General features: G+C 34.6%; 2 protein-coding genes and 1 pseudogene across 2 annotated transcripts; 1 reads left to right on the forward strand and 2 right to left on the reverse strand.

Annotated features, from left to right (window-relative positions):
• Positions 1-3,813: 3,813 nt before the first annotated feature.
• On the reverse strand, positions 3,814-14,363 carry LOC145164718 (uncharacterized). The gene is made up of 25 exons (XM_079083417.1): positions 14,211-14,363; positions 13,761-14,031; positions 13,582-13,675; positions 13,342-13,469; positions 13,173-13,257; positions 13,079-13,082; positions 12,679-12,842; positions 12,440-12,530; positions 12,111-12,290; positions 11,891-11,965; positions 11,563-11,786; positions 11,418-11,492; positions 11,156-11,306; positions 10,394-10,468; positions 10,176-10,326; positions 9,578-9,703; positions 9,424-9,486; positions 9,192-9,326; positions 9,042-9,104; positions 8,793-8,930; positions 8,445-8,702; positions 7,909-8,344; positions 6,867-7,807; positions 5,525-6,739; positions 3,814-5,393 (listed from the first exon to the last, which is right to left on the reverse strand). Exons 1-25 carry the CDS (start codon positions 14,361-14,363, stop codon positions 3,814-3,816), a joined length of 6,876 nt encoding a protein of 2,291 aa, XP_078939543.1.
• Positions 14,364-15,941: 1,578 nt separating this feature from the next.
• On the reverse strand, positions 15,942-17,781 carry LOC145167349 (berberine bridge enzyme-like 8). Its single transcript, XM_079086533.1, has one exon. It carries the CDS (start codon positions 17,736-17,738, stop codon positions 16,110-16,112), a length of 1,629 nt encoding a protein of 542 aa, XP_078942659.1. The 5' UTR covers positions 17,739-17,781; the 3' UTR covers positions 15,942-16,109.
• A 6,774-nt stretch (positions 17,782-24,555) lies between these two features.
• LOC145164719 (DNA damage-binding protein 1-like) lies at positions 24,556-27,754 on the forward strand (annotated as a pseudogene).
• Positions 27,755-72,089: the final 44,335 nt, after the last annotated feature.

Here is a 72,089-nt window from a genome sequence, read left to right on the forward strand (position 1 = left end):
AGAAACAACATGCAAATGTATCAAAATATTTGGGAATGCAAAAAGAAAAACAAATTCATCACAATACACATCATCATTTCATGTTTACAAGTTCCAAGTTCCAACTTTAAAAATATGAACTTAGCCCTTGTAAAAAGTTAGTTTTCATGGTTTATAGCTTCCAAAAATCCTTCTATATAAACTTTATCAAAACAACGCTCGTTTTGTCAAACCGATATCAAAATTAAAATGATTTTTATTTAAACAATTAACATTATTAAAATAGCATGCAACATTTCTCAGAAAAGGTTGAATCAGGTAGAGCAGATACAACACATTCTACAGAAAATGTTGCCTTACGATCTGTAGCTTCACAGATTCTAATACAACACTTTCTCTACAACAACAATTTCCAAAAAAGGTTGTATTTTCCACTGCTATTAAAATAATTAGGCTTCAAATTTTAGCATGAAAAAAAATCAAGACTTTTAAACACCCACAATATGTTGTTTAAGAAGTCCCAAATGATTAAAAGGATTATGAAGCTAATGCATCCACAAAAAAAACCTTTAAAAACAATTCACAAGTCTTCTAAACACATCTTCCCAGATGTGTCTTCAAAAACTTATTCATAATCATTTTTAAAGGTAAAGAAGATGATGATAGTGTTAAAAACATGTGCAAGTTGCTTTGATACCACTCTTGGAAGATGGAGATTTTCATAAACACAACATGTAATGGAAGATTAATATTAAAAACAAACATAAATGTCATCTTCTTCCACTAGTTGATACATGCACATAGAGTTTAGCAACTATAAATAAAAACAAGAACAAGAAGAAGAAATAGACCTTCTAAATGGTGAAAGATCCAAAGAAGAATCCCTTTAACAAGTGCACACCCAAAGCTCCAAGAGAAAATGCAAGATCTTCAAGCCTTCTTCCAAGAACACATACATTTGTGTGTGTTTGGCACAAAAGAGAAAAAAAATTAGAGTAAGCCATGAAATTAAAGAGTGTCAGTTCGCTGAAATTTTGTTTCTTGTATATCACCACACATTCTACCCTTGCATACCAATACCATCTCATCGGAGGGAAGATAGAATGTGTAAGTGAAGAAAGTCAAGCCACATGCACACTTACACAAATAGCCCCTCTTATTTTAAGAGTTGTAAGCATCATTTTCAAAAAATTAAATATGACTATAATAGTCCCTCTCTTATTTTTTAGTTTAAAGTTAACCTTCGACTTGATGTTAACTACTTGATATTTTAACTTGCATCTTTGGTTTTGACTTTGTTTAATGTTGAATAAAATCGTTGTTATATGGAGTTCTAGGTTAGAGAGTAAGTATTTTAGTCAAGTGCCGATTTGTAAGGCTAGTTATTCTTACCGAATAGTTTTACATTAAAATTTTCAGTATTCGACATATAATGTACAAGCAATCACATGAAATTTCTTTTCACTTTCTTTCTCTCTTCCGGATATCAGAAATGTAGTTGGTTTTTGTTAAATCAGAAGTGTTTATGTTATTTTTGTTCTTTGCTACTCATCATATATCGCAACTATATAGTTGCAATTATGTAGGTTGGACATCTATCGATCTATTTATTTTTATATATTTATTTTGTTGGTTAGGATTAGACAAATTGGTTTTATTTATGTTTAAATTGGATATTGTTCATTTTAGAAATACATGCTTAGTTATGCTTCATTATGCTTTTATTTTGATTTGAATACATATGGTTTGTTCATGAAATATATAAATTATTTATAATTATGCTTCCTTTATAGGAAATTGTACATAGATGTATGTGCTTTATAAAAAATATATAGAATAAGATTGCCTAATCACTACAAGAAATAAGAGTATTACCAGCGACAGTAGTCGCCGCTAAAGGTCCAACATGTCGCCGCTAAAGGGTCGTCGTTGTTGGCTCGTCGCTGATGCTCCATTGGTCGCCGCTAATGCTCTCTGTCGCCACTAAATGTGTCGCTGCTATTAATATGTATTTCTATTCATACAAATACACATATACATACATAATACACATACAAAATTCACATATACATACGAAAATACATACACTTACATAATACACATATACATACGAAAATACATACACATACATATACATAAAAATACATATATACATAGGATTGTACATACAAAAACACATATACATACATAAAATACATTCAAAATACACATATACATACAAATACACATAAAAATACACATTCATATCTACAAACACAAAATACACATATAAATACACATCAATGCTAGAAATTTAGTAATGAGAAGTGAAAAGGAAAAGGAAAAGGAGAAAAATGGAGCAAAGATGGGTGAAATTGCGAAGTTCTTTGTGAAATTCCGATGAGTTCGACGACAATGGTGAGCAAGAAGGGAGAACACATAGAAATGGAGCAGAGAGGGGTTTTATGGTCGACGGCCCTAAAATTAGTGTCAGAAAAGAAAAAAAAATGTGGAGGGCGCCTTTCATAAAATGTGTGTCATGTAAATGTGTCGCTTTATAATTTTTAAGTGAAACACGCTTTTTAGGTAGGAAATGAAATCGACGAAAATTACCCCCACTTATTGGATCCCAAAAATTAAACCCCCCGCCTCTTCGACTTAGCAAGAAAAAGCCCTAGGGCCTTTATCTTTATCTTCAGCAGTGGGAATACCTAGGTCGATTCTTCAGGTTCAACAACATATTTGTAAACAGCAAACGTATACGATTCCTGGATCTTGGCATGATTATGGCGCTTTGGAGCCGACGACGTGAACATCATTCGTGAGAAAATTTCATACAAAACTCATTAGCGGCGACACATGAGAGGGAAAACAACGCAGGGTTTTCTACGTCGTTTGATCATCTCTTAAATCGATGTATGGGATTGAAATGACGCGGATCGCCAAAATAAGCCTTTAGCGGCGACGCCTTTAGCGGCGACGCGCACTCTTTAGAGGCGACACACCGGAGGGAAAACAACGTGGGATTTCTTATGTCATCCTAGTCGTAGGATCGTCTCTTAAATCGACGGATGAGATTGAAATGACGCGGATCGCCAAAATAAGCCTTTAGCGGGATTTCTTGTTGTTTGTCGCCGCTAAAAGTCCCCGTCGCCGCTAATGGCGTCGCTGCTAAAGCCGGTTATTCTTGTAGTGAATAAATATAAGAAGTGGTTACCTAAGAAATACTGTAATTAAAAAATATGGTTCTCACTTTAAATTTATACGGAAGTAAAATCTTTATTTTATATTTCATTCTAATAGTATTCTATCTGTCATTTTGTAGAAGTTTTCAAATATTCAAGATACTAGGTTACAACCCGTGGAATCCACGGGTAAAAAATTTGTAAAAAAATTATATTATTAATAAGAAGTAAATTTGTTTAACATTTTTATATTTATTATTTAAAATTAATATTAATATATATTTGTACAAAAATATACAAATTTGAATAGATGTTAAAAGAAACACAAGCAAACATTAGAAAAGTTAAATACAAAGATAACTAAAGTGAAAGTTTGCATATTTGAATGTTTTATGAAATGCGAGGGCAAATCAGTAATTTTTTGATTTGAGGGAGCAAACAATAAACACCATGTGACATTGATTAAAGTGTGAAAATGAAATATCAAAACAAAATCAATATTATGGATTGCAATGGTATATAAAAAATATATAAAAAATTTAAATAAAAAAAAACACAATTGTTTTAATTTAAACACTACGAATGATCTATAAATTTCTAAAAACTTTTTTATACACAACATTGGAAGTTTTGTTTGTAAGTCTACCATCCTTATCTAAAATTAACAATTTCAATCCTTCTCTACTTTGAACTCTCGATAAGGCAACATACAACTGTCCATGTGAAAAACGGGATCTTTGAGATACAGACCAACCTTTGATAGCGACTGCCCTTGACTTTTATTAATTGTCATTGCAAAACATACAGCCACAGGAAATTGTCTTCTTTGAAATTTGAAGGGAATTTTTTTTTCAGATGGAGTTAAAGACAATCTTGGAATAAAGGTTTGTTTTCCAATATTAGTTCCAGATATGATAATTGCCTCAATAACACGTTTGCCCAAAGATTTCACTTGTAGTCTGGTGCCGTTACATAATCCATTCTTTTGATCAATGTTTCTAAGTAACATAAATGGAACACCGACTTTTAAAATTAACCTATGATTTGGCAAACCTGATATTTTAAGACCATTTAAAATATCTGGGGAGTATAAATTGGGATCAAAATGATCATGAACAAACTCTGATTGGCAAAGACTATCTGAACTTAAATATTCAACTTCGTCTCCGGGAAACAGTGCTAACAAACGATCATTGATTTGTTGGACAACTTCATTTTTCGGAGCTAGTATAGCTCTTTCTTGAAAATAACTCATAACGTTGAATTTTTCCAAGATTGAAGGATATACAAACTCAATTAATGAACATATAGGATCATGTGGATCATTAATGAGAATATCATCCGGAACATCAATAATCGCTTCACCATCGTTTGAACCACCAACTTTTCCTTCTCCTATATCCAAAAGCCAGTTTGCAAAACTTTGTATTTTTCGAATATCAGATGGTTCCCTTCCAACGGTTAGTCTCATGTTTATTGTTAATCTATGAACTTTGCATTGTTGCCATATATATGAAGAACTTAAAGAAGCATTAACAATATTTTGTCTACTGCCTCCTTGAACAACAGGTAGAATCTGTCTGAAGTCTCCTCCAAAAACAATCACTTTCCCTCCAAATGGAATTTTTGAGTTGCCAGACTTGTCAAAGTTACATACATCTTTCAGAGCTCGATCTAAAGCTTCAAATGCATGCTTGTGGACCATAGGTGCTTCATCCCAGATAATCAATGAGGTTTTTCTTACTAATCTGCCGAGTTCACTATCAGGCGATATCTTACAAACAGAATCCTCTGTAAGATTCAATGGAATTATAAACCGAGAGTGTGATGTCCTACCTCCAGGCAATAATAACGATGCAATACCACTTGAAGCAACATTTAAAACTATATCACCTTTACATCTAATTGCTGCAGATATCGTCTTCCAAAGAAAGGTTTTGCCTGTTCCACCATATCCATACACAAAAAAAACACCTCCTTTCTTATCATTGACTGTAGTCATGATATCAATAAAAATATTTCGCTGCTCGTTTGTTAATGCATGAAACATTCGATCAAACTCTTTCTTTAAGATGGGTATGTCATAGTCTAGCTCCTCCGTGATAAGGCGATTTGTTGAAGAAGAAACCATATCAGTATCAGGGTAAGGCATTTTGTTATAATTTTTAAGACTGGTGTTGTTACGAAGTAAAATCTGTTCGATCTCAAACAAAGTCAGGTTTTTAAGTTGATCCTCATTGAGTGTTAAACCTGTAAAAATTTTGAATATGTAAAAAACAATATAATATTAAAAACATTAATTTTTATAAACAAATTTGCACGCTGCATATTGAAAATATATAATATTCATTTTTAGAAATAATGTTAAAAAATTATAATACCTGGAGACTTTAATATACGTTGCTGGTTGTAAAGAATACCATCTGACAATAGTTGCCATGTATTTTCCCAAACAAACTCTGGTCTACCCAAACTGTCAGACATTAACATCGTAGCAAATAAGAAACGCAGATAAAAACCACTTCCTGAATGACTTGCTTCCTTAATTACTTCGACATATTCTTTGTCGTCGTCTAAGAGGCCCAAAGCATAACATGCATCTCGAAAAGTAGGAAATTCTTCACCATTTACCGTACGAATTTCTTCAAATGATTTTGGACCTTTCACTTTATTTAAAAGAATTCTTAGGAAGTATATTTCACCAAGTTTAGGTGAAACAGAGTGAATCCTTCCTATTGAACGTCCAATTTTCCTTGGCTTCCACAACTTATGATTAGCTTTCCAAACGAACTTTGTCGGAAATTCAACATATGTAAGTTTTCGTGCATCTTTATTAATTTTATTACATTCCATCCAAGATGTGAACATAGAAGCAGCAACTGAAGGTTGTTCAAGAACATCGTCAATATCATCGTCTTCAACATATATAAGTTGTTGTTGATTAGGAAGATGAAAAGGTAGTCGCATCACAGAAGGATATCGGTAATGAACATCATATTTAAATATTCGCCATGATGCTTCACATGCAGATAAATATCTACAATCATAATAATCTTTTATTTCATCGACAACCTTTTCTTGATGAGAATCAGTGTTGATGTCAATAGCAACTGTAGCTCTATCTGGACCTTTGTTTATATATTTAAACAGATACTTTATGGAAGATCCTTGATTGCACCATTCAACATTAATATGTGCCTGATATCTTTTCAACATATATTTGTTATATGGAACAACATTTCTGTTGTCTAACTTGACACCTGATTTTTCGACAAAATATCCATTGTTTCTTCTCATATATAAGGGATAACCTTTGTTATCAACTGAAGAATGATTACATAATTGCTTTGGAAAATTTTTCGAACATTGCCTGTCAACTATACATGGGCAATTCATATTTTCAGCTCCACAAGGACCATGTATCATGAATTCACTTACAAGTGAATACAACTCTGGCTCTTCATTGATATTTGAAATCTCCGCGGAAATTATCGGATCAATATATTCAACAGTAGGCCGCTTGGAGTCAGGATGCATAAATAGACAAATATGACTATGTGGCAAACCCCTTTTTTGAAATTCAATTATATAGACAACTGCAAATAAATTTTACAAAAAATATATGATTAGTAGTGAATGAATTATATTTGCAACTAATAAATAATGTTAAGAAACGAAAAAAGAATAAAAAATAAATTTTTATTAAACAACAACTTTCAATACCTGCTTGAACGATGCCGAAAATTTTATTTTCCCGTATGTCTTTAATAAAAGCATCAAGCTTTATTTTGAATAGCCTACATAAGATATCAGGTCGATCTTCAGGATGCAATGAAGTGTTACGAAGAAACCTTTTAACTTCAGGCCATTTTGGGTTACATGTAAAGGTTATGAAGAAATCAGGATATCCAAACCATTTACATAAGGACATGGCGTCAAGGTAGTTTTGCATCATATAACGTGCACCGCCAGTGAATGAGGTAGGTAAGATAACACGTTGTCCGACGTTGGATATATCTCTATTCCCGAGGTCTTGTTGATTACGTAAAATCTCATAAGACTCGCATCTAAGAATTTGTTGTTTGCTCCTTATGAAATGTAATCTCTCGCTTTCAATCATAGTATAAGCGTCTACCAAAAACTGTTGGAACAACCTTTTTGAATTAATAATTAGTGAAAAATATTGATCCCTGTCCTGTATTCTATAAGAAAAAAATTCTCTCATTGTACAGTTGGGCCGCTTGCTGTTGCTTGAAGATGTAATACCTCGATGTGGTATGTTAACTCTGTAACCATCATCACCATATGGAAAGAGTAGTGGATATTGAAGAGGAAGGTATGATGGATGTAATTCACTAATACGCCGTAGAGAACCAGATGAAGTTTGAACAACAACATCTCTATTATCAATTGAATCACCAATATCTCCAACAATCAAAGCTGCTACCTCAGAAGCAGACGGTAGGTTGTATGTCCTTCCATCTTGGTCCCTTCTTCCAATAATTCTCAACTTGATATCAGCACAAGGATTTTCATTAAAACAATCTCTAACCATCCTATAAGATTGAACCAAGACATTATTTGAATCTAACATCAATTTCAAATCTTGTATAATATCATCATCAAGGACAGAAGAATTTGATGTAGATCGTTGATTTTCTCCACTGCAAGTACCATTAACAGATAAACATAAGATAAATAAAGAAAGTATTACTGATCAATAAGATATATATTAATATTAATGTGATAATATAGAAAAGTGTACCCCAAGCATGTTCGTCTATTTGCGATTTCATTATCAGTATCGTATATGTACAACTGAGAGAATTTTGGTTTAAATCCCTGATTTGGTAAAAGGCTTCCGATACTATGATAATTTTGACCACTAAGTCTAAAAAAGTATGGAGCATTGCCTCTATTGATTGAGGAATCAATTTTTCCACCCATCGACGTAAAAGAAAACGTAGAATTGTACGAACGAATGTTCTTCATGAAATGTTTGCTTTTAGAATCTCCAGATTTAAAAAGAATTTCATAACTTGGAGGTGCAGTCTTTAACTCTGGAAGTTCAACTTTGCCATAACCACAACATAGAGAATAATTTTCATTATCCTTTTTTCTACATTTGATAGATTCATCTTTCCATAATTTTGCAAAACATGTTTGGCATACAACATTCTGATCACCATGATCCAAATAATCTGTAAATTAAGTTTTACATAAAAAGTTAATATTGTAAGTTTAGATAATTGAAAATGATTGGATAAACAACTGTAAATTTTATACTTTTTAAAAATTTACCTTTTGATATACCGTTGTATATGTTTTGATTACTTTGACCATCGTTGTTGTCTTGATCGGATGTCAAACCAATTATTGGAATAGGAGATAAATTTGCCCTTTTTTTGTTTTTATTACGATTAGGATTGGTAGACATGACTGAAGATGATCTCTTTGTTACTGTAGATGAGTTGTTTGATGTGTCACCATTTGAAATTACAGAGTATTGTCGAATATTTGGTAACGGTGATTGAAAACTGTTTTTTGAAATATCCATCGCTAGAGAAAAAAGATTAAAAATATGCATTGTTAAATATCATAGAATAAAAATATATATTATTAGATGAAATGGTACAATAAATGACTTACCATTGGAAATGTTAGATAACGGAGTTCTAACGTTTAAATGTGAAGGAGGATTTTGTAAAATTGATTGTTTTGACATGTTTACAGTTGATTCAGATGAGGTTATGTTTTTATTTCGACGAACAACTCCGTTGATTTTGTCTGTAAAAAATATGTTAATGAGAAATGAGTCAATATTTAATATGAAATAATAAGTTTTAATTTATATTTCTAAACAAAGATAAAAAATTTAAGAGCAATCAAGTATGTTACCGTTTGAATCCATTCCGATGTTTGGTAACGGTGTTTGAAAACTGTTATTGGAGATATCCATGACTGGGAAAAGAAGTTTGAAGGTATACAATATTAAATATGATACAATGACAATATATGTATTATAAAATAAAAATATATATGAGATACCATTGGAAATGTTAGATAACGGAGTTCTAAAATTTAAATATGAAGGTGTTTGTAACATTGGTTGTTTTGACATTTTCCCATTTGACATAGATGTGCATACGTTTTTGTTTCGATTGACCACTCCTTTGAATGTTTCTGTAAAAAAATTGTTATAAGAAATGGATAAATTATAAATAAAAGAGTAATTGTTTGAAGGTTAGAAAGAAAGTGTAAAAACAATGATGTATGTTACCGTTTGAATCGAAGCTGATGTTTGTTGACGGTGATTGAAAACTGTTATTGGAAATATCCATGACTGGGATAAGAAAATTGAAGGTAAACAATATTATATATGATACAATAAGATTGTCGATTATAAAAATAAATTAAACAAATAAATGACTTACCATTGGAAATGTTAGATAAAGGAGTTCTAACATTTAAATGTGAAGGATGATTTGGTAACATTGATTTTTTTGAAACATTGGCACTTGATGTAGATGCGGATACGTTTTTACTTCGATGGACAACTCCTTTAAATTTGCATTGAGAAAAAAAAATTATAAATAAAATAACTTATAAATAATATTAGAAATCGATAAATAATATATGAATATTAATATTGATAAATACATATTACTTTAAAAAAGCATTTCAAATTAATTACTTTTATATTTAACTGATAAAAAAAATATGTACATGACTTTAAGTAGGTTATCTATTAATTTCATTTTCAAAAGATGTGACATAGATGAAATTGAAAGGATTCATTTGGTCATACCTTTTTTTTTATTGTCCAAATATAATTTTCTTATTCTTCTTTTTTCTCTAGCCTGAACATGATAGATGTTTCTATCTGAATCTGCATAAGCATATATATATATATATATATATATATATATATATATATATATATATAGAGAGAGAGAGAGAGAGACATAAAATAGTTATAATTAAGATTAAAAATTTTTATAAAGAAAGTAATAACATATTAATTGAACGTACCGTTAGCACCCGGGTTACTAACATTTGTAGAAGATAGAATTTGATCGACTGATGTAGTGTACATCGGTATATGTTTTGTATTATCAAGATAAAAATTATTTAATTTTATCTTCTTATTAGTCTTGTAAACATCCATGTTAATTGTTAGTATCTGAAATATAAGAAAAATAAGAGAAAATATATTAATGGAAATTTTTGTACTGTAATATACTACAAACCTGTACATTTTCAGAATTTATTTTGCCTTTATTTTGTTTATATTTCAGATTCATTGAGGGGTTACACAAAGAAAGCTAAAAGTACAATCGAAATCAATACGAATAGAAATAAAATTTTATATTTATGTTTTTTGAGTTCGGGGGCATTTCTGTGACGTTATAATGATAAATACATTTTTCTATCAGTTTTTTGTTATATTTTTTCTTCTTTATTATTAGTTGATTGTATTTTGTATTACTTGACTGGTAGGTTCTATTTTGAATTAAGGGGCAATTCTGTCATGTTTCACAGAATTACATATTTGTCATTGATTTGAACCGGTTTACACCAAAAACATATTAATCAAAGGGAAATAGGATATGATGTAGGCTTAAACAGAACCATTTTTAGTTGTTAATATTACTGAATACGAAATTTTCGTTTTTGCATTACCCTACTACTATTTACTTAGCATTAAACTTTAATTCAATGTCACTTAATATGTTCATCCATGTTTTATTCATGTAGGTTTTTATACAATCTTTACACGAAAAACGTCTATCTAAACATCAAGCATATGAAAGTGGACCAGGTGTAAAAAGTATTTCATATTTCCTAATGGCCGATGTTTAGCAGTTCGTAGTAACAACCAGACGTTTAGAGTAAAAAAAACAATGATAAGCAGAATTTAAGTCGCAGAATTCAGAAGAATAAAAGAATTTTCAATTGTACGATTAACACAAACATTGAGAAGCAATCATATATAATCATGAGAAACTTACCGAAGGAAAAAAGTCGGTGATTGAATATCCGAAATTAAGAAGCAGAATTGAGATGCAGAGAGTGTCCTTTGGATTGAAGTATGTAACTGAATATTCAAAATTCAACTTACGTGAGATTATTAAGATTAAGATCCATAATAACCACACAATGCTGTAAAGAAATACTGATTATCATATGTTTCAAATATATACTGACAAATATATGATCAAATCGACATAATAATGAAAATTAAAGTCATAACCCAAAAAAACAGTTTTTTACTTCAGATAGAGATTAGAAACAAAAAGAAACCAAGAACTATGAATGTTTGAATACTGAACACCACGAAGAGCAAAACTGCCAAACAGAATCCCAAAAAAAAAAGTTCAAGAATATTGTTGATTCAAAAAGTCCAAACTGAAATCACTTTTCAAGTTTTGGTATTAAAAGACCTGTGTTGCCATCGACCTTGGAATTCAAGTGCGGTACTTTTATAGACGAATTGACATTATCATATTCATCAACATCAATTCTATCTCCAACGTTTCGTTTTTTTACATTTGGGGGTGAATTAAACTTGAAGGGACTTGTAGCTTCTGATTTGTCGGGCATGGAAGGCGTTAAATTATCACCGGTCTGTGAGATGGCGTCCTTGAAGCAAAATCAGGAAATAGATTTAGTACGAAAATAATAACAAAAAATATTTGATAAAAAAAATTTATATAAAAATAAATAATGTAGTTTTATAGGCTAACCTTCAACGACTTCGTTTCGTGAGATGCTTCGTGAGATGCGATTTCTGTATCATCAAGATTTCCAGAATTACCTACCTGCTTTAGGTGCATAAAAAGTATGTATTATCATTTGTGGGTTTAAGGTTTTATTCCATCAAGATTTACAATTAATTAGTAATTAGTAAAAATCATTAAATAAAAGTGTGCATCATAATTTCCAAAAAAAGATGTATATAAATACCTCAACAGATAACTTTTTTTCCAAAGCATTGATAACGTTACTATCAAGCGTATAGTCAAGTATCCCAAACCGATTGTAGTTATTGGATACGTTGAATCTATTAACATCTATCTTGAATGCCGTCTTTTTATGTACCAGACATTTGAGGTCATAAGGATACATTCTCGGATTATCCCCAGCCTGGAAAAAATGTCTTATGTATTATTGTTATGGTTAAAAGCAAATTAATATTAATTAATACAAATAAAATGAAACAAATAATAGAATTTAATAAAACATATATTATACTTAAGTTATAACTGTTTGATTTTCTCTATGAGCTCACTTGCACGTTGTTTGACAAGTCTATAAGCATCTCTATCAAACCAAGTTAATGTGATTGTGCCAGAATCATCTTGGACACGAATAGGTATTTTATACCTACAAAAATATCCCACATAAATTTATATTAAATATGTTTAAGTTTAACTATACATTATTAATGATTAATAATGTATTTAATTTGTCCGGTTAAGGTTTTGGTAAATGTAAAAAACCTTGGAGCTGAAGAAATCTCCTTTTTTTACACTTATCAGTAGAGCATTCAACAACCACACTTGCATCACCACTATCTGGACCGCTAAAAACATCTCTTCGATCAACTTTCTTTCCACAGTTTGAACACGCATCATAATACCAATCAATATCTTGTCGTATACCGTAAATTGTACCAACAATGATAAATTTCCCGACCTAAAAAAATATAAAATACAAAAAGATTCATAAAAAAACAATGCAACTACAATAAATGAATAATATAAAACAAAATCACATTAAATAAACCAAATTATTGACATACCTCTTGTGGTTCTAGCAAATCGACAACATTTTTGACTTTGTGATTATTCAAAAAGTTCATATTCATTGTATGATTGAGAGCTATCAAAAGTCAAAGAAGAAGAAGGGTTTTGAATTCCTCGTAATCCAACCAAGCTGTTTTTTTATTTAGGAAAATAATTATGAAATTAGTAAAATTATTAAAAAGAAACAAAATAAGAATGAATAATTAAAATAGTTTGTTACCTATCTGTGAAGGCCACAATTTCGGGAAGATCAGCATTTATGAACATACGTATGTGATCAAAATAATTGTTAACAGAAGGAATTCCTGTTGAAAGAAAATAAATTAGTCAAAATAATGAGTAATAAAAAAGCGTAAAATAACGAAGGTTGCCTTTTATAAGAACTGTACCGTTATAGACATTAAGTCTTGCAAACTGCAAAATAATAACCACACGACCAACTTGTTTATGAGCTTCAAGATAAGAAATCACTTGGTATGCGAAATCTGCAAACAATGTGACGTTAACTTGCAAACCTCTGCAGAAACAGTAAAGGTTAAATGTTTATATAATAATAATAATAATAATAATAATAATAATAATATTAATAATAATAATTTAATATATAATATAATAAAAGTTATAATTACTCTAAGTTTCTGATTTGTAAAGTTAGCCTATGTTTCGATTTGCTAACATCACGGGAATCCAGCTTGCCTAACGAAACAACTTCACCTATAACATCTACAAAATGATAATACAATATGTCAAATTTATGTAAAATTAAAAAATTAAATATAAAATGCAATAAAATAAGGGGAAAAAGTACCAATTGAGATATTAGATGTAGTTGTCGCAGAGATAATGGTTTCAAACGATACAAAACAAAACTCATATTTTGTTTTGGATTGAAAACCAAGACACTCATGAACAGTTGTTTGTTCATGCAAGTTTAACTTGGAGGTTACATCACTTATTTTAAAAGTGTATTTGTTTGGAGCTATAGTGGGGGATCGGATGTAAATAGCGTCATCTTCTTTCAGCTTGGAGTCAAACCTTTGGAAATCTTTTCGGTAGACACTGGCTCTGATTTTTGTACCCTATTAATATATTGTAAGAATATTATATATATTGCTGACCAATTGTATATTAATTTATATAATTTGGTCAAAGTTGAATCAATTATTCGACCATGAATGAATTTGAATAATATTATTGGAATGAGCAAATACAAAAAAAAAATGATTTTGAATAATGTTATTGTAATAGGATATTTTACCATTTCATCCATTAATATCATTTCAATTGATTTCACAACAGTGGGGTCAGATTCTGAAAATGATCTCCACAACCGGATGATACACACTTTTAGTGTGTAATCATCCCTCATATTGTCTAAGTCGCTGATGAAAGTGATATTTCTAGCTGACATTGTCACTACAACAGAAAGACATACAATATTAAGGATAAACAATGGAAGAAAATTACACATAGAAAATAAAAACACAAACATAATTACAATTATGTCCCTAGAGTAGTAAACATATAAAAAAGATTTGGCCATTACAATTAACAAAAAAAAGGCAGGATGAACGGGCAGGACAGATTTGTCCTTTAGAATTAACAAAAAGATAAAATGAAAGTATGTTGCTATTGATTGTAACGTTTGTTAAAGAATGCATACAGGGGTAGGGGTATATTAGTCCAATTTGATGTACTTCATAGTTAAAGAATGCAGAAAATCGATATTTGAGTATATTTCATATTGATCAAATATAAATAAAGGGTAAAAATGGTATTTTACCAATAAAAAAATAAGTACCAACAGCAGGACAGATTTGGCCTTTAAAGTTAGCAAACACAGAAAATGAAAGCATGCTGAGAAGTACAAATTTTTTATGGTTTCTAAATAAAAGCAACGCCAAATTGAAAAGTACAATTTTCCTATTGTTTGATATTGTTTGGTTCCTGTTTTTGGGGTTTTTTTTTCTGCTGGGACGTTTATTTTTTGTGGTTTTTTTGTGTTTTTGTTTTTTTGGATGCTCTTTGATGTGTTTTTTTAATTTGAAAACAATGTTACCCGAAGATGTAAGATTGGTCAACTTAATTAAGGGGTAGATAGGTTGTTAATATCATCTTCTTGGGCGTACATGTATATACACTACAAAGAGAAAACAAAAGACGAAAATGCCCTCCAACATTTGATCCAGTGGATAGAATGGATAAGCATGAAAAATCAAAATTAACAACGATTGATGAAGGACGAAAATGCCCTAGCCATCATTATTGTTTGATTAGCAATCTGAAAGTAGGTTTTTAAGAAGCAGAAAGAATTTTCGATTATGATTATCACACGCATACACATTGAGAATTGAGAAGCATAAACTGTTGTGTAAAAAACAACACAGAAATTAAAAAAAAAAACACACAAGAAGATTCAACTAATAAACAAACAATCTGAAAGTAAGCTTTTAAGAAACTTACCGAACACCTCTTTTCTGCGATTGAGTGGAGGATTTTCGTCTGTGATTGAGTGGATGATTTTGGAGCACGATTGATGAAGGACGAAGGAGACACAATTTACCAAAGAAACGATTGATATAAAGGTTTGAAATATATATTGACTGTAATACGATTTCCATTGAATGCAATTGATAGCATTGATAGCATACCTTATATAAAAGATCGGATACCATAATAAGATGCTATGAAACGGGAATGTAATGAATTTTGGAGTTAATGCCCAGACCTGTTATAACCGAGTAATTCTAAAGAAAACAGGGCGTAGTATATGTTTTGATATGCAGCTGAATCAAAGAGGGGTATAATAGGTATTTAACTTTGTAAAAATTCAGCTCTTTTCAATGGATACGTGGATTTAGGTTTTGTTTATTAGATAGGGAGATATCTTGTGCATAAAATAATCAAGTGTTCAAATGTTCAAGATATCTTGTGCGTAAAATAATCAACATATATTTCCATATGTTTTCTCAAAGATAGAAAATCGAAATTCAGAAACAATAATATAGTTTTACTTGTATAAAATACAAGTCAAAGTTATATCATTAATTATCATCTAAATTTTGATATCCTGACCTTGAAAAAGCGATACTCTTACAAAAACAATAAAAAGCAATAAAGCAAAAGTCCAGCATGAGGGTATTTATTGCACAAGTAATTAGAATAAATTCCTTTGAGATGACAAAGTTGGGATACTTTGCTCATTCCTAAAGAAATTTGTAGGATCAACCCTCGTCTTCACCATCGTTAGCCTCTTGTAATTCGTCTCTTTGAAATACTTGTGCCCATAAACCATTCCTTCAACGTAAGCATTCTTGCCATGGTTGTTGACACCAATGTCCAAATCCCTGTAGTTCAGAAATGCTTCCCTGGGGTTCTTAGAAACAAACGGAGTCATGTAATCATACATCACCCTTGTGAAGTTCAAGTACCGATTGGCTGCTTCAACGCCAAGTTCATCCCAGTTTACTTCGTATTGGATCTTCGCTATGTTCCCTGATCGATGGGGAAAAGGCTTTGCAAATTCGGAAATTTCGCTCATTCTTCCACCATAAGGGTTGAAAGCTAACATTTGGTTTTCGAGTTCTTTCATCTTTTCGAATATGTATTCGAATCCCTGTTTGGAAATAGGGTTTTTTACGTAATCAGATTTGATCTTGAATGGGTTTAGGCTTTGAGGTGTACGGCTTAGAAGAGCCGTGGTCAGAGTACCAATGGGGAAGTTTGTGTAGAAAAGCACAGACTCGATCCAACTCATTTCAATGCAGTCTGAAATTTGTACCCCTAATTCAGGGAAATCCTTGTTCAGGAGGGTAACAAGAGCTGTAGAGTTTCCGAGGTACAGTGTTGGAAACGAACCACGTATCGTCTTTTCGCCATTTGTGTTGTTTATCACGTTGAAGATCATTCGAAGGAAAAGGTCATTATCGAGTTTATCGGCAACTTGTATCCATCGGTGGGCTATGGTGCTTAGGTTCTGCTCCGCTGTTCTTTGTACGTTAAAAACGGTCACAGTGGTAGGAACACGAACCAGTTTGATCTTGTAAGCTGGAACCACACCAAAGCTGACTCCACCACCACCTGTGATGGCCCAAAACAGATCTTCACCCATTGACGTCCGATTCAGAAGCTTGCCATTCACATTGATTAACTGAGCATCAACAACATTATCTACCGTAAGGCCGTATTTTCTCATCAGGTTACCATATCCACCACCACTAATATGGCCACCAACTCCCAAAGTAGGGCAAACGCCAGCTGGAAAAGCATGGGTGTTGCTTTTCTCGGCTATTCGGTAGTAGACTTCACCAAGAGTCGCACCAGATTGGACCCATGCAGTTTCATCTTCAATACTTACGTTTATGGAGCGTAAGTTGAACATGTCGACAACAAAAAAGGGTTGGTTCGAATTGGTCACATAGGAGAGCCCCTCATAATCATGACCACCGCTTCTGGTTTTCATTAGCAGGCGGTGTGTTTTGGCGCACACAACAGCTGCTTGAATGTGTGAAGTGTGTAAGGCGGTGATGATTAAGATGGGTTTGGGAGTCGTGGATTCATTGAATCGAAGGTTACGGATGTAAGCTTGCAAAACGGAGGGAAAAGAGGAGTTATCGGGAGTGTAAAGTTGTCCATTGATCGGGAAAGAAGGGTCAGCTCGGTTGTTTAGACATTGGGTGAAGTGATCTGTAACAGAAGTTGAAGTTGCTGAGGACCAGGTAGAGAGCAAGACAAGGAGGAGAGGAAAAATGAAGGATTGGAAGTTGAAAGAAGAGGTGATTGCCATTTTTGTGATATGGAATGCATGGTCCGAGACATGCAATTTATAAACAAACGAATATCAACCTTCAAATCTGGCCAACTTAATTAAATTACTCCCTCCAAAGTTGATAGTCGATGTAGAAATACTGTTCTTTACCTTTAAATAATTCTTTTTGCATGCTTAGACACGCATAAGATATCATATACGTACCAACTCCAGAAGTTTCTGAAAATAAAAGGCAATCTTGTGTTGCCACGTTGAAATTAAAGAGTCCAGCAAGAATATCAAAATGTGGATAACGCAATATAAATCTAGTTTGAATAGAAAGAAAATCAAAGATAATTACAGGAAGAATTACAATTGTTAGCGAATTACATAAAAACCATATGTGCATCGAACCATATTTTGAATCACTAAGATATATATATATATATATATATATATATATATATATATATATATATATATATATATATATATATATATATATATATATATATATATATATATATAGGTAAATGTTCAAATGAGAACCATAAAAAATTAAGAACCATAAGAACCACTTTTTTTACCTTATAACTTAAATCATCAGACATGACAACTTTTCTCTCATATCTCTCTCTCTCTCTCTCTCTCTCTCTCTCTTACCTCCTACCGTTGCCGACGACCACCACCATCGCCGGCACCACCGTCGGCACCGTCGCCGTAGCCGGAATACAACGATCTTAAGATCTGGAGCTGTCGCCTTCAGATCTGAAGCATTCACCTTCTAATCTGGTGCATTCGCCTTCAAATCTAGAACCCCCGACTTCAGATTTGTCATTACCACCGAACGCCACCTTCTTCCACCGCCATCTATCTCACCAGCACCGACTATCGCCTTCCATCAACCGCTATGCTTTGCTGGAACACCTAGAAAGCACTACACTCTATTTTGAAGTCTGAATATGCTTCTTCTCCAGATCTCCAACGTTTTAGATCTGATGACGCACGAGAAAACACCACCAAATCGACATCAGATATGATGTGTTTGTCCATTTTCAGGTTAGATCTGGTGTATGTGTGTATGGTGTTTACATTGATGGTGCTTACAAAAGGAATTTCTGAAAAAAAAAAGATGCACACAAGGTGTTTGATGAAATGCCTCAATAAAATTTGGTAAGTTATTAAGCTGTGAATTTATTTGTGAATGCATATTTTTGTATCTTAAACTATGAAGTTTGTGTATTTAGGTGTGATATTTGTGTTTAAAACTGTGAATTGAATGCATTAAGCTGTGAATTTGTTGTTTAAACTGTAAATTGACTATATTAAGCCGTGAGTTTTGTTTATTTAACTATGAATTAATTGTATTAAACTATGAATTGATTGTATTAAAATTTTTAAGTTGATAATATGCTTTTGAATACATACTTTTTTTTGTATTAAATAGTGAATTTTCTGTATTTAACTACGAATTAAAAGGTTTAAGTTGATATTATGTTTTTCTACTTGCATCTGTTGTAGATCTATATGATATAGTTTTTTTTGTTTGTTTTTTTCTGTTAAAGTGTGAATTTGATGTTTTAACCTCTCATTTGTCATATAATTTTGTTAATCTTAGTTTTAACTGCTATTAAGTTGTGAATGTATAATTTTTTTGAATTAAACTTTGAATTTATTATACTAGTTTTTGAATTTTCTATATTAAACTGTGTATTAATTGTAATAAGTGTTTTATGTTGATAATATGGATGTGAATACTACTTTTTGTGTATTAACATGTGAATTTAGTCTAGTAAGCTGTCATTTTTGTGTTTTAAACTGTGAATTGATTGCATTAAGCTTTGAATTTTCTTTTTTAAACTACGAATTGACTGTATTAAGGTGTGAATTTTCTGTTTGAACTGTAAATTGACTAGATTAAGCTGTGAATTATGTATATGAAACTATGAAGTTACTTGTATTAAGCTATGCATTTTGTGTAAAAACTTTGAATTGACTATATAAAGAGTGTTAAGTTGAAAATATGGTTGTGGATACATACTTTTTGTGTAATAAACTTTGAATTTTGTGTACTAAACTGAGATTTTTGTGTTTTAAACTGTGAATTGACTGCATTAAACTGTGTATTTTCTTCTTAGACTATGAACTGACTATATTAATATGTAAATTTTGTGTATTAAATTATGAGTTGTTTGTATTAAGTTGTGAAAGAATTGACATTAAGCTGTGATTATATTATAATTTTTTTGTTTGCTTTTGAAATAATATAAATTTTATTCACGGCTTAATATATTAAATTCACAATTTAAAATATGAATGATTTATGTATAAATTTTTTTGTTAATTCTTTTCTAAATATATTTATTTTTTGTGTTGTATAAGTATGTAAGAATACATTAGTTTTAATAATAATTTAGCATTAAATTGAAAATGAGTGAAATAAATGGTTTTATTAGACTGTGAATGTAGTATTTATGTTATTAAAGCATGACTTTGTTTACAGATCTGATTTAGAAGAAAATAATGGTTGCGATGTTGGTACAGGTGGTTGGTGACAGCGTGTGGTGGTGGTAGTAGTAGAGTTTGAATTTTTGATTTCTTTGAGTTTGTGAATTATTATAAAATGGGTTGTATTAAGTTGTGAATTTTGTGAATTAAACTATAAATGGACTGTATAAACTTGTAATTTATATAAGTTGTGTGTTCAAATATGAGAGCATATAAGAATGAAAATATTATACTGCAAAAATTACAATTTTGCCTTTTTTGTATCTAAAAGAGAAAAAAAATAGGATTTTCACATGTTTAATAAGAATATCCTGTAAATATTTACTAACTAATGTGGGTTCTTAGGATTCTTAATCTTTTGTGGTTCTCATTTGAACCACTCCCTATATATATATATATATATATATATATATATATATATATATATATATATATATATATATATATATATATATAGAGAGAGAGAGAGGTAAGTTCAATTGAGAAAATAAAAAAGGTTGAGAATGGGGGAATCATTCTCAGTCACTCATTTATTTTTGCCGCAAAAGTCTCCGTTGTAGCAGCATAAATGGATAAGGAATACACATGTGTTTCCAACAAAACATGTTTCCTTAAACTATGCTAATCATTACCTTAATATATACAAAAACATAGTTTTTTTTTCTTTTTTTTAATTTTTAAAAAGCTATTTTTATCGAAAAATGATTCTAACTTTACCAAAATTCATTATTTTTTATTCTCTACAAATAGACATCCATATTGATATATCTTTTGGATAAAATAAAAAATTTATTTTTTTTATATTTTCAGCTATCGTTATTCATAAGTGAATAAAAATGCATCAGATTTTTGCTACAGTACATTCGTTATTCACTTATGAATAAAAATATATAATTAATTTTTTTTACAGTTTAAGTATCATTTATACTACTTATTCATATATGAATAACAAATTAACTGTAACAAAAATATGATAAATGTTTTATTCATATATGAATATAAAATATGACGACAACTATTACACGTTTCATTCATATATAAATATAATATATAACGAAAGATGATATATAAAAAAATATTTTAAATAAGAAAACTTTATTACGTGTCATATTCATATATGAACGATACTTAAACTATAAAAAAAACATACATTTTATTCATAAGTGAATAACGAATGTACTGTAATAAAAATCTGATCAGATTTTTATTTATTTGTGAATAACGAGAGCTGAAACTCTAAAAAAAATAAATTTTTTATTTTATCTTAAAACTATATCAATATGGATGTCTATTTATAGAGAATAAAAAATTTTTAATTTTGATATATTTAAAATAATTTTTCGATAAAAATGGCTTTCTAAAAATCAAAAAAACAAAAAAAGAGTATGTTTTTGTGTATATTAAGGTAATGATTAACATAGTTTAAGGAAACATGTTTGGTTGGAAAACACATATTTATCCGTTATTCATTTTCGCCGGTACGTCTAAGTGTTTTGCGGCAAAATAAATGTGTGGCTGAGAATGATTCCCTCATTCTCAACCTTTTTTTTTCTCAATTGAACTCTCCTATATATATATATATATATATATATATATATATATATATATATATATATATATATATATATATATATATATATGGAAAAGTTCAATAGAGAACCATAATTATTGGTTCTTCAACGAACCAAATCTTTTTTTCAATTTTTAGAGCTTATTCTTTATCGAAAAAAAAAATTTAAAAATATCTAAATTCATATATTAACATTGTGAATATGAAAAAGATTTTTCGGATTCACATTGTGAATTTTCAAAGATTCACATTGTGAATTTGACGTAAAAAAAAAATTTCGAATTTGATATCACTGGAAAAATGATAAAAAGTTATGAATTTATGTATTTTTAGTTTTTTTTTGATAAAAAATAAGTTGTAAAAGTTGAAAAAAAGATTGGTTCCTTGGTTAATTATGGTTCTCTATTGAACCTCACCCTATATATATATATATATAGGGTGAGGTTCAATAGAGACCCATAATTACCAAGGAACCAGTCGTGAGCGTTGGAAATCATAATGATGAACAGCCAAGTTAATAGATTACACTTGTACATTGGACGCACACACAGATGATTATACCAAAAAATTCACATCCTTACCAAAAAACGCACATCTTTTTTTCTTTTAAAATTTTTTTAGGCCACATTTTTATCGAAAAAAAAAACCGAATATACCGTTGTTTTCGATTTTTCGTTCTCTTTGCATATAGATCCATGTTGATATATAAAAAACGATTTTTTTTTGAAAAAACTCACCTCATTTTGTTAGTTTTTCAATTTTTAAGTTTATTTTTATAAAAAAAAATTTACCAAAAATATTAATTTTTTATGCTCTATTAATAAACATCAACACCGACTAAAAAAAACATCGATCAGTGTAGATTCACACTGTGAATCTAAACTGTAAATATTTCAATTTATAACATTCACAATGTGAAAAAGTTCGATCAGTTTAGATTCACATTGTGAATCTGACTTACTATTATACACACTGTGAATCTGAGAATGTTTACAATATGAATTTGAACACCTTCACAATGTGAGTCTGAACTAAAATATCATTTTTTTAACATAAATATGAATCTATGTTTAAAGAGTACCAAAAAGTATGAATTTTGATATATTTATTAATTTTTTTCTATAAAAAATAGACATTTTTTTATATATCAATATGGATCTTTATGGAAAGAAGATGAAAAATCATGAACAATGGTATATTCGGTTTTTTTTGATAAAAAACATGACGTAAAAAAATTAAATTAAAAAAGGAAGTGAGTTTGTTATAATGCGGTGCATGTGCGTCCATTGTAAAAGTCTACAACTCTTCCTTTTGCCTTTTGCCGTTGATCGCTTTAAATTTCGACGTTTTTGATTGGTTCCTTGGTTCCTTTATTAATAATGGTTCTCTATTAACTTGAATATATATATATATATATATATATATATATATATATATATATATATATATATATATATATATATATATATATATATATATATATATATACACACATTGAGCATGTATTCTTCTTGATGCACAACTTTTTCATGTAAATGATTCAATAATATGGTTCGATGCACATATAGTTTTTATGTAATTCGCTAATAATTGTAATTTTTGCTCTAATTATATCTTGATACATCGATCATGTAGTCTTCTTAATGCAGAACTTTGAGGACGAAATATAAACCGTGTATGATGGTCTTTCTTAACAAAGACACTTAGTATTTTTTTTTCAACCAATCACAAATGATTGAGATCAAAATTGTATAGAAAATCTTTGGTTTTGTACAGGGATCCACCAACTACATTTTAGACTCAAAACTTTAGAGTCTCCATTCAACTACAATAATATTCAAGACATTTAATTTAATAATGAATAGCTTATGTAGCTTACAAGGATAAACATTTATCTTAATAAATAATAGATACAATATTATATATTTATTACTAGAATCTTCTAGTAATCTGACATTTGGGTCTTACATGTTTGAAAATGTATCAAAAGTGACACTTGTTATTCATTACACTACTAGAAAACAGCCTTTTAATGACGCGCAAACAATGACACACAATGATAGAGGACACGCATTTGTGCGTGCCCTAAAAACTAATGCGAGTTTTCCAAAATTTTAAGGATAGAGGACACGCATTTTTGCGTGCCCTAAAAATAGTGTCAGAAAAGAAAAAAAAATGCGGAGGGCGCCTTTCATAAAATGTGTGTCATGTAAATGTGTCGCTTTATAATTTTTAAGCGAAACACGCGTTTTAGGCAGGAAATGAAATCGACGAAAATTACCCCCACTTATTGGATCCCAAAAATTAAACCCCCCCCCCCCCCCCGCCTCTTCGACTTAGCAAGAAAAATCCCTAGGGCCTTTATCTTTATCTTCAGCAGTGGGAATACCTAGATCGATTCTTCAGGTTCAACAACAGATTTGTAAATAGCAAACGTATACGATTCTGGATCTTGGCATGATTATGGCGCTTTGGAGCCGACGACGTGAACATCATTTGTGAGAAAAGTTCATACAAAACTCAAGAATTTCTATGGTTTCGATTACTGAGTGAGGTACAGGGAGGTGTAATCGTTTTGGACTCTTTACTAATTGAGTTGAAATTGAACCCTAAAAACTCAATCCACACTTCAAACTTCTCTGATTCTCTCTTCTTCCGCTCCCCAATCTCTGATTCCACTCTGATCGAGCTCTAATAAAGTAACCAACTCTCTAATTTCAGTCTATTCTACCCTCTAGTGATCTAGTCTCCAACCTCCACTACTGTACGGTCTATACAATGTTAAGAACATTGAAGGAGGCAACTCCGTCGGCCAGCCCTCAGGTCTCAACAAGTTCCAAGGTTTGGTTTAGCTATCTTTCTGGTCCCACTTCCCACGCAGGTAATTTCAGTTTGTCACTTTCTTTCTTCTCTTTTAGGTTCCCGGGTATGGGCAAATTCCTACGCTTCGAATCCTACGTGTCAGCAAACCTCTACGCATGAACACCGCCCCCAAAGGGCTTAGTTGTCTTGTGGTGTGATGCTCTTCACGGATGATTACGAAGGCTTTGATTGGTGGTCATCAATTTGCACCATCACCCCCTTGTTCGTTCCTAAAATAAAGACCTTAGAACAATATTATTCTATTCTCTTATCTCCACTTTGTTCTCATTTCTTGTTTGAATTTCTTTAACCTTCGATGGTGTTTCAGATTTTGATTTTTAACAGGAAAATTAGATGACGTTTTTGTTGGATTTGACACTCTCAAACCCTATCTGGTGAGTTAATGACAATTCACTTCCCAAAAAATTGATCATGTTCTTCTTGGATTTGTTGGTCCTGTTTGAATTTGTCTTCAGTATTTGTTAGGAGTCAGATAAGAAGTATTAGTTACCAAAGGAGTGGTAGAAGTAGTCCTACATTCTTGATATTGGTCAAGCACTGAAATCCTAGTATTTGTACCCTTGAAAGATCCCTTCATTCTCTTTGAGATGAAGCATTTTTTGACAGATCAGGGGGAGAGTAGCTTTAGCCACCGGTTTAATTTTTTTCCTTTTTAACTCTACTTCTTAGGCAGATACATAATGCTTTCAGTTGGGAGATTGGTGTGCGTATTGAGCCTGAAAAATTGCAATTGGAGTCTCCTTTGTCAAGTTTAGGGGAGTTTGAGGTGCAACTTCTATAAAAACTATTTTCATATATGTTGAAGGAGTAAAAACTTTTATCACATAATAGTATCATATCAACATCAATAATGTCAAATGCTAATGTAATTTAACATTTTTTTTACATATTGCAGCTTATTAAGTTGAATCTCCAACCTGATACAAAAAGCTCTTATGTGGAAGTTTTAGAAAGGTATGTCAACTTAGGTCCAATTGTTGACTTTTGTGCAGTTGACTTAGAGAGACAAGGTTAAGGGCAAGTTGTTACTTGCTCAGGAGCATATAAAGATGGTTCCCTTCGCATTGTTAGAAATGGAATTGGGATAAACGAACAGGTAAAGAATAAAGAATTTTTTTTGGTAAGACACTAATGCTTAGTAAGTTTGATTATTTAAAAAATTTCATTTTTAGGCGTCTGTGGAGCTACAAGGTATCAAAGGAATGTGGTCACTAAGATCAGCAACAGACAACATTTATGACACATTTTTGGTTGTCAGCTTCATTTGCGAGACTCGAATATTGGCAATGAATTTAGAGGATGAATTAGAGGAAACTGAGATTGAAGGTTTTTGCTCTCAAGTACAAACATTATTCTGTCATGATGCTATCCATAATCAACTTGTTCAGGTATAATTATCTAAATATTTTTTTATTATATTTATACCCCGTTTAATTAAATTTTCATTCTTTCAGGTTACTTCAAGCTCAGTGAGACTGGTAAGTTCAAGTTCAGGAGAGCTACGAAACGAATGGCATGCAGCCAATGACTACTCTATAAATGTTGCCACTGCTAACGCCACTCAGGTATAACCAAGGGTATTTTGGTCTTTTAATAAATAAGTTTGAATAACCTTTTTAATTTCCATAACAAGTGCTATTGGCTACTAGAGGGGTCCATCTGGTTTACCTTGAAATTGGTGATGATGTTTTAGTAGGAAAAAAAAGCACGCAGAACTGAAATATCATATCTCATGTCTTGACATAAACCCCATTGGTGAAAATCCAAATTATAGTAATCTTGTTGCGGTTGGGATGTGGACTGATATTAGTGTCAAGATATTTTCACAGCCCGATTTAAATCTCATCGCTGAAGAACATCTAGGTGGCGAAATAATACAACCATCTGTTCTTCTTTGTGCCTTTGAAGGGGTATGATTCTCATCTCATCTTCATCTTTATCTTCATCTATGAGGGCAAATTTGTAAAAAGTGTTTAATGTTTAATTACATATACCTTACTTGTTGTGTGGACTTGGGGATGGACATCTTTTGAACTTTTTACTCAACACAAGCACATGGGAATTAATAGACAGGAAAAAGGTGTCACTTGGGACACAACCAATAACTTTGAGGACATTTTCATCAAAGAGTACAACTCGTGTTTTTGCAGCCTCTGATAGATCAACAGTTATATACAACAGTAATAAAAAATTACTCTACAACAATGTAAACCTGAAAGTCAGAAGATCCGTTAGCCTTTCGTTCTTAAACTGTTTGCTTGATTTTGCTGGTATGGAGAGGGGTATTTCTATCTTTTTTTGCATTTTTTGTGTTAACTTATAATGGATCCATACCATATGATGCAAATTATTAGGTTGATATTTTTTTTTCTGTTATACAATTCTACTTTCTTCTTTCAAAATGCTCTAATAGGTGTAGTATGTAAACTATTTATTATCAAATAAACAAATCAATATGAAAACCTCTCAAATATAAGTAAAATGTTGGTTGATATTTTTTATTTTTTTCTTGTTTTCAGGGAGTGGGTTAGCTGGAATGAGCAAAGGGGGTGGGTTGGCCTTTTGTTTTTTTGTTAAATGTTAATCGTTACTGAAAAGAAAAAAAAATCAAAATTTAATTTTGATTTATTTGATGTCTCGTGTCTTGCAGATTCATGGTGGGAAAGGGAAAAACAAACATAGACAAATTTACTTGGGTGGTAGTGCTCAGCAGGTTGGTGATTCCATAAAAAAATAGCAACTTTTAGTTATCAAAATAAGATTAATATTTTTATAATACAAATTTGATTAAAATCAGTTTTAATTTGATGTGAAATAGGTTGCTTTGGCAAAGCAGAGAGTTGATGAGTACATATTTACTCAGATGATGCAGGAAACTGGTGGTCAGCAGTCCATGTAAGTTTAAAAGTTTAAAAGCAGATCAAGAAATAGCAATGCACTTTCCATAAAAAAAATTATAAATTATATTCTTTGAAAATTTTGCTAGATTGGTAGATTTAAAAGTAGAATGTCCTAATAAGAATTAATTTTAAAAGTAGAATGAAAATGACAAGTGATTTTGTGTTGTGTTTACAGGGTTGATGAAAGTGAATAGCTCTAGAGTTAGAAGAGGAAAAGAAAGCTCAAGCTGAAAGAGATAAGATGCTACAAATGCAAGTGTTGCCTTCTTCATTTCAATTGTTAGTATGAAACACAGAGTAGATTAGATGAATGCAAATTTATATATTGTAAGAAATATGACATTAAATTTTATGCAATGGATTGTATTTTTTGTATATGGTATTTTATTTCTATTATGAGACATTAAATGCAAATTTAATTTAAAAATTAATAAATATATAAATATATTTTTTTTAAACATTTAAATTTACGATACGCAAAAATATGTGTCATCTTCATTTATGACATGGCCTTTCTTGATAGGAGTTTTAATGATACGCATTGTGCGTCATAAATGCGCGTCGTCTATAGACGACGCGTAAAAGCGTGTCGTCTCTCGTTATGACATGGTCTTCCTTGACGCACATTTGCGTGTTGTCTGAGCGTTTTACGACTCACATTGCGCGTCGTAAAAGGCTGTTTTTCTAGTAGTGTTAGTACAAAATGTATTTAATAGTGTGATAGTTTTTTTTGGTGCGGTGGAAGCTTAAAATCACACCATTAAAACACTTTCGCATTAATAAAGCAAGGAACCGCACCACTTAAAACATATATTGATGCGGTTTTCCTATATATGTTGTAAAAAACATTAAAAACGTATTTTTTCGCGCGTTAGTTCAAAACCGCATCAAAAAACATATAAGAACCACATCAAAAAAACATATAAGAACCGAACCATTTATTTTTTCTTTCCCTCTAAAAATTTCATTATGACTTTTCATTTCCCACGTAACTTTCATTGTAATAAGCCAAAATTTTCACTTTCCTCTTCATTTTTCAATCACATCAGTAGAAGAATGGACCCCTCTGTAAAGCAAAGCACATATGCCCTATGTGTGCTTTTCCCCTTTGCAGACAACACAAACACGGATGAAACAATCTCTTTTGTTCTTCCTTCTTTTCCCTTTCTGATTCACGTTTAGTGGTGTTGGGTTGTTTAAGGTGGAATAAGGGTGGTGGATCGGAAATATGTAAGAGATGGTGGTGCGTGGATGGTTTTCGACAAAGGCAGGGATTATGGTCGGTGTTCTCGGTAGTTAGTGGTGGAGATGACAGGTACACACATAAAACAATTTCTTTTCTTCTTCCTTTTCATTTTCTGATTCACGTTTGGTGGCATCGGGTTTTTTAAGGTGGAATAAGGGTGTTGGATCGAAAATATCTAAGAGATTCTGGTGCGTGGATTGTTTTCGGCAAAGGCATAGGTTCTATGGTCGGTGTTCTCGGTGGTTAGTGGTGGAGATGGCAGGTGGTATACGGGTTGTCTGAGGTGGAAAGATGGTTAACCGGAGTTGGAACAGACTCGTGAAGATGTAGGAGTTGCTTTGCTGAAGTGAAGATGGTAAGGGGTGATTTTCGGTTAAGATAGGGCAGATGGTGATGGCGTCGAATGGTGGTGGTTTATTTCTTTGTGATCTCAGTTGTGAAGGTGGTCGATGTAGAGATGCTCGAAGGTGGTTATTGGTGGAAAAAAATAATGCGCTTGGTGATTGTTTTGTTCTCAGCAGCAACCATGTGGCGAAGATGATGGTGATTTAAGGGTGGTTTCCGGTGGGTGTTTGCTCTCTGCCAGATGGTGCCTAGTCGGAATGTGATAGCTTCAAGGAAGATGGATTCCCTCCCCCACCATCCAAATGGAAGGGCTCACATGATTCCACAAATTTTACCTGCAACGAGCATCATTGATCTGAAGTTTATGCACTATTTTTTGGTGTGATGGTTTTTTTTTGTGTTGTTTCTTTATTTGGAGCAGTTTTCATTGTTTTTTTGTTCGGTTTGTATTGTTCCCAGATTAGTTGTTGGTGCGACTTTGATTATTATTTGATGCGGCTTTAGAACCGCGTCATTAAATAATGGTGTTTTTTGATGTGATATTTGTTGGTGCGGTTCAATACCCGCACTAGTTAATCATTTTAACTGCACCAAAAAATGTTTTGTGTACTAGTGATTTATTTTTACTTTATTTTCTTAAGAACAATCTAGTCTATCTTATGTATAAATATATAACCAAGTCTGTTTTTGATCATGTATTTAAAGAATGTCTAAACCTCCATAATCACCATACCTATACACTCAATAACATAGATCAATTGTGGATGAAAATGATATAACGTAACATACATGTATCTATTTTTAGCCGGTCCGGCTGCTAAGTAAGGCCAGTACTTTACGCAACATAAATTACGCAACATAAATATTGCAAGGTCTTGAATTCAGGATAATGATAAAACTACAATGGACTTTATTCTACATAATATCATAACACAGTCTATGGATATAAACACATAGTATATAAGGATTCCCATTAAACTAAGGTATAATGTAGAATAACACCCACACTTTAACACCCTATTTATTTATTAGATAAATAAATAAATTAATGAACGAATAGTAGCCCTAAAATAAATAATTGAAAGTTTTGGGGGTTAAAAAGTTATAATTGAAATTTTAGAGGGTTAAATGGTAAATTTCGGACTTAATTTGTAAAGAGGGTTGAAGGTCGGGGATAAAAAGGTAATTGTTGCATTTGCTTTGCAAAAGATTCTCAAGTGGAGTGCTATTTGGTAAGTTTTGGACCCAAAATGAAAGGAGATTATGGAATTAGGGGCTAAAGGGTAAATGTTGGATTTAATTTGAAGAAATTTATGTGGAGGAGGGACTGAACGCGGAAAAAAGGAGTTAAGTTTGGAATGAGACGGGGGCTTATAACCCGTCATCGCCACACGTTACTAGCCCTAGCCCTAATGGAATCAGCCGCCACCCTACTCCTATCTCCAGTCGTCGCCGCCACAGTGACGAGGTCAGCCACCATTCCTTGCCCGCAACTTTGTCGTCAAGCACCACCACCTCAGCCGCTTCCGGCCACGTTGTGAACCATAGAGAGAGAGGGAGAACCGCACAAGCCGGAGATTGAAACGCAGACGCCGATGCATGGGTCGTGATCGATCGGAGTGTTGAGCCGTTGTACCTTTTCCGTGAAGATAAAACCACCACAGTCAAACGTCGCGACTACCCTTCCCATTGACGTCGGCTGCTTCTGTTGCCGTCAACGAAGACCAAGCGGGGCCTTTTCTGCAGTAGCTGTTGATGCCATTAATGTCGTCCCCCAAGCTTGAATACCAACCGTGTTGCGTGTTCCAGCTCGAGTATGGGTCCGTGTTTCAGTGGTTGGTGTGTGTTTGTTGGCCGGTGACCAAGAACAACCACCATGGCGGCCAGCGATGGTGGCTGTCGTCGATGATGTCGCTGCTGTCGTTGTCACATGCCACTAGGTGGGTTCCTGGGGTCTTTTGTGAACATATAGTATGTTGGGTGTGGTTTCAATGGGCCAGAAAACTGAAAACAGCCACCACCACCATCGTGAGGTGGTGGCTGCCGCCACGTGCCACCGCCGGCCACCACAAGGGTGGTTGCGGGTGTGTGTTTATTTAGTATAGTGTGTGTGTTTATTTCATGAGTTCATTGTAAATTGTAAAAATTGGAATACTGAAAGGAAAATCAAACCACCACCGTAGGGTGGTGGCTGCCGCCACCGACCGCCGTGTCGGGTGGCGGTGTACTTGCCTCATTGACTTCGATTCGTTTAGGGTGCTTGAAACCCTAATGGGCCTTGTAAGCTCCAATGGACCATAATTGACCCAAATAAAACCCTAATGAGCTTAATGATATTCTAGTGGGCCTGATAGGCCCAATAAAGCGCTACTTGACCAAAAACCCAACAAATTGATAAATGGGCTAATATTTGGATTGGAAACCCTAATTAGGGTTTGGAAAACCCTAATGACAATAAAACCCTAATTTGGGGAATTAACCGGGACACGCGGGAATTATTTAATAACTTGAGATATTAAATAATAATCATTGGCAAAGATTAATCTAAGTGATATTGAACTTAATGGATTAAGTCCTTAGAGGATTAAGTCCTTAATAGGTTAAGTAGGAAACTTAACCCTAATCATCATCTTATGTGAAACCCTAATTTCACTTGGGTTTATTGTTGGGCCTTTCTATTGGGCCTTGATGATTGGGTTATTAATGGGCCATCCAAGATCAAGCAAGTGGACTAGAATAATTAATGGGCTTTGTGGTAAGGCCTATATGAGGAGTTGGGCCCAATTTGGAAAATTGGGCCATAGATGGGCCATAGTTTGGGCCTTTATGATTATGTGATATTGGGCCATTAGAATGTTGAATGTTGGACTGGACTAAATGGTTGGGCCTTATGGTAAGACCTTGTAAAGGTTTGGGCCCAATTTGGAAAATTGGGCCATATGTTGGGCTTTGACTCATAGTTGACTTTTGGGCCTATGGATTGGGCCTTGGGCTTGAATAAAGCCAAGCATGGGGTAATGTAGTAACGACCCCCAAGTACGTACTTGTGGTTATGTAGTGGAACCCAATTATTAATTGGGTGATGTTTTGATATTAACAGTTCGGGGAAGCTGTCATCCAGCCGCTGGGATTGTGTCTACAGGACTTCAGCAGTGTGAGGTGAGTTACCTTCCAGTAGGAGTGGGTCTACGGCCACAATGCCGGCCCACTAGTAGGAATTGTTTGTTAGATGATTGTCTTTGTGATAATTATCTGGTGTGTTGTTATCTGATATGCTTTATGTGCTAGGATGCTATGACATGTGTTAGTAGTGGTAGGGGTGATATAGCCCCTAGTTACCGGCTGAAAGATACCGAAAGGGTAGATAGTACCCATGCATGCCTAGCAGTATGATCATGATATGTTATTATGTTGTAGTAGTAGGGGTGAAATAGTCCCCGGATACCGGTTGAAAGATACCGAAGGGGTAGGTCGGGCACCCAGATATGCCTGACAATATATTCATGTATGTTATGCTATGTTATTATGTGGTAGTGGTAGGGGGTGAAATAGTCCCTGGTTACAGGTTGAAAGATACCGAAGGGGAGGTTAGCTCCCAGTTACCGGTTGAAAGAGACCAAAGGGGAGGCCAACACCCAGATATGCTAGGCGGTTACCGGTTGAAAGAGACCGAAGGGGAGGCCAGCACCCAGATATGCTAGGTGGTTACCGGTTGAAAGATACCAAAGGGGTAGATCGGGCACCCAGATATGCCTGACAGTATGTTAGTAGTATGATATGTGGTATGATGGGGGAACTCACTAAGCTTCGTGCTTACGGTTTTTAGTTTTGGTTTCAGGTACTTCAATTTCAATGGAAAGGATTCGGCTTGATCGCAGCGCATCACACTATGTTTTCCGCACATGAGATCTTTGGGATTACACTTTGATATGGTTTTATGATAATACGTTTTGATTATTGACACTCTGGTTTTGACATGAGATATTAATATGAATGTTTTTATATTGTTGTTTTTATATAATAACTTAATTAAAACGAAATTTTTGGTCTTGAATTTTGGGATGTTACAATTTGGTATCAGAGCCTTGGTTTGAGGGATTCGGGCACACTCCAGAATGTGTCTGAACTCAAATTAAGGACTTGGTATGAAAATTTTCAAAAGTAAAATCATTTTATAAAAAGTAGTTTGAAAAGAATTTGAAAGAGAAAAGAACTTTGAAAAGAACAAGGTGTGTGATGCGTGCAATCAGTCGTGCTCAAGTAAGTTTTCCCCAAGATACCCATACATGTTATGTTATGATATGATATGATATGATATGATTATGATTATGAGAACTGCATGCTAGATTAGGGTTAAGGATCTAGGAAGGATACCTTATATGCTTATTGTATGTGCTTGTAGACTTGCATGCTAGTACTGATCAGTCAGTGATAAGATAGCCTGTTTAGGTTATGCCTGATTGTATGAGACTTTGAACTGTATGTACAGATTCCTGATTAGAGGATATAATGATTTGATTGGAATATGATGGTTAGAGTTTCCATTGTCTGAATGCTGTTTGCTTTGTGCTTTGTGGGACTCTTTGTGATGTGAGTTAGCTACTAAGTGAATATGCTAAGTCACATGGGACACAAGCCAGATAATCTCAGAGTGATGGACTTGACCCTATTGCGCAGCTCTTGTCCGAGTCCAACCATTCTAGGGATGGGTCTCTTACTCGAAGGATTATCTTATCTCTGTTGCATGTGGCTATATTAATAAGGTAGCTAGTTGACATTACTGGGAATCTTCCAGCAGTTGAGGACTGGGTGGGTACGGGAACCTAAGGAAACCTAGGATATGATTCAGTGGGTTAGTAGTGAGGCTCATTGAGACTTAGGTGTACCAGTTTGAGGAAGTGACTTGGAGGATCCGGGAGGATTGCTGAGGAAAGTATGGATAGGTGTGGAAGGTAGTATTGGGCCCGTATTACTGAAAGCACATGATCCATACTCGAATCGGTGAGAGTCTTGGAGAATCTGAGAAGCTTCGAGGAGAAGTTAGTGACCCGGTTTGGGGACAGAGGATGTTCCGGTTGTTGCAGCTTAGCCATGGGCAAGAGAGCTAGTGAGCGTGACAGGGTGTCAAACCCTGAAGGATATGATTTCCAAGAAGTTACAGATGCGAGATCGATTTGGAACACCCTAGAAAGAGAGGTTCGTGCCAGGTGCGTATAGTAGAGGGTCCCGGGAAGAGACCCATGACTTCTGATCATCGGGTGAAAGGCCAGCAGGGCCGGAGTCAGTGCAACATGTACGAGAAAGTGCACGAGGGAGTTTGTCACTCTAAGGGTTTAGGCTGCTACAGGTGTGGCAGGGTTGATCATATCAGCTGGAGGTGACTCGGATTCCTCCAGATGTTGCGGGTATGTCATCTTTTACTACGACTAGATGGATGTTGCGAATACGTATCACTTTGGAATTGTGAGTGAGTTTGGATAAGTCAGACCTCGGGTCGGTTTTCCTGCTAGTGTTTGGGTTATCAAGGATCATATATGCCATCCTGCATGCCGAAAGGTCCTTGATGAATCCACAGAGGGATGCATCTTGCGGAGTGGGTTCTGCGTGTACCATTATCATTCCAGATCTTCGCCAGGATCTATGTGGGGTATTATTTAGAGGATATTCGGTCAGGGTTAGAGCGATAGTTCTCCAGTGAAGTCAGCGTTCAATGGTTCTATCATGGTTCATGTATGGTTGACGATCGTCTATGGTTGAACTTTGGAGTTCAAGGCACTACCGTTGCTAGGGAAGGACTGGTAGCATGAAGATAGTGGAGTCAGTTGCGAGTGTTACACGCATGGGTGTTCTGTCATTAAATGTTCAAGAGAATTTCATTTCTTGCATGGGTTGTGTTCTGTCAGATTTCAATAGCGTTGCGAGATTGAGAGTGGGAACGAGGATTCGTCAGCTAGAGTGAAGATTAAGGTCTTCAATTGACAGCATGTGAGATGGATTGAGGTGTCAGACTGGATCAGATTTCAAGAGTACTGATCAAGATTTTCGAGGATGGGAGATCTCAACGTTTAATCGGTGAGTAAACGCTAGCATTTGCAGGCACAGGTTGTCATCAGTGGGATATTAGAAAGCGAGAAGGATTGGGAATCCTTAAATTCTCATATACAGTGAAGACTTAGTCGAATCTAAGTGGGATAGAGACTTTTCGTAAAGTTCTCCAAATGTGAGTTCTGGTTGCGCGAGGTGCAATCTCTTGGGCACCTTGTCAACCGGAAGGGCATTCTGGTCGATCCGGCCAAGATAGAGGCCGTGACGCAGTGGAAGATTCCGAGGTCTCCAACCGAGATTCGGAGCTTCCTGGGTCTAGCGGGTTATTACCGGAGATTTATACGGGACTTCTTCGAGATTGAGGTTCCTTTTACCCGACTGACTAAGAAGTTGGTGGCCTTTCGTTGGGGGCCTGAGCAGCAGACAACCTTCGAGGCGCTCGGACAACGTTTGTGCGAGACACCGAATCTCACCCTGCCAGAGGGTGTAGATGATTTGGTGGTTTGATGTGACGCTTCGATCACGGGTGTGGGTGCGGTACTGAGGCAGCGGGGTCACGTGATAGTATGTTTCGGGAACCAAGTTAGAGCTCCAGTTAGGACTCAAGTTCAGTTGTCTGTTAGGTCGAGTGCGTGTTCGACCGGTATGGAAAGTGTTGTAAGACTACGGGGGTAGCCATAGCATTCACTAGCGATCAGGTAGTATGGAAAGTGTTGTAAGACTACGGGGGTAGCCGTAGCATTCACTAGCGATCAGGTAGTATGGAAAGTGTTGTAAGACTACGGGGGAAGCCGTAGCATTCACTAGCAGTCATATAGTATGGAAAGTGTTGTAAGACTACGAGGGTAGCCGTAGCATTCACTAGTGGTCAGTTAGTATGGAAAGTGTTGTAAGACTGCGGGGGTAGCCGTAACATTCACTAGTGGTCAGTTAGCATGGGAAGTGTTGTAAGATTGCAGGGGTAGCCGTAGCATTCACTAGCGGTCAGATACTGATAGAGTGTCGTGAGACTGCGGGTGTAGCCGCAGCATTCACTAGGTTAGTAGATAGCGTGAGCGCGTTGTTAGGACGCGGAAGGCACAGTAGTACCCACCAGTTCGGGTGTAGCAGTGAGGATATGGAAATCCATGAATTGGATTTCAGAATTACCCAGATGGATAAGATCTGGTTAGGCTAGTGATACGACCGTTAGAACGTCACTACAATTATGAGATCAGGAAAGCAATGGACTGCTTAAGGAAGTGTGAGATAAGGCTACCATTGGTCAGGTAGGAATCACTTTTAGTCTTGGATTTGATGATGACAGGATTTGATGCATGGACCCGATCGGTTAGATCAGAAGGATGTTTGAGGCACAGTGGCATGATAACTAGTGGAAACTAGTTCCAGAGAAGGATTTCGTTTAGAAGTCGTGTGAGGCGACTAAGTGGGAGTCCCTTGGCTCCGCAGCCGGGTCGGACCCTGGTATTTCAGACGACTAACAGATGAATTGAGACCAGGGAGGTCTCGATAGAATTTGGGAAGCAAATATGTAGCAGCATACTGCTTCAGGCAGTTCGGTGTTCGGGCAGTCTCAGCGTTTGGGCAGTGTTAGCATTTGTGCTTCAGGTTGCGAGTACGGACGAAATAACTAGATGATTGGGGAGTGACAAGTCACTCACAGCAGGAGTATCTGAGCCTTGTCCAGGTACAAGCGATCTGCAGAGATAACTAGGTTTGTGATCATGTTTATAGTGGGAACCTCGAGTTATCAGAAGTTAAGTGTTCGGTTGAGGGATAAACAGACTAGATTCAACAATAATGATCCATTATGAGCAGTCTGTCAGGGATTCAGACCGTCTCAAGACAGCAGATTTTAGACAGAGTAGATGTGATCTTATTCCGAGAAATTCGTTCATATGAGGATTTTATGGCTTTACGAGGATTGGTCATGGCTACCCTTGGAAGGTTAGGGTGTGCCCAGGTTGGTGACGATGCTACTAGAGTGGTTGGGCGAGTAAGGAATGGTAAGGAATAATTTCGAGGACGAAATCTAACTTAAGAGGGGGAGAGTTGTAACGCCCTGTTTATTTATTAGATAAATAAATAAATTAATGAACGAATAGTAGCCCTAAAATAAATAATTGAAAGTTTTGGGGGTTAAAAAGTTATAACTGAAAGTTTAGAGGGTAAATGGTAAGTTTCGGACTTAATTTGTAAAGACGGTTGAAGGTCGGGGATAAAAAGGTAATTGTTAGATTTGCTTTGCAAAAGATTCTCAAGTGGAGGGCTATTTGGTAAGTTTTGGACCCAAAATGAAAGGAAATTATGGAATTAGGGGCTAAAGGGTAAATGTTGGATTTAATTTGAAGAAAATTCTGTGGAGGAGGGATTGAACGCGGAAAAAAGGAATTAAGTTTGCAATGAGACGGGGGCTTATAACCCGTCATCGCCACACGTTACTAACCCTAACCCTAATGGAATCAGCCGCCACCCTACTCCTATCTTCATTCGACGCCGGCACAGTGACGAGTTCAGCCACCATTCCTTGCCCGCAGCTTTGTCGTCAAGCATCACCACCTCAGCCGCTTCCGGTCACGTTGTGAACCACATAGAGAGAGAGGGAGAACCGCACAAGCCGGAGATGGAAACGCAGACGCCGACGCATGGGTCGTGATTGATCGGAGTGTTGAGCCATTGTACCGTTTCTATGAAGATAGAACCACCACAGTCAGACGTCGCGTCTACCCTTCCCATTGACGTCGGCTGCTTTCGTTGCCGTCAACGAAGACCAAGCGGGGCCTTTTCTGCCGTAGTTGTTGCTGCCATTAATGTCGTCCCCCAAGCTTGAATAGCAGCCGTGTTTTGTGTTCCAGCTCGAGTATGGGTCCGTGTTTCAGTGGTTGGTGTGTGTTTGTTGGCCGGTGACCAAGAAGAACGACCATGGCGGCCAGCCATGGTGGCTGTCGTCGATGATGTCGCTGCTGTCGTTGCCATATGCCACCAGGTGGGTTCGTGGGGTCTTTTGTGAACATATAGTATGTTGGGTGTGGTTTCAATGGGCCAGAAAAATTGAAAACAGCCACCACCACCATCGTGAGGTGGTGGCTGCCGCCACGTGCCACCGCCGGCCACCACAAGGGTGGTTGCGGGTGTGTGTTTATTTAGTATAGAGTGTGTGTTTATTTCGTGAGTTCATTGTAAATTGTAAAAATTGGAATAATGAAAGGAAAAGCAAACCACCACCGTAGGGTGGTGGTTGCCGCCTCCTGCCGCCACCGGCCGCCGTGTCGGGTGGCGGTGTGCTTGCCTCGTTGAGTTCGATTCGTTTAGGGTGCTTGAAACCCTAATGGACCTTGTAAGCTCCAATGGACCCTAATTGACCCAAATAAAACCCTAATGGGCTTAATGATATTCTAGTGGGCCTGATAGGCCCAATAAAGCCCTACTTGACCTAAAAGCCCAACAAATTGATAAATGGGCTAATATTTGGATTGGAAACCCTAATTAGGGTTTGGAAAACCCTAACGACAATAAAACCCTAATTTGGGGAATTAACCGGGACACGCGGGAATTATTTAATAACTTGAGATATTAAATAATAACCATTGGCAAAGATTAATCTAAGTGATATTGAACTTAATGGATTAAGTCCTTAGAGGATTAAGTCCTTAATGGGTTATGTAGGAAACTTAACCCTAATCATCATTTTATGTGAAACCCTAATTTCACTTGGGTTTATTGTTGGGCCTTTCTATTGGGCCTTGATGATTGGGTTATTAATGGGCCATCCAAGATCAAGCAAGTGGACTAGAATAATTAATGGGCTTTGTGGTAAGGCCTATATGAGGAGTTGGGCCCAATTTGGAAAATTGGGCCATAGATGGGCCATAGTTTGGGCCTTTATGATTATGTGATATTGGGCCATTAGAATGTTGAATGTTGGACTGGACTAAATGGTTGGGCCTTATGGTAAGACCTTGTAAAGGTTTGGGCCCAATTTTCCATATATTGGGCTTTGACTCATAGTTCGCTTTTGGGCCTATGGATTGGGCCTTGGGCTTGAATAAAGCCAAGCATGGGGTAATGCAGTAATGACCCCAAGTACGTATTTATGGTTATGTAGTGGAACCCAATTATTAATTGGGTGATGTTTTGATATTGACAGTTCGGGGAAGCTGTCATCCAGCCGCTGGGATTGTGTCTACGGGACTTCAGTAGTGTGAGGTTAGTTACCTTCCACTAGGAGTGGGTCTACGGCCACAATGTCGGCCCACAAGTAGGAATTGTTTTTTAGATGATTGTCTTTGTGATAATTATATGGTGTGTTGATATCTGATATGCTTTATGTGCTAGGATGTTATGACATATGTGTTAGTAATTGTAGGGGTGATATAGCCCCTAGTTACCGGTTGAAAGATACCGAAGGGGTAGATAGTACCCATGCATGCCTAGCAGTATGATCATGATATGTTATTATGGGGTAGTAGTAGGGGGTGAAATAGTCCCCGGATAGCGGTTGAAAGATACCGAAGGGGTAGGTCGGGCACCCAGATATGCCCGACAATATATTCATGTATGTTATGCTATGTTATTATGTGGTAGTGGTAGGGGTGAAATAGTCCCCGGTTACCGGTTGAAAGATACCGAAGGGGAGGTTAGCTCCCGGTTACCGGTTGAAAGAGACCAAAGGGGAGGCCAGCACCCAGATATGCTAGGCGGTTACCGGTTGAAAGAGACCGAAGGGGAGGCCAGCACCCAAATATGCTAGGTGGTTACCGATTGAAAGATACCGAAGGGGTAGATCGGGCACCCAGATATGCCTGACAGTATGTTAGTAGTATGGTATGTGGTATGATGGGGGAACTTACTAAGCTTCGTGCTTACGGTTTTTAGTTTTGGTTTCAGGTACTTCAATTTCAAAGGAAAGGAGCCGGCTTGATCGCAGTGCATCACACTATGTTTTCCGTACATGAGATCTTTGGGATTACACTCTGATATGGTTTTATGATAATACGTTTTGAATATTGACACTCTGGTTTTGACATGAGATATTAATATGAATGTTTTTATACTGTTGGTTTTATATAATAACTTAATTAAAACGAAATTTTTGGTCTTGAATTTTGGGATGTTACACACATGATTAGTTAGTTCATGCACACCTTATGTGTTAAACCATTAGTTAGCGAGTCAGGTAGCATTAAATCAATTCCTGTGTGTTTTATAGAAACTATTCCATCGCGAACTATCTTATTGACAACTAGAACTTTGATGACACTAACTTTAACTTCGTCAACCTATTATTATTGTTAGAGTAATGTAGCTAAATTTTTCATAATAAATCTTCAATGATTTTTCAATTGCATCTATAACTCATAAATTAGTGACAAAACTCTATACCACATTTCATAATTAGATACCTTAAATAAGATATTAACTGAACTACCATATTTAAAGAAGCTATAAATGTTTGCTACCATACTTCATTGGTATAGTTTCTCCAGCCAACATAGTATAATATATAGTGTTTGTTGTGTTGGTATCTAAGAAAACTTGATTCAGATAGGGAAAATGAGTTGGGAGGGTAACTACCTCTTCTCTGTGTTCACATATTGACAACTTCTTCTTTTTTGTACATAAGAAAGTAACCAACTTGTTTTAACTGTTTAAATTACACCAATATTATAGGCTAATACCTGTTTTAACCGGTAACTCAAAGGGAAAATGATTTAGGAGGGTAACTACCTCTTATCCGTGTTCACATATTGGCAACTTTTTTTTGTACATAAGAAAGCAACTAACTTGTTTTAACTGTGTAACATCCCAAAAATCATGACCAAAAATTTCGTTTTTAATTTAATACTAAAACCATAATTGTCAAACCATTAATTCAATACTCTGGTATTGGGCCCCGCCCGGCATCGGGCCCCGCCTGACATCGAGCCCCGCTCGGTATACAGATCTGTCTCTCTTAATACTACAATACGACCCTCCGGTCGATGTGTCTCAATGGGACCCTCCAGTCCCGTAGCTCGTTTGACCCTCTGATCCGGTCATAGCTCGTCGGACCCTTCGGTCCAGTCTGTGTCGTTGGACCCTTCGGTCCAGTCTATATCGTCGGGCCGGCCCGGTCTGTTCAACACATAGCATACAAGACCCTCTGGTCTACACATAAATACCACTCTAGGTAATGTATAGTGAGAAGACTCACCTCGGGTATCTCGGATGATCTCGCTCACGAATATACTGATCTAGCCCCCGCCTAATCACATACACAATATCCTCGAATAAACAATGACTCTCAAAGGCTAGATTAAATCCCCTTCTACGATCCCTCAGAAGGGTAAAAGACCATTTTACCCCTCCTTGACCCAAAAGTCCAAATGTTGACCAAAACCCTAAAAGTCAACGAACGTCAAACTTTGACCCGACTCGTCGAGTGCACCAGGGCGACTCGGCGAGTCCATGTGGGTCCTCTGAATCCTTTCAGCCTCTCTTGGCTCATCGAGGCATCCTTCCACTCGATGGGTTACACCTGTCACGAATCGCGGGGCAACCCCGACTCGACTCGTTGAGTCCACTTATGGAATCGGTGAGTTGCCTCCATGTTCATCCTCAAATGACCTCCTAAGGTCAGATCTGCTTCCCTAACTATCAGATCTACCCTTCAAATGTTCAAATGTCACGTAAAGGTGCAACCTTTACGTGCATGCAACCCACCACAAGTCATAAATGGAGAAATAACTCTAGAAATGGCAACCTAGTCTCCAATCTTTCATTTGCTTGCATAAAGCTGAGGGATAGTGACTCTATGGACCTCTCATGGTCTAGATCTGATGCTATTAACACAAAGGGGATCTCATACTCACTAGATCTTACATAAAATGGGGGTAAAAGCCCTAAAATCATGAACTCTATCATATCAACATGAAATAGAAAGGATTATACCTCCAGAGATGAAATCTCAAGATGATTTGCCCAGATCCAAGCCCCCTTCATGCTCTAGATTGGTGCTTCCTTCTTCCTTCTAGCAAAACTACACCAAAAGTGATGTATTAGCCTCTTCTTGCCCTCAAACTCACCCACTGCTCTCTCTAGGGTTTCTCTGGAATGAAGTGGCCGCAAATGGAGGCCATAAGGGCCTTTAAATAGGGCCCAAACCCCGAGAATTAGGGTTTCATTTTATAGTGCGGACTCGCCGAGTCCACGCATCGACTCATCGAGTCCATTCATTAAATCCAGTCAGCATTCGCGGTCCTACTCGACGAGTCTACGACTCGACTCGTCGAGTCCCTCTCTTTTCTCAAAAATAAATGATAAAATATAATACCTAGAATTTCGGATGTTAAACCATGTCCTAAGAAACATACTCTGCTAATAATAACATACGAAACCCCGTCCGTACACAGCTAGTGATGAGATATGGGACCTCACCCACACTCACCTCCCTACCAGGCACATACAAGTATCACACAGACAACAAGTATAATCTAACATGCAAACATTCCTCGGGCACCCGTCCGGCATCAGACCTTGGTCCGGAATAACATACTAGCACAATGTCTAATATGTTATTCCGGACCAAGGTCCAATGTCGGACGGGTGCTCGATGAATGTTTGCATGTTAGATTATACTTGTTGTCTGTGTGATACTTGTATGTGCCAGGTAGGGAGGTGAGTGTGGGCGAGGTCCCGTATCTCATCACTAGCTGAGTACAGACGGGGTTCCGTATCTAATTATTAGCAGAGTATGTTTCTTAGGACAGGGATACAATAGAGTATGTTTCTTTATGTGTTAGCATGTGATATGATTGTATGTGTTTAGTGGGTGGGGCCCGGAGACAGGCGGGGCCTAAGAGAGACAGATCTGTATAACGAGCGGGGCTCGATGCCAGGCGGGGCCCGATGCCCGAGTATTAAATTAATGGTTTTAGCATTAAAGTTAAAACGAAATTTTTGGTCATGATTTTTGGGATGTTACACAGTTAAAACAAGTTAGTTGCTTTCTTATGTACAAAAAAAAAGTTGCCAATATGTGAACACGGATAAGAGGTAGTTACCCTCCTAAGTCATTTTCCATTTGTGTTACCGGTTAAAACATGTATTAGCCGGTGATATTGGTGTAATTTAAACAGTTAAAACAAGTTAGTTGCTTTCTTATGTACAAAAATAAAGAAGTTGCCAATATGTGAACACGGATAAGAGGTAGTTACCCTCCTAAGTCATTTTCCCATTCAGATAAACCAAGGACCTCCAATCTAACGCTCCAAATTCTAGAATAAATTTTTCATTTTTAAAATAGAATAAACACCCATTTTTATAAAGTTACATTCAAGTGAAACCATTTGTTCATGAACCATAATTCAAAACCAGAGTTATAAGGAAAACAATATGGAATCTCGAATCATAAAATTATTGATGTGTATATGTACAGTCCCGTAACACGATACGCAAAATATTTAATCCAGAACTATAAGTCAAAGTACAGTGAGTTCCCCAAAATACTTCACACAACAATACACATACAATGCATGCATACATGAGCCTTCAGTCTGTCTGGACCACCTCGCAAGGCCTATAGTATACCAGGACCGCTCTCCCAAGCCTACAGTCTAACTGGACCACCCCCATGGGGCCTACAGTATAGTTGGACCGCTCTGTTGGTTCTACAGTCTGACTGGACCGCCTCGCAAGGCCTACAGTACACCTAGACCGCCCGTGTATCTTGGCCTACAGCACAAAGCAGGACCACCTCAACCCAACCACAACATGGTGAGATATTCAAACAGTCAAACAAACAATAACTAGTAATACATGTAATCATAACGAATCTACCAATCTAACGAATCACTACAACATACCAACATCTACACACAAGGATACATACTACAGTACAAAGTATAGTGAGAAAAGTCACCTGAGATAAAAAGCAGAATATCCACAGTAACCTCAACAACAGAAACAGCTACATATGCTACCTAAAGCCAAACCAGAACTAGTCCTAAGTCAGATACTCAACTCTACCCAAGTTTGACGAAAAGTCAAACTAGTCAAAAGTCAACGGTCATCGGTGAAAGTCAAAGGTCAAAAATTCAACTCATTTTGTTACCACATTGTAGCCATGCATATGCGACGTCGTGGTAGCCTCACTACAAAACAGTCGCAAACTGCCTAACCCCACGTCGTGGTGACCAAGCCACCACATCATGGCACATGTTCTGGCCAACTTAATGGATTAAGCTCTTAATCCCTAAAGCCACTCATCTAAACTTTCCATAAGGCTTTCTTACACCCAAATGCAACATAAAAATCCTTGCTTTATGGATATCTAATACATGTCCTTCCCAAAACTATGTCAAAAAGGGTAAGAAATCGGTCAAAATCTCATGCATGACATCAAAACTACTTGTGAGTCCAGATCTAAAACATATAATGTTCTTGGGACTTTAGAGAGTAATAAAGTTGCAAAATTTGTTCCCAAATCTGACCCAAAACTCATCAATATGGACTAAAACTCATAATACTTAAAGATCCAAAGACAAGATACCAAAAAGCAAGGAACTTTGTGACTTACAAAGGTCCAAAAGATAGATGAAAGATGAGAGAAGAGATGGGAGGGGAGGCTCAAAGTGGTGAAAGGGAGGCTAGGGTTTCTATCAAGAGGCTCTACATATGATGCCATAAAAACATGGACCTATCCTTTAAATATGTTGAATACCCTAATATTCATGGTAGGGTCGGTCCTGAGGATTCAAATGCCCAGGACGAGCCCGAAAAAAATGCCCTTAGTCCTAACATGTAACCAATTAAAATATATAAACTAATTTTTTAAATGACGATAAACTTTATAGCAATAAAGAAAGCAAAATCATAGTATTTTAATGATTAATTACATATCGTAACAATTAACTGACGACCCATGAAGCTCTCATAGTATTTATTGATCTTTAATTTGTTTTCTTGATGTTAAGTGGGGGATCTCTGCAAAGTGCACAGAAAGGTGAGTTTGGGGTATTGGTATTAATGCACACTCTTTTTCTACATGTGTTGAGTTTGATATTAAGTTTTTTGTCTTGGTTTGTTTACAGATGTTATGAAGATGGTGTTGAGTCCTTTGAAGCTTTATTGTGTAAGGTATGTTAGGGTTCATCCGACAATGGCACTATTTATCATAATATAGTCTCTTAATATTACTATATTCATCTCAAAATATAATGATATATCATATATAGAAAAAATTCTACACCTTTGTTGATGGCAAAATTAGTAGAGCAACATCACAATATTCTTTCTATGGATTAATATTAGTTAATTGTTTTGAATAAATTCTTGGTTTTTGCGGGTTTTTGGATATTATCTCACAAAAATCTGATTTTTATTCCATCGTCTTTTACCAGGTAATTGCTTCATTTTAGTTCCTGATTTTTTTAATTTAATCTAATTTAGGGTTCTTTTGTGCAAGAACACCTTCTATTACTTTTAATGGAACACGAACCATTGTTTAGCTTTATTGTGGTATGTCTATGGTAATAATGTGGTGTATTGTAATTTGGTGATTTGTAGTTATTATTGGAACATAGCCAAATAAATTTGATTTTGTATTTATCTTAACTGTTGAGGTAGAGGCCAAGTCTTTATCAATCCTCTAATGGAGTTTTCTGCAAATTAATTGTAACATTTGGTAATTTATTGCTCTTGTTTTGGTCAGAACATTAATCTAAATGAAGAACAAAATAAAAGTTTGATTAAGAATCATGAAATAGAGTACTTTATTCTTGATTTGCTTTTGTAAAATGATGAGTGTTTGGAATTGTTGACTGTGAAAGAAAATGAACAATGTGTAGGTGTTGTTGATTATCTGAATAAATTGTAGAATCAAAACATATATCTAGTTGCAAGACAAGAGGTTTTTGCTTGAATTTCAAAGGTTTGTTTGACCTTTGATTCAATATTTTTTTGGTTAATTTAGTTTTGATTTGTTCTTGCTCATATTTATTTATTTTTTCCCGAAAAGATATTCCATTTTTTCTGAATTAATTTTGGAATCCTTGAATCTTGATGTTATTTATTTTGACTTTTCTTTACTCAGGTTCATGCTCAATTCAACTTTGGACCAATAATCTATGTTATAGTCATTAAATACATAATGATAATCGATTACCTGATAAAATTATAAACTGAAAATGATTCTTGATTGAGTAATCGACCCTGCCCTAAACCCTTCACCCTTGTTGTTGTCGTTAAAGCCTGAATGGTTGGATGATTGGTGATCACGTCTCTTCTGCTGCTTCTGTTTTGCTGCGATTTGCTAATTTGCGATGTAGATGTTGTCTTGAGTGTTGTTCATTGAAGCCTTCTCGCGTACGTAACCGATGAGAGTATTAATTCGACTATCTTTGCATTGGGTGAAATTGAATATAGTAAAAAAAAAATTGGGTCCCTTAATAAAATGGGCCCTATGTACAAGCCCCTCTCCCCCTCCTCCTCCCCCCCCCCCCCCTCCCCCCTACCACCAGCCATGATTCATGGGCTTGGGCTGCAAAGCTGCCACCTCGTGGCAATCTGCTTGTGACCTCATGGCAACCTGCTTGCCACCTCGTGGTGATAGGGTTTCACCCAATTCTATTCCAGCTTCAAACAATCATAACTTCTTCGTTTCAACTTCGCTTCAGTGATCTTTATATGCACGCGAAGGTATTGACAAGCCCCATGCTTCTATCTACTTACATTTGACTTAATGAATACTGAACGTAACCGAAAAATCCAAATATCACTATCTCATTCTACTCTTTATCTCTAAAACACAATTCAAGAGCTTAAACCACTTAACCCACAATATTTAACGTCTAATAAGGTCTAAACTTTATTCTCTAAAAGCTCAAGACCTCTACTCGATCAAATTACGACCTGCTATCCATAAATTAGAATCATTTTAAAACTAGGTGTTACATCCAACATCTCTATTTTATATGAATGACCATATAGTCTTTTTTTTCTATGATAACACATCACATGTTTTTCCTCCTTCAAGTTTAGCATACATAGATTATTCTATAATTGTCCACTACTAAAGCACACGAGAACTTATGTATATCATTTGTTTTCAGATCATTTTGGGACATTGTTTAAACTCATCAAACAATGGCTTGCGGTTACTATATGCTAATTAACCACAAAATATACTTCTTAACAAAAAAAATAACAAACTTGGATTTTGATTAGTTTTCTAAATGTGATGTCTATTACAAGCATTTTCATTATCTCCATTAAAAGGTCCATTTCACCTATTGAAAAGCCACATCATGGTCAAAGTCAAACAACGCCTAATTAAATCAAAAAACTAAAATTAAGATTTTTACTTTATATTATTTATATAAAACCATCATATATGTAAAATGCCACGCTAACATATAAGAAGAGTGTTATAAAACATATTGGCATACCACTAGCAGCACAATTAATGACTACTAGTTGTTGATGAATTGCTAGAAATTAAGTCACTTTAAGTGACATTGTGAAATAGCAGAGAAACATTCTAAAACCAGGAACCTTAATAAGGTTTAAAATTTTTCATTATTAGATCATGTCATGTATAGGAAAATATAGTGAGAAGAATTAACTTACATAATTATCATTATAAGAAAGACACTCTTGTATATTGAATCCTACAATCATCCCTCTACGGAATTGATCTAGCTCTCGTTTAAGAGCTTATATCTCTTTGGTTATTCTTAATCAAAAAAATTTCATCAATAATCAATAAGATGACTGGTTTATGAAAAAAATAACAATGAGATTAATATATATGTTTTTAGTAATACTGGGAAAAACAAATAAATTTTTGATACCATCATGTTATCAAAATACCCTAATAATAAAGATATAATTTGATATAAAAATGGCACATTCCATATGTTACCACAAGGGGAATGTACCAATGGTTTTGATTACATGCCTTATTTAATGAAACTTCATCTTTCTCAAGGTTAATGACTTGGATAGCTATTAGTACATTAGTTGGAACTAGTAAGAACTTGACAACATTAATATGATTAATGCAACAAGAAAGATTTCGAAAGTATAATGTTGCAACATAAGAAAATTTCAGAAAAGTATTTTGATATTATTCCCGTCTTTTTTTATCGAATTCGCAGTTATATTAGCTTGAATCTTAAATCCTTTTCTCGAGTTTGTCTGGGACACTAGAAATATCAGTACTATAATCATCAGACTCGTTATCATTGTTTATAGTGTTCTTAGACAACTCTAGGTCTAGATCGATAGAAGAGAAAACAAGATAAGTAGAAACATTACAATCCAAAAAAAAAACAATGATATTGTACAAATTCCATGAAAATGATTTTTAACGAGGATTTTTGGGATTGGGTAAGAATGGCTACGTTTTCATAGTGGTTACGTATTGTTGATGTTAATGGTGACCGGTGTAGGTGGTAAAGAACGAAGATGGAAGTGTTAACAACGAGAGGGAGATAAAAACACCGAAACCTAAATCGATATGTATGTGGTTTAAACCAAGTTAGATGGAAACACAATATATAGAGAAATATGAGACAACACAAAAACACCACATACATGTGTGTACGTAATAAATTTTCATAAAATATTCCATAAATTTACGAAAGAAAATTATATTTTTCATAAATCATTAACATCTTCTAAAAGATGACATGATTTTTTTGATTGACTTTTATTAGGAATAAATAGGAATAAATCTCTTATGTAAATTAGTTATTCTGTTTCCTTTTATTCGTGTTGTAATTGTGTATATATTTGTTTCAATACTTCAATAATATTCAAGGGAAATCATTCTCACATGGTATCAGCCAAAAATCGGTCCTAAACCTAATCGGCTACCCTTCAATTGGCGACTTCGTTTCTTCTTCTAATGGCTTCTTCTCCCTCTGATAACACCTTTTCTTTGAATACCCTCATCGATATGCTCACCATCAAATTAAATTCTTCCAACTATCTTTTGTGGAAAAATCAAATCACACCATTGTTGCGACATCAAAGATGGATCAGCCATGTCGATGGCTCAGCCACTCTTCCTCCCTCCAAGATCACAGTCGACGGCAAAGAGACTGCAAATCCAGACCTTGACTCATGGATCGATCTTGATCAGAAGGTACTTCTCATTCTTCTATCCTCTCTCTCTGAGGAATCTATGGCAGAAGTATTGGGACTCTCTTCCCCGCGTGAAGTTTGGCTTGCTCTTGAATCAGCTTACAGCCATGACTCCCTGGAACGTTCGCAAAATCTCAAGGACTCGCTACGTCAGCTCAAGAAGGGTACGCTATCTGTTTCCGAATTTGCCAAACAATTTAAGGCCATCTGTGATCAGCTCTCGGCGATTGGGCAGACTGTCTCCAATGACGATAAAAGCCATTGGTTCTTGTGTGGCTTAGGGCCCTCCTTTGAAACTTTCTCCACCGCTCAGCGAGCCCAATCTACTCGCCATCATTCTCACAACTTTCTTGTCTCTCATAAAATATGCATGCGATAATTCGTTTATAATTAAAGGGCCTTTTTCTTGTACCGTAGGAAAACAAAAACACAAAGCTCTCAACCTGAGTAGTACATAAATTACAAAAATTATAAGCCATCAATATAGGCGGAAACTTAATCATCTTTTCTAGATGACCCAAAAAACTTTGAAATATTATTAGCATTCCAGTGGAGTGTTATGATGTGATTTGTATGGATGATCCCATTGGAAGAGATAAGAACATAATGTAGATTGACTTTTGTAAAAGTTAGGTAAAATTCAGATTCACTTTACCAATATCAACAAGCCGAATTTTTAAAAACAAATTTATGTTTTAATGTCGATGTTTATATAGATGTCTATTTATATAAACGTAAATATATTCTATAAGAAATATAATGTATTCAGATTTTTTTTTGGTTAAAATGAAGGCATAATAATTAAAGAAAAAAACATCTTGTTTTACATGTTGATATAAATGTCTATTTATATAAATATAAAAATATTATGAATTTTAATGTATGTAGGTTTTTTCTGGTTAAAATTAATCCATAACAATTAAAAGAAAAAAATAGATTATGTATTGTATTACTAATTAATTTATCAATGAAAATTACTTTTTTTTGTGAATCGGCAAATCTAACTACTCCTAAACTACACCTTAAATCCACCTATGTCCACGACAAGACTTGAACTCTCAACCTCAAGGAGGGAGGACAACACCAAATACTGCTAGACTAGAAACCCTTTGGTATCAATGAAAATTACTTAGTTACAATTAGTTTGATTACGATCAAAATCCAATAACTTTTATGAAATTAACTAATATAAATTATCACTATGGTTGAGATAATCAACTTATGATCCACAATCAATTTAATTTTTCTTTTCCTTGGAAACCAAGTTATTAGTTACGCTACTTTATCACATTGATGGTATTAAAAGGTGTTATTATATATAGACAAAACTGCACAAATTGTCCATGTGGTTTGCTGAAAATTGTCACTTTTGTCCAAAAAGTTTTGGACTAGCACCACAGGTTCAAATTTTTCATTTTGTTGCGAGTTTGGTCCAATTTACTTTAAAAAATTTTGTAATGACGATTTTACCCTTCTTTTTTGTTTTTTTTTTTCAGTTTTTTTTATTTATTTAAATATTTTCATAATTAAAAGAAAATAATTCTCTCTCTCTCTCTCTCTCTCTCTCTCTCTCTCTCTCTTCCCCATAAACGACCATTTGTGTTTTTTCTAAGACCCAAAAGAAGGCAGCAGCCTCCATTACCCACTCGTCGGAGAAACACCATCCAAAACCCCTCGTTGCTGCTTCATTCCCTAACCACTGGAAACACCAAGAGACACCCCAACACCACCGAGGACCACCTTGCTCCACCACAACATCACCACTGCCTTCACCGATCAAACCTAACTCAACACCCTTCCCTTCCTTCGTTCGTCGTCGTACAACAAGAAAACAGGAGACTGTGAATAGTACCCAACACAAAGGAACGGAAGCGTCATTGTAAGTAGAGGAGAAATCAAACACCAACTTCGATTTTGGGGGGTTCGATCCTTGGTTCCTTGCTCGTCGCAAGCCAGAAAGGGGACCGAGAGAGGTATCGACGATTGCAGATCGTGAGGAGGGAGAAGTCTCCGGGTCGACGAGAGCGAAGCGACGCGGGTGGGAAGAAGCAGCAAGCGGATGTGATTTCAGGGCTGCTGGGTCGTGGATGAGTAAGGGGAAACACCCTCGTTGTTTCATCTCCTTCATTATTCAATCCACTTCTAAATCAAACCTTCGATAATCAGATATCAATTTTTAACTATCCGAAAGTCAAACCAGTTCAAAATCAATTATTCAATTCGAATCCTTTGTTATACAAAATCGATTTCAGTCTCGTTTTGCTTCAAGCCTTCGTTATCACCTTTGTCAATTGAAAATTAGAGACCATCGATGGGTTTTTTGGTGAGGAACAGCGGAAAGGGAACATATCTGTTTGTGCGTGTGTGTTTTAATTTTTGAAATCAAGTTCCAGAAACCCAACAAACGAAATACAAAATCAGTTTCATAAATGAAATACAAAATCGATTTCAAAAACGAAATATAGGTGTGCATCTGATGCTTTTGGTCTTGAGTTCTTGAGTTACAAAATCGATTTCAACTGTGTGTTTTTTTAGGAAGAAGACGAGAGAGAGAGAGGGAGAGATAGAGAGAGAGAGAGAGAGGAGATTTTCTTTCTTTTTTTAATTGGAAAAGTACTTTTAGTAAATAAATAAACTGAAAAAGAAAAAGGTAAGGGTAAAATCGTCATTATAAAAAAGATTAATAGAAGTTGGACCAAAATCGCAACAAAATGAAAAGTTTGGAGCTCTGGTGCTAGTCCAAACTTTTTTGGACCAAAATGGCAATTTTTAGCTAACCACAGGGTCCATTTGTGCAGTTTAGTCTTATATATACTCATCACTCTTATTAAAATCACAAACATAAGGATACATACATGATATGGTGTTATTTAACTATGTATTTTAGAGCATTATCTTAATATATTTAAGTATAAATTTTATATTTTAATATATATATATATATATATATATATATATATATATATATAATATGATTTAAAATGTTCAATTACAGTCAAAATGAAAGCTAAGATGCAAAAGGAAGCAAACGAGAATAAAAAAGATCCAAAAATGATGTTGCTAGTAGCTTGATCTCTTTAGTGTTTTGGCCATCTCTCATGTCTCGTAACTCCGATTGGCGAGATTAAAGATGTTCTGAAAACTAAAGAAAATTTCGGAAGAATTTCATGTTTGTGAAAAATTCCGACTTCCAGTTCCCCTGCCATGGCAAAGCCATTTCCTTGGCGTGGAAAATTAAAAAAATTTGTGAACATTCTGAATACAATTCCCACGGCATGGCAAGTTTTTTTCAACATCGTGCCGATGCTGAAACCCATAAATAGAGTCAAAAATTAGCCTTAGTGACATATCTTCAACCCTAAATCGTTCTCTACAAAAATAAACCCCAAAAGTGTTGTTTTGAGGGTCTAGAAGGCGGTCAGAGGGTCGTTAAGCCAATATGAAGCAAAGATCTGGAGGATTCGAGAGTGGATTCATAACGAGAATCATTCGGTTCGATTTTCCAATCACGATTAGTATTCCAATTGGGTTCCTTTTGTTTTTACTTTTTGAATTTAGGTGTTAAAACTTATTGCTTTGTATCATACTAGATGAATCATTGAGCTTATGGATTAATTTGTTATTCGGATTATTTATTCTTATTAATTTATTATGATTGCTTGATAAAAGATCCTTATATGTTAAAGTTTTAATATTTTCTGTTAATTGCTGAGTATTGTTAGGTTTAGATGAACAATCTAGCTCGATGTGTTTGAATCATATTATTTTATGAATTATAAATTTGTATGACTAGTGTTTGATTAAAACCTAGGGTTAAATAGTAAAGTTTGTAATTTTAATGCGTAAGAATGCATATGATGACCATCCGTGTGCAGTAGCTTCATGATCTTTGATGCTAATAATTCAAGTCTCTCATAATACGAACTAAACACTAATTTTTAGCATAATTAGTTCACTTGATCACTGCAATTAATAGTCTTGAAAATCAAAATTTTAATTGTCTGAACCTGGAAACTAGTCATATTAGGAATCGCTGAATAAAGAATAAAAGTCAATTGCACCTTAGTAATTATCTATGATTTTGAGATGTAGTTTTGTCTAAACCAAAGTACCCGAAGTGATTTGTTTCTAATCAGTTTATCTAGTTAGTTTATTTGTTGATTTAATTGAGTTTTAACTTTTAATAATCAAAACCCCTCATTTTATTGCTTTCTTTAATTTAGTATAACCTATAATCAAATATTCCAATGTTAATTCACTACCATTCCCCTTGAGTTCGACACTTTTGCTTATCAAAACTATATTATACTCGATCTGGTTCATTGCATGTAATGTGTGATTTAGATGCGATAGACTAGGAATTATAAATAAAAAAACTAGTGCATCAAAAATACGCATCATGTTTTTGGCACCCTGCCGGGGAACGGTTTTCAATTATTTTAGTTTATTTAATTATTCGTTATTTGTTTTTGCATTTTTAGTTTTATTTTTTATTTTCTTTGATAACATGTCATTTGTCGGGAAGGTTTTTATTGTTATGTGTAGAAATTCGTGATCATACATACACATTGCTTGGTTTTACTTTATCTATGGGTTTCGAGATTGCAAACAATTAGGGAATTCTTAACTTGTTTAGTTTACTACTTTGGTGATTTGTCCAACTCAATCCACGAGACGTAGTATTGCAAAACGTATCGTGGTGGTTAAGCGGAAGACCGAACTCTTGCTACTCTTGACTAGTTGGGTCACTCTTATTCTACTTATTAGTTAATGGTGCAATGAAAACAAAGGAAATAGTCTGACGGTCCCCATTTTTTTTTTCACAAACCACTTCTTGCATGCAAGAAATTTAATCTACAATTGTAGCATGATTCCGACAAGGACAAGTGATCGTGGTATCCTTTTAGCTATTTTGGTGCATTTTTATTTTTATCTTTAGTTTGTTTAATTTTGTTTTCCATGTTGATACTCTTGATGTTTTAGATCTTTGCAGAATTTTTGCCTTCCGAATGCTTTTAGTAATTTCAACAATTAGGGTCAAACGCTATTTTATCACGAGAGAAAAAGATGAGAGATTTTGAAGTTGATAATCTAGAGCCACGACTTTTAATATGTGTGGGGTGTGTGTCAAGTTCGTGAGGGATTATTATTAGAATTCTTATTTAGAATTATGAAGATTAGCAGAAGGAATTATACACCCAATGAGCCAAAAGTTCTAAGAGTGGCAGTTAAGACTTCAACGATTCCCACGACGTGGTCGACACTTTCCCACGTCATGGTGAAACTTTTATCCGTGATTCAGAAATCTAATCCCAACTTCCACAACATGGTTGACACTTTCCCACGTCGTGAGTGAGCTTTTCATTACTATTGGGGATTGTCAAAGTAGATACCACGTCGTGGTCAACACTTACCCACATCGTGGCCATGCTGTTGAAAAATAATATATGCTAGATTGATTAAAATTGAAAAATAAATACTTGAAAAAATGGTCTAACATAAAAAATCTAATAAAGGTTTAAATTTTTTTTTCATATTATTGTGTTAGAACCAAGTATGCTAGTGTTATGTGGGATAATTTGTTGAGAATTCTAAGATTTAGTTGAACCAATTTGTTATAATATATTTGTGGCTTCTCAGTTCTAGTGAAATCATGAGACAAAACGCAAACTTGTGTAGTTTGAAGGACATAATATCTTTTGCATCGTGTAGTGAAATATATCCATAAATATTTATGGAGTCATTGCACTCTAAACTAATGTCTTTAGGCAATAAGGTTTGAGGTTAAGTTTCCAAGCTTAAGCATATGTTTTTCTTTTAGGTTTTTTAATTGAGAGAAAAAAGTGAGTTATGCAAAAAGAAAAAAAAATTGACCGTTTATTATGAGCATGTATTCGGAGGGATGCAAAAATGAACGTTGTTCAAAATAAGTGGGGAACGTTTATGAGGAGTGTGGGTATTTTGGATTTGGGAAGTAATTAGGCTTTAGACACAAATATATTCATTGAGGTGAAACATCATTAGCAAATTCAATTTTGGTTATTCTGTGTTATGTTGGTGAGAAAGGTTTTGATGTGTGGTATTAAAATGAAATCGTAATAAATCTAGTTTTGCTTGGGGACAAACAAAATAATAGTGTGGGGGTATTTTGATATGGTCTTATTTAACTATGTATTTTAGGCCATTATCTTACTATATTTGAGTAAAAATATTATATTTTACGATATATAATACTTACTATGCTTTAAAATGTTTAATTACAATTACAGTGAGAGCTGAAATGTAAAAGGAAGCAAACAGAGTTGAAAAGACGCAAAAATGATGTTGCTGGCAGCTTGACCTATCTTTAGTGTTTTGGTCATATCTCATGACTCGTAACTCCGATTTATAAGATTCAAGATGTTCCGAAAACTAGACAGAATTATTGACAACTTTTGTGTTTGTGAAAAATTGGGATTCCCAGTTCTCAGATCGTGGAAAGTCTTTTTCCATGTTGTGGCGATTGTGAAACCCATAAATAGAGCCCAAAATTAGGCATAATGACATATTTTCAACGCTAATTCGTTCCCTACAAAAATAAACCCCCAGAAGTGTCATTTAGAGGGTGTAGAAGACGGTCAGAAGGCCATTAAGCTGATATGCAGTGAATATCTGAAGGATTCGAGATCGGATTCATAGCGTGAATCATTCAGTTTGCTTTTCCGAACACGATTAGTAATACAATTGTGTTCCTTTTGTTTTTAGTTTCTGAATTTAGGTGTTAAAAACTATAGCTTTGTGTTAGACTAGATGAATCATTGAGATTATGTATTAATTTGCAATTCGGATTATTTATTCTTATTTAACTTATTATGTTTGTTTGATGAATGATCCTTAGCCCTTAGGTGTTAAAGTTTCAATATTTTATGTTTATTGTTGAGTATTGTTAGGTTTAGATGAACAATCTAGCTTGATGTGTTTGAATCATACAATTTTATGATTTATATATTTGTATGACTAGTGTTTAACCAAAACCGAGGGATAAATAGTAAAGTTTTTTATTTTAATGTGTAAGAATACATATGATGATCATTCGTGTGTAGTAGCTTCATGATCTTTGATGCTAATAATTCAAGTCTCTCGTAATACAAACTATCTAAACACTAACTTTTAGGATAATTAACTCATTTGCTCATTGCAATTAAAAGTCTTGGAAATCAAAGGATTAGTTTTTTACACCCCGAAACTAGTCATATTATGAATTGGTGAATAAAGAATAAATCTCAATTGCACCTTAGTAATTATTTATGATTTCGAGATGTAATTTTGTCTTAACCAAAGTACGTATCCGAAGTGATTTGTTTCCAATCAGTTTATCTAGTTAGTTTAGTTGTTGATTTAATTGAGTTTTAATAATTATAACCCCCATTTTATTCCTCTCTTAAATTTAGTATATAACCTATAATCAGATATTCTAGTGTTAATTAACTACCGTTCCTGTTGAGTTCGATATTCTTGTTTATCAAAACTTTCTTATACTCGATCACATTCACCGTCTATAAGATGGACTAAAAATTATAAATAAAAAATAATGAATTAAAAACACACATCAACACCTACTCAACTCACATAGGGATAAAACAAGCAATCTATATAAAATTAGTGAGATATACTCAGTTATGGACCGACGCAAACTCCTAAAGTATTCTTTACTTTTTCACACTAAAGATTAGATACAATATAAACTAGTGTGTAGATTATAGATTTTATTTTTTTAATATTTTCATTGCTTAAAATACAAGTTTATATAAACAAATACATTGATTGGAATTGCTTCCTACCAAATAAATGAAACTTTGACTTCCACGAAATTTGTTTTCGGACAATATATATAATTGGTTGATGGCTAGTATTGTAGCTTAATCACTATATTTTATTTTATTTAATAAATACTATTAGTTTTATAAAACAAATTTTCACTCCACCCTCTATTCGGTTTTATAATGTGTTAAAATTGATAGTATATATATATATATATATATATATATATATATATATATATATATATATATATATATATATATATATATATATATATATATATATATATATATATATATATATATATATATATATAGAGGTTTAGGTTCTATGTAAAACAAGTAACCCTAAAAAAAACCCTAAAAATCATCAAAATGCATAAAAAAAAATACTTAGACATCACAAATCTTTTTTTTTGATTTTATATTATGAATTTTCATAGCTTTTTCTTTATTTTCGCTGAATTTGTTTTTGAAAAAAAACCAAAAAAATATCGATTTTTTTATTTTTTTTCAACGATTTTATAAATAAACCTGGGATTTTTAGTAAAAAATGTCAAAAAAAAAATATTTGTGATCTCTAAGTATTTTTTATGCATTTTTATGATTTTTAAGGTTTTTTTAGGGTTTTTTTATTTTCCATATAACCCTTCCTTCCCTCTCTCTCTCTCTCTCTCTCTATATATATATATATATATATATATATATATATATATATATATATATATATATATATATATATATATATATATATATATATATAGAGAGAGAGAGAGAGAGAGAGGTTCCATTGAGATTCAAAATAAATTAGAGATATTGAGATTCAACTTCAGCCACATAATTCACATCTGCCGTTTTAACCATCCGGCTACCCAGCGCGGCGGGTCAGTTATAATCATAAATGATTATGTAGTGTTGTCTGTTCCTTTCACCTCCGCCACTTTCCCCACCACCACAACCGCCACCGCCACCGCCACCACCACTACCACTACCTCTGCCACCAGCTGACCCCACCACTGTCACCTCCGTCACTTATACCACCGCCACAGCTGCCACCACCACATCTTCTGTCACCAACCGTTATAAGCATATATGATTACTCAATCTGTGAATATATATATATATATATATATATATATATATATATATATGTATAATCATTTATGATTAGGTATATACGTATAGACATGTATAATCATATATGATTAAACATCTCTGCCATATAATCATTTATGATTACGTATACTCCGCTGCTGCCGGGACTTTGGAGCATTAGAGTGGAAAAATGTGAAATAGATGGCTGATGTTAAATCTCAAGTCTCTATTTTTTTTAATCTCATATATATATATATATATATATATATATATATATATATATATATATATATATATATAGTGACAATTTATGACACGACACGATAAAAATACACGACACCAAACGAAATTGGGACCAAACTAAAATTTGTATTCATGTTCGTGTCGTGCTCGTGTGTGTATATGTGTATGTGTGTGTGAGTATATATATATATATATATATATATATATATATATATATATATATATATATATATATATATATATATATATATATAAGAACCGCGAAGACAATTCCCCACCACCCATTTCTTAAAGGGCATAAACGTCAAACGTAATTACTAGTTCGTGATACATTTGCATGCGACGCAAATCCATGGAACGTAATACAGACTTGAGAAAAAATCACGTGCAACGAATGTCCATGGAACGTCATTTAAATGATTTTTTCTTTTCATTTTCTTATTTTATTTTATTTTATTATATTTTATAAAAAAAATTAAATTTGTTTTAGAGGCATATATACTCGGTTTTGCTGTTTTTTTATTTGTTTTTGTTTTTGTTTGTTTTTTTAATTTTTTTTTTTAAAATTAGATCAATATATACTCTGCTTTTTTAGGTTATTTATTTATTTATTATTTTTAGCTTTTATACTACTTCTTTGAAGTTTTTTATGTTTCTTTTTATTTTTTTTTCACTTTTTTTTAATTAATTATGGGTTCGAGTTTTTGATGTTTAACAATTATAAAAGTTTCAAATCATAACGATATTATGAATTATACTATTTTAGATCAAATTATTTTTGGATAATGAAAATTTGAATCGTATCATTTTTTATCATAAAATTTTGGATCATATAATTTTGGATCATATCATTTTACATCATATTAATTTGGATCATATCATTTATGATTAATAAGATTTTGGATCGTAGTATATTGAATTAAATAATTTTTTTGTTCAATACAACATTTGGATCATTATATTTTTTGAATCATGTAATTTTGAATCATAAAAGATATAATAATTATGGATCATAAAATATTCGAATCAAAATATTACTAGGTCAAAAAATTTTGGATCATAAAAATATTGAATTATTATATTTTTGAATCATCTCTATTTGGATCATATTATGTTCAACATTTTAAAAAAAAATTAATCTTTTAAAGCTAAGTTTGGTTCTAAAACACCTTATTTTTAAAAAAAATTATTTTTACGAGGACATTAGAATAATGCGTAAAAGTATTCATTAACTTTTATAATTTTTGTGAATTTTTTCTAGGTTTTATTTATAAATATAAAAGATTAATTTTTTTTTTCAAATTTTCATGATTGTGCTCATTTTGTAGAGAATTAAATTTTAAGAACTTTGGTTTTTTCATAATTCTGTTTTCAAAGAAAAAATGTTATAGCCGAAAAACGAAAAGAGTGGAAAAAAACCCTCCAGCCAGGCTGATGACACTTGTCATGTTGGTTACTTCAACTTTAGACAAACCTTTCTCCATGTCATAAGTGTGTCTCTCATGCCTTTAAAACATGATTAGGCAAGTCATACACTTCTTATTTTTATCCATATCTCGAAAATTGCATAAAGAAGAAGAAAGAAAGTCAAACTTTTATAAACACTTTTATAAAATATAAACCTTGTCTTTTAGGAAAAAGACAAAAGGATTCAACTAGCCCAAAAGTCTGTACATGACTTATAAATCATACCATATGATGTATATTAAGTTATTTGATAATGGAATTTATTATTTCCATGAAATAAATAATTTCCAATTTACTTATAAGAGTTTTATTGAATATTTATTAAAATCAATTTCTGTAAATAATCAATTGTATCAAGTTGTTGTTAGTGTGACCCATTAGTATCATATGTTATTTAGTAATATCACTTTAATATGACTCTTGAGCATACTAGGCCTTTCAATCTCCCACTTGCGCAAGACTCATATTAGACTTATATAGACAGTGGTGAACGTCTAGCAACATTTCACTGCCCCTAAGACCATATGACTGTTTGTGCCATTCTATTAACGTCCAATTCCGAAAAAGCTCAAAGCTACAATTGGTGTATAAGGTAAGTTTATCAGTTATCCTTTGCTACAGACATCATGTTGAACATGAGATTGAGATCGCGATCAATCTCAGTAGTTGTTCAACTTTTGGTAAGGCGCCTTATATGTCTAACTCTCAACACATAAGAGGAACAAATCCCATCTTGACTAGATAAGCCTCTTGCATAGTTCATACCATACCTGAAAATGGCTTTTATAACTGCCCGGTTAAGGAACAACATTTGACCATTATCAAAGCATAGTACTCCCTATACTTAAGTCCCACTATGTATCTCAGGTGTTAAGGATACAAAGATAGTACCTTTTAATCAAGTATCATTCATGATAGCGATCCATGAGATGATCTTGATGCGGGTCAGTTCACTACTAGTTCTCTAACAAGTACCTATGAAACTTGGTTACAACCACTTTCCTACTTTCATCTAGTGAGAGTCAACTAATCCAATTCATATTAGTCTTACTTTATAATTGCTCCCACAATTATAACCGACTATGAACTTTTAGAATAATAATATTATTCATGGATTAAACATGTTAATATAGAACACAACAAGTATTAATGTGATGACTATATCCCAATATATCAGAACATTATCTAATAGTTGTTGTTATAATGTTCCAATATCCAAATACTAAATCCAAATCAAAACTCCATTTCTAGAATAATAAAGTCTTATAGCTAAAGTGTGACCATTCATACTTAGCTCAAAAGAATGACTTTATTAATGGATCTAACAAAATTTAATTTGTGTGAATTCTGTGAATATTATCATCTCTATACTTAATTTACTCTAGGTATATTTAAATATCTTGGAGAATATGATTGGTGTTCTTTCGTGACATAGAGTCTCTTATCTTGATTAAGTATACTCTTGAAGTCACAAAGATTTCTATGTGATCCTTGAATGGCAGTTATCAACATAGTTTTTCAATGAACACATTCATCCAATCATATTTGAATTCAACTTCTAAAGTTGTGTATTCTTATTTTGTAGTAGATTGTGTCATTATGTTTTTCTTCGACCTCATTCCAATATGACTTACTCTTCATTCCATAATGAAGTCAAAATCCAATTATAATTCATAATTATTTATATTTGTTTAGAAATTAACATCTTATGTAGCTCTTTCCATAAAGATCCTTTCTAAATTGATTGTATCATATACATTCTCTTAATTCTTCTAAAGTACTATTAGAATACTCTTTTAGTCATCTAGTGACTTAACCATGTATTCAATTATTATCCTATGACATGCTTACTGTAACACCAGTCAAAATAGGTCAACAACAATCACATGTGATTATGCCAATCATGCAATGTGATTTTGTTAAACTAGTAATGTGATAAGTGATGGGTTTTGAGCATTCTAACACTTCCTAAGTGTACATGCAACCCTAATAACCTTGAATCTATGTTTTCTCTATATACATGCAAATTTCTTTTCAAGGTTATTTCCTAACTAGCATGGCATGGGGAATATATAAAACATAAAAAAACTAGTAGGAATACATACCTTGTTGTTGCTTGAATTCCTTCAAGACTTTGTGAGCCTAGCACCCCAAATGTTGTGCCTCAAATGCTTCACACAACACCACAAAACTTGGAATAACTTGAGAGAATATTTCTACACACAAAAATCGGTTATGCCCTCACAAGAACTCTCTAGTGCCGATTTTGCTAGCCAAAGGGTTTCTTTTATAGTGTTGTCACAATTAGGGTTTTTCACATGAATACTCTTAATTGTCATGACTCTCCATTTCCCATGACCCATGGGTTTGTAACTCCCATGGACTATCCATGGAGCTCCATATGGTTATAACCAAACCCATAAACCATGGATCATTAATCCACCATAAAAGAATTGATGATTGTCATAATCAACCCTATGTATTTAATTAGTATCACTTTGATCACCAAATTAATACTAGATTAATATTTGATCAATACTAATTAAATAATACTATTATTAATATATTAGAACTTATAATATATTAATAATCACAAGTGTCCTTTCTCTCATTTAGTCTATCCAAGTATTGCAATGTCATGCAACCCAAATGGACCATGCCGAGTCGGGTCAAGTACATACCAAATAAAGTTATGGACTTAGACACTATATCCAACAATAAGAGTGCCATGTAGTTCATGATAAATTCTAATACAAATATGAACTTTCTTTATGATACAACTCAAAGTATATGTCCATACGATTCCAAAAATATAGAGAACGTCTGAATCTGACTTCGCATGAAGAAGTTATGATAAACCGAACACTATAAATCTCTATAATAAGATGAATTTAAAATAGACTTAGAATTAGCTATTGGAGTCTAAAATATAATTGTAGTACTCGTAAATACCTACGCGTGGATATAAAGAACGTCAAAAATGGAGTTTGTATGCAAAAGTTACGACCTTCCGAAGATACAGCTGTCAGAAACCCTAATCTGACTGAACTCACGAGGTGAGCATAGATGTTCACGAGGTGAGGAGTCATTTTGCCACATCTCGGAATCTAGAAGGTGTGTGACGAGGCTATGAGGGGATAAGATCCAAACTCACGACGTGAGCAAGGATTGATTCACGTTGTGAGGAGTCAAAGGGACACCATCCGAAGCTAGGGACGCAAATGGCAAGTCTACGGGGTGACCAGCCATGACTCACGACATGAGTCGTATAAAACTCACGATGTGAGGGCCAAAAATCTTACTATAAATAGGAGGTCCGACTTCAGCTATTCCTACACCTGAACTTCTTCCCTTTCTCTCATTTGCTGAAGCCCTCTTGCATCCCGAGCCCCGACGACCTCGTACCGCTGACCGTTTCTGCTTAGATTACATAAAATCACGCTACTAGGGTGAGTTTCACGGCCCCACTTTCTAATATTTTGGGGGAAAACGCATGCTAAATATTGTATATACGTTACTATTATGTCTATATGATAGTATTGTAACATCCGGATTTTCAGGGACATCTGTCACACCCCGGCCGATGGTGGAAATACCGTGCTTGTGTGACACCATCATGGTTCACAGTTATTGATTACATAGAACAGTATAACACAAATGTTATTTTTATATTACAAAATATATTACATATCGTACTAGGTTTTTAGAATACAAGAAACCAAAAATCACAAGTAGTGCTCAATCAGATAAGTACAATACAAATAAAAAGTGCTCCGACGATCCCATGAAGATTTTCCCAAAAGATTGATACTGCCGACTTTTATTTTCCTGAGAATACATGTGATATTAAAATGTCAACATAAAGTTGGTGAGTTCACAAGTTTGTATATTTGTATTAACATACTTTTTACCCCAAATAATATTTTTATTGTATATAAGTATTTTCAAACTTATATTTGTATGTGTACTTTATTTCCAAAAGTACTTGTTCTATCATATATAAGTATTTTCAACTTATATTAGCTTTTAGGCGTGATTATCAATGTTACATGAGTTCCCATAATCGAGCTACAGACGAGTTGTTGCCCCTCACGACGCTTTATCGGACATCGTAGTGTTTAGACAATTATCACCCGTGACTTGACCGTCGATGGTTGTAGCTAGCAACCGCAGGTGGGGTGTCAGCCCGTATAGATCTATACATAAACTCTCCCGCTCACTTAAGATTTAACAATTATAGGTAGGGGACTTTACTAAGTATTACACTTAGGTGATGAATGTGTCTCATGTAAACCCTTGAATGAGTAGCGCTAAAAGTTGTAGTCTTGTAACTTTACGTGTTTATGTTTATCGGTTTATGTTATATAATTATAAAAATATTTTTATAATTATATCATTAAATAGTTTTGTAACACTTAAATATGCAGAGTAACAACAATGTGTAATAATTTATTCACAGATTAACGACAATGCATAATAAAATTTTATGTTATGTGGGTATAGTAACGACAATGCATAATATAATTTTATATTATGTGGGCATAGTAACGGCAATGGATAATATAGTTTTATATTATGTGGGCATAGTAACGGTAATGCATAATATAATTTTATATTATGTAGGCATAGTAACGGCAATGCATAATATAGTTTTATATTATTTGGGCATAATAACGGCAATGCATAATATAGTTTTATATTATGTGGGCATAGTAACGACAGTGTTTACTAAATTTTATATATGTAAACGACCGTTTTAACGGTAAACTGTTATAACGATTATGTAACTAAATTATAAGCGATATAAACAATTTATGATTTTATATAAATAAATAATATAAAAACATGTATCCTCCCCCGAAATATGATAAAAAGTTTAAAATGGGGCCGTGAAACTCACCCTCGTACCGTAGTTTGTTTGACAATTGTTCCTGTTGTTGGGAGAGTAGTCGAGCAGGACCTTGGGTGCGGGTAATTTGAAATTAATTTTTCTTTGATAGAAGTTACATGAGTTCATCTATTTATACTAAAAATTCACCGCCTCCAAAACACATAGTTCCTACGTACTAGTGCTTATTAATTGACACGTTATAGTTGACACTTCAATTAAAATGCATGGAATATTTGTTTCACACGTCCTCATTAATTCTCATCCATGCATTAGGAAATAGCTTCCATATTAATCATATAGACATATATTTTTATTTACCATATGTATGATTCATTTATTAATTAAATTGATTCATAATAAATATATATATATTTGAACGTAACTTATAATAAGAAATATTTCAATCAATTTAAAACATAAGACACTAAAATAACACGTCAAAATATATAGACGAAATTTTCCATTTAATATATTCCAAACATAAAACTTTTATCAAAATATTTAATAAAATGTGTAATACATTATTTTATCACTCGTTTAGATTTAATAAATAAAACTTATATAAATAATATCCGAAGAAAATGTATTTGGAAATTTTTAGTCGAAAATACCGATTTCTAATTCATAACTTTTTTATAAGAAGATAGTTTTAGATGAAAATAATAATACAAATTTTGTATTTTCATTAAAATTTGTTTAAATGTTACAAATTAAGTATATTACATTTGATTTATGTCACATTCGCGAATGACATCCGTTAACATAATTTGACTATTGTCACATTCTCCTCCTGTTAAGAGAATTTCGTCCCGAAATTTAACTTGTGTACGGAACATTGTTGAATAGTTGGGGGTATTTACTCTTCATTTGATCCTCGCGTTCCCAAGTAAACTCTGGTCCTCGTCTAGAGTTCGATCGGACTTTTACTATGGGGATGCGGCTTTGTTTGAGCTTGTTGATTTCCCGGTCCATGATCTCGTCGGGTTCTTCTACGAAATTAAGTTTGGCGTTGATTTGGATTTCGTCAAGTGGAATTGCAAGAGCATCATCGGATAAGCACTTCTTGAGGTTGGATACATGGAAAACGTCGTGTACATTATTGAGTTCATGAGGTAATTTGAGTTGGTAGGCTACATGACCAATTCTTGCAAGAATATCAAAAGGTCCTATGTATCTTGGATTAAGCTTTCCTCGTTTTCCGAACCTTATGAAGCCCTTCCAAGGAGAGACTTTTAGCATAACTCGATCTCCGACTTGAAATTCTAGAGGTTTACGTCTCTTGGGGGCATAACTTTTCTGACGATCTCGTGCAACTTTAATTCTATCACGTATTTGGATGATTTTCTCCGTCGTTTCATGTATGATTTCTGGACTAGTAAGTAGTGTATCACCTCGATCTCCGACTTGAAATTCTAGAGGTTTACGTCTCTTGGGGGCATAACTTTTCTGACGATCTCGTGCAGCCTTAATTCTATCACGTATTTGGATGATTTTCTCCGTCGTTTCATGTATGATTTCTGGACTAGTAAGTAGTGTATCACCTGCATGTTTCTTTGCTAGTTGGGTATAACCTAATTCTGCCCAACATATTGGTGATCGACACTTGCGTCCGTATAAGGCTTTAAATGGTGCAACTTTAATGCTGGTGTGATAACTGTTATTGTATGAAAACTCAATCAGAGGAAGATGAGTATCCCATGTGCTTCCAAAGTCTATCACACACGCTCGGAGCATGTCTTCCAATGTTTGAATGGTCCTTTCACTTTGACCATCTGTTTGAGGATGATAAGCTGTGCTCATGTCAAGGCGTGTTCCGAAGGGTTTCTGTAATGATTCCCAAAATCATGAGGTGAATCTACTGTCTCTATCAGAGATGTTAGAAATTGGCACCCCATGCAATTTAACAATTTCCTTGAGATAAGTTCGGGTCAACTTCTCCATCTTATCAGTTTCTTTGATTGGGAGGAAGTGGGCAGACTTAGTCAATCGATCAACTACAACCCAAATAGTTTCATAACCACTGTGTGTCTTGGGTAGTTTTGTTACGAAGTCCATTGTAATTTGTTCCCACTTCCACTCGGGTATTTCTGGCTGCTGTAATAATCCGGAGGGTTTTTGGTACTCTGCTTTGACTTTAGCACAAGTCAAGCATTTGCTCACGTAAGTGGCGATCTCTACTTTCATGTTTGGCCACCAATATTGCTTCTTCAAGTCTAGGTACATCTTGTCGGAGCCTGGATGAACGACATACCTTGACTTGTGAGCCTCATCCATGACTAAGCTTCCGATGTCTCCAAATTTTGGCGTCCAAATTCAGTCCATGAAACATCTACCATCATTCCTAAGCTTGAATTGTTTGTCCATTCCTCGCAGGCATTCATTAGTAATGTTTTCTTCTTCTAGAGCCCCTAGCTGAGCCTCTCTGATTTGAGCAGCCAGGCACGACTGGATTGTAACTGTTAGTGCTTTGACCTTACGAGGCTTTATTCGTTCCTTCCTACTCAAGGCATCTGCTACAACGTTTGCCTTGCCAGGATGATAACGAATTTCACATTCGTAGTCATTCAACAACTCAATCCATCTTCTTTGTCTCATGTTGAGTTCCTTCTGATCGAAAATGTATTGAAGACTCTTGTGATCTGTGTAAATGGTACACTTTGTACCATAGAGATAGTGTCGCCAAATCTTCAAGGCAAAAACTTCAGCTCCCAGTTCTAAATCGTGGGTAGTATAGTTGTTCTCATGTCCCTTGAGTTGACGAGAAGTGTATGCAATAACTTTGTCTCTTTGCATCAATACACAACCCAACCCTTGGTGTGATGCGTCGCAGTATACGACAAAATCATCTGTCCCATCTGGGAGGGATAGGATTGGTGCACTACACAACAATTTCTTCAGTGTCTGGAACGCGAATTCTTGTTTGTCTCCCCAATCAAACTTTGTGTCTTTCTGTGTTAATGTTGTGAGTGGCTTGGCTATTTTGGAGAAGTTTTCTATGAATCTCCGATAGTAGTCTGCGAGTCCAAGGAATTGGCGCACCTCTGTTGGCTTCTTTAGTGCTCCCCAATTCTTGATTGCCTCTATCTTGGTAGGATCGACATGAATTCGTTTGTTGCTGACCACATGCCCTAGACAGTTTACTTCTCTAATCCAAAATTCACATTTAGAGAATTTGGCATACAACGTTTCCTTTCGTAGCAGTTCCAGGATTAGTTGAAGGTGTTGCTCGTGTTCCTCCTTGGTTTGTGAGTATATCAATATATCATCAATGAATACAATCACGAATTTGTCCAAGTAAGGCTTGCAAACACGGTTCATGAGATCCATGAAAACTGCTGGAGCATTGGTCAATCCAAATGACATAACTAGGAATTCATAGTGGCCGTAGCGAGTTCTGAATGCCGTTTTTGGAATGTCTTCAGCTAAGACTCGCAGTTGGTGGTATCCTGACCTTAATTCAATCTTCGAGAACTAATTGGACCCTTGCAGTTGATCAAATAGATCATCGATTCTTGGGAGCGGATATCGATTCTTGATGGTCAGCTTATTTAGCTCCCGATAGTCGATGCACATCCAGAAGGATCCATCATTCTTCTTAACAAACAGAAGTGGTTCTCCCCAGGGTGAGAAGCTTGTTCTGATAAAACCCTTGTCAAGAAGTTCTTGTAGTTGGCTAGAGAGTTCTTGCATTTCAGACAGTACCAGCCTATAAGGAGATTTTGCCACTGGTGCTACTCTTGGGACCAAGTCGATTCGGAATTCGACTTGTCGAACTGGTGGCAGTCCGGGTAGATCTTCAGGGAATACATCAGGATAATTACACACCTGAGGTATATCATTGATTTCATTCCCTCTGCTCTTTTTATCCACAATGTGGGCTAAGAAAGAGTAGTACTTCTTGTGAAGGTACTTATGTGCTTTCATACATGAGATGATTCTGAGGTTTTGACCGGCCCCGTAAATAATTAGGGATTCTCCATTGGGTAAAGGGAGTCGTACTGCTTTGTCATCCATGCCAATACTTGGTGTGTATGAAACTGTGTCGGTTGTAGATAACCTAGGAAATAATGTGCCGTGTATCGATTTTTCCTCTAGCTTGGATAAAGCATCATTATGGCATTGTCGTCTTGGACATGTAAGCAAGAAACACATAGGCCAACTCCAAAAGGATGGAGTCTTGGAGTCATTTGACCTAATGTCAGATGATAGTTGTGAATCTTGTTTGCTTAGGAAAATGACAAAGTCACCCTTCACTGGTACTTGTGCTAGGGGTGAAGGTTTGTTGGATCTTGTACACACAGATGTGTGTGGACCCTTCAGAACCGCCACAAGGGATGCTAACCGCTTCTATGTGACTTTTACTGATGATTTTAGTAGATATGGATATGTCTACTTAATCAAGCATAAGTCAGAAACCTTTGAAAAGTTCAAAGAGTTTAAACAGGACGTGGAGAATCAGTTGGGCAGGAACATTAAGATGCTTCGATCCGATCGAGGTGGTGAGTATCTTAGTACAGAGTTCCTTAACTATCTTAAGGAATGTGGGATTGTCTCATAATTGACACCTCCCAGGAAACCACAGTTGAATGGTGTGGCTGAGAGGCACAATCAAACCTTGTTGGATATTGTTCATTCCATGATGAGTCGAGTTTCGCTACCAATCTCATTTTGTGGGTATGCCTTAGAGACTGCCGCCCATATCCTTAATCTAGTCCCTACCAAAAAGGTTGCCAAAACACCTCACGAGATGTGGACTGGAAAAGTTCCCAATCGGGACCACATCAAGATTTGGGGTTGCGAGGCTTTCGTGAGGCGCGAGACTCACGATAAGCTCGAACCTCGAAGTGAGAGGTGTATTTTCATCGGCTACCTACAGAGATCCTTTGGTTACCTATTCTACAGACCTAGTGATAATGTGGTCTTTGTAGCAAGAGAGGAGTCTTTCGCGAGAGAGAGTTCATAAGCCAAGGAAATAGTGGGAGGCAAATTGAACTTGAAGAAATTCAAGAGTCAAGTGGTTAAGGAACCTCAAACCCTAGCAATCAACATGAGGAGGAAACTCCTGTTGATCCGACAGAAGAGTATGTACCTCTAAGGCGTTCCACGAGAGTTAGGAATCCACCTGAGCATTACTATGGTTTCCATATTACTATGGAAGGTGATAAACTGTAACAACCCGATATTTCGAATCAATGTAACGAATCCAAAGTCGAGTTTGGTAACCTATATTAATATAATAGGAACAACATAAAAAATGAAATGTTCAAAAATCTCAATATGAATGTACTAAGTGGTAGATATCGTATCAAGGTTTTCAAAAATATAAAGAACACAAAAATCCGAGTTATAACGAAGAAGTTATGACCAATCGAAAATCCGCAACAAAAGCGGCAAAACACTGTTAAGCGTAAAACACGAAATTTCAATAAAATACTTTTTAGCCTTAAGTATCTAAATGAAAGTCGTAGATATCACTAAACCATAAGCATACATAAAAGAACGTCCAAATCTAACTTCGTATGAGGAAGTTATGATTTTTCGAAGTTTCAAACATAGCAGTAAAAATACAGACGAAGTTCGAGCGACTTTTAGCCAACGCAGCCTAAACAAGAATCGAAGATCTCATCAATAGTAATAGAACGGTAAAAATACAGACGAAAACGGACATCGAATGAAGAAGTTATGAATTTTTAACGGACTTTTCCAGTCCCGGCCTGTTAAAAATAAAGTATTAAAAATAAATTCAAAATTAGCCGACGCAGTCTAAACGAGAGTTGTAGAGCATAATCTCACCTACGCGTGCATATAAAGAACGTCGAAATCGGAGCTCGTACGCAAAAGTTACAGATTTTACAAGTCCGGGACACGAAACCCGAGACTGTCAGGCAGCCTACGACGTGAGCCAGAAGCTCACGACGTGAGATTTTGATTGATGTGTTCCAGACCTGGCCAGCAGACGTCGCATCCATGGAAGAGATAAGATCAAGCTTCACGACGTGGGAGAGACTTTCACGACGTGGACTTCTTCAGGTTCACGATGTCAAGCCTGAATCAGCCCTATAAATAGGACTCAAGGAGCTCCGGGTTTAGATGCTCAATTCCTCTCTTTTTTGTGCTTATGCTCTGCGTTTAACCCCTCGAATCCATCCCGACATCCCGGTTTTCATATTCAAGTCCCGAAGTAAGTCTTACACTCCCGAGATTCCCGATACTCCCGAGAATCCCGAGAAATCAGCTTTCTCTAGTCGAAGTTCTGCTCGATCTTTGTCTCACCTTCTTCAATCTACCAAGTGAGTTCATACCCCTATCACTACACTTTCAAATACTTTTAAATGCTTTTAAACAACTTTTAAGGGGGGATACAAGTAAACACATGGTTAAACTCGTGTGAAAAACATCAATCTTTTGCCATACTTATCTTACTATTGTTATAACTATCATATGAAGTCATTAACATGCAAAACATCATACATCGCAACTTTACCCTCATGGGATACAATATGTTTTATAAATAGAAATATGTTTTATTTATATATCCGCATACTACATCATACCAAGGGTAACCATTTCAACTATAACATCATGTTTATACAAGAAAATACAACTCATTATTATCCCTTTGTTAACACTGTAGAAAGGGTAATCATTTAAGAAATCATTCATATATTTTTTCCAAATACGTGACTTAATTGAGGATATGTGAGTCATCCATATTCACCATACCTGTCAAGGTATCACTAGAAAGCCCTGTTTTATAACTACAGTCTCTGTTGTGAGAACGTGATACGTGTGTATAGATCTATACAGGACTGATGATCTCGCGCCCTAACTGTTTGCTACAGTCCGCGGGGTGACAAATATCATATCGCTTCGACTCCTGAAGAACGTCGCCGCAGGAAAATCCATCATAGTACGGTTATGAAAACTCACAGGATAGACAATTATTATGGTATTTATGTTTTTGCGGGAAAAGTAATATTACAATTATTTTTACGCCAAATTACAAACTTCTTATAGTTTTGTTTACTAATAAAACTATGCATCATTATTTTAAGTATGACATATTTACTTACAAAATCATAGTCTTGGACATTTGAGACTACTCTCCACTGTTAGGAAAATATAGGTTTTTCCTGGTTCGATACATTCATTCTATACAAACAAAGATTCATAACTCCTTTTATGAGAAAATATCGGATTTTCTGGAAAACAAACACGAACTTTCGAATGACATACACTTATACAAATATATACTTATGAACTCACCAACT

The sequence above is a fragment of the Lactuca virosa genome, chromosome 3, assembly GCF_052849685.1.
Source record: "Lactuca virosa cultivar CGN04683 chromosome 3, Lactuca_virosa_CGN04683_v6, whole genome shotgun sequence".
In the NCBI taxonomy this organism is placed as follows: domain Eukaryota; kingdom Viridiplantae; phylum Streptophyta; class Magnoliopsida; order Asterales; family Asteraceae; genus Lactuca; species Lactuca virosa.

Bases quoted from the DNA above. Each gene is read 5' to 3' on its own strand.
- LOC145164718 (XM_079083417.1), bottom strand. From the start codon at position 14,363: ATGTCAGCTAGAAATATCACTTTCATCAGCGACTTAGACAATATGAGG. The intron at 12,531-12,678 runs GTGTAAAAAAAG...ATATTTTTGTAG, and splicing joins GTTGAATGCTCTACTGATAA to GTATAAAATACCTATTCGTG. The intron at 12,291-12,439 runs GCAAGTGAGCTC...CATTTTTTCCAG, and splicing joins ATAGACTTGTCAAACAACGT to GCTGGGGATAATCCGAGAAT.
- LOC145167349 (XM_079086533.1), bottom strand. From the start codon at position 17,738: ATGGCAATCACCTCTTCTTTCAACTTCCAATCCTTCATTTTTCCTCTC.